This window comes from Schistocerca americana, chromosome 5, assembly GCF_021461395.2.
Source record: "Schistocerca americana isolate TAMUIC-IGC-003095 chromosome 5, iqSchAmer2.1, whole genome shotgun sequence".
Classification (NCBI taxonomy): Eukaryota; Metazoa; Arthropoda; class Insecta; order Orthoptera; family Acrididae; genus Schistocerca; species Schistocerca americana.
In genome coordinates this window covers 104258609-104330697 of record NC_060123.1, presented here as the reverse complement: position 1 = coordinate 104330697, position 72089 = coordinate 104258609, and positions in this window count along the sequence as shown.

The following is a 72089-nucleotide window of genomic DNA, read 5'->3' as shown; positions in this document are numbered from 1 at the left end:
TTGATTACGTTTTTTTATATTCTGCAGGAAGTGTCTACGATAGATATTGTGTTACAAGGCGTACAGTGTGAATCAAAGCAAGAAATCGGAACGGATCGGTAGTTGAGGCGGGTGACACGACTGTGCTCGCAATACACGCTGCCAACTGCCTCAGACCTTGTTGCGAGTCTGCCGACCAATGAGCAGCCACCGCAACGTGTGGAACTCTGACGGGATGGCCGTGGAAGCGAGCTAGCGTGGTTGTGGCGCGTGAGGCAGCTGTGGTGGCGGAAGGGGGTGGGTGGGGGGAGGAGGGGCTTGGCTCCGTTCCGCCCTTTAATTACCTCGAATTAGCAGCCGCTCTTATCGGCTCTGGCCGCGCCGCGCACTGCAATATCGACGCCGCCGTCGACGCCGCCGCCACCGCCGTTGCCGCCGCCGCCGCCGCCGCCGCCGCCATCGTTGCCGCCCCCCGCCGCTCGCATCGCCGTCACTAAGCTCCTGATGAACCGGGCGCACGTTAAGCCGCAAAATAATTATTGGACCAGCGCTTCATTAACTTGCGCTATCTTTATAACCGAGGTAAAAAGGCGCGCTAGCGTGTAGCTTCAGGCATCCCCAGGGCCACCTTCTCGCAGCCTAGGGAGCGGGCGGGCGGCCGGTCGGTCGGTCGGTCGTTCGGTCGGGCGCTCCGTGTTGGCAGTAGTGGTTTGTCGGGAAGGGGTGGGGTGGGGTGAAGAGGGAGCTGTGTTTGCCGCTTGAAAGCGCGCCCGAAACAATAAAGCGAATGGGTGGGGGATGTAAACGCTTAATATGGGTCCGCCCTGTCCTTCCGCCTCTCAAAATCCGCCACGCCAAAGTCACGCCGGATTAATTCGGCAAGGACCAACAGCCGGTGAAGAGGAAAGGGACCGAAAAAAAGAAGGCACACAAAAAGGAGCGCCGGACGGAGGGGAAAGCCGCCGGTGACGGCGAAGTATTGAGTGAAAGGACGGCCGTTCTGCGGGAGTTTTCATTACGGGCTCTTCTATATTGTCCGCAACTTCGCCGAGACCGCACCGCACCGCGGTCCATTACGAAGATGCAGACGATGTACGGTACGTTTCGGAATTATTAGACGACCTAAGACGAAACAGAAACAGTTACATCGCCCCTCAGTAGTCCCTAGTGTCTTTTCCCTCTAAGGATTTCCATAAAATTACGTACAACTTTTAATTTTTGCCAGAAACTTCCCCTATTAAAAAATAAAATGCAAAGAAATAGGTTACAAAACTTCTGTTGTTAAGATTTATTTTCCCACCGCCGAACCGGTGTTCTTCATCGTGGATGTTTCTGAAATAGGCAGTTAAATTTCGCTGAGATTTAAATGCAAGAATAACTCCTGTATTTCATTTTTGTTATCGAATGGACGATTAGCTACTCAAATATGTACACCTTCAACCATAACATAAACATAAGAATCATTTTGAAATAAAACTGTTTTACCATTACTGAGAATAAAACATGAGAAGGACAAACAAGTGTGCTAAAGATATAATTATCTGGCACTACAATATTTCGTCTCGTTTTCCATCATATTCAGTTTGTGGCTAGCATGTAACGTGCAGTTCCTTTTGACGCCTGCCAGTATATTTTAATATGCTGATGTCTGCCAAGTATTAAGTGTCTTAATTCTTTCTTTCCCCGCGTATATTTACCATGGTTTCATCATATCATACGTGAACTGTAATGTGCTGCATGGCCTCGTTTTTTGACAGTTTTGGAGATGTTTTAGTATCACGCAAGGTTCGCATCGGACCCCTATCTGCCATTTCATACAAGGCCTTAAAATGAAGTGACATGTTTTTTTTGGGCAGTTGCACCTTACAAGTAGTCGCACATGAAGTATTAGTTTCACATGATCTAAAGATATACCTCCTGGGTATGAAACCTGTCGTTGTACAGGGGAAACTCAATAAGCAGCTATCGCGGATTTGGGCCTACACTAAGTTTAATATAGACTACTTTACCCTCTCTGACTTTAAGTTGTTGGTTGTCCTTCACGTTACGTACCAGTTGCTTCTGTTTGGGCACCTACACTAATGCTAAGTACGTTGATGGCAATCTGATCTATCTTCATACTGGACTGAATGTTTAGATGGTGGTTGTCTAGTATTTATGGGGAAACATTTGCTTGCCTGTTAGTCATCTCCACAAACAGAGGAAACTTCACAAATAACGGTCCACTGAATGGATTTACAACGACTCAAGTGTTTACATCTACATTCCTGATATCGATTAGTATAGAATCCACAGCTAGACAAACTATACGACGTCACCCTGAAGTTTATAAAAATATACAGGGTGGTCCATTGATAGTGACCGGGCCAAATATCTCACGAAATGAGCATCAAACGAAAAAACTACAAAGAACGAAACTCGTCTAGCTTGAAGGGGGAAACCAGATGGCGCTATGGTTGGCCCGCCAGATGGCGCTGCCATAGGTCAAACGGTTATCAACTGCGTTTTTTTAAATAGGAACCCCCGTTTTTATTACATATTCGCGTAGTAAGTAGAGAAATAGGAATGTTTTAGTTGGACCACTTTTTTCGCTTTGTGATAGATGTCTCTGTAATAGTCACAAGCATACATGGTATCACGTAACATTCCGACAGTGCGGACAGTATTTGCTTCGTGATACATTACCCGTGTTAAAATGGACAGTTTACCAATTGCGGAAAAGGAGGATATCGTGTCGATGTATGGCTATTGTGATCAAAATGCCCAACGAGCGTGTGCTATGTATGCTGCTCGGTATCGTCGAAGACATGATCCAAGTGTCCGGACCGTTCGCTGGATAGTTACGTTATTTAAGGAAACAGGAAGTGTTCAGCCACATGTGAAACGTCTGCCACGACCTGCAACAGATGATGATGCCCAAGTAGGTGCTTTAGTTGCTGTCGCGGCTAATCCGCATATCAGTAGCAGACAGCCGGCCGGAGTGGCCGTGCGGTTCTAGGCACTGCAGTCTGGAACTGAGCGTCCGCTACGGTCGCAGGTTCGAATCCTGCCTCGGGCATGGATGTGTGAGATGTCCTTAGGTTAGTTAGGTTTAATTAGTTCTAGGTTCTAGGCGACTGATGACCTCAGGAGTTAAGTCGCATAGTGAAAAAAAAAAATCAGTAGCAGACAAATTGGGTGAGAATCGGGAATCTCAGAAATGTCGGTGTCGAGAATGCTACGTCGACATCGATTGCACCCGTACCATATTTCTATGCACCAGGAATTGCATGGCGACGACTTTAAACGTCATGTACAGTTCTGCCACTGGGCACAAGAGAAATTACGGGACGATGGCACATATTTTGCACGCGTTCTATGAGTCATTCACCAACAGCGGTAACGTAAACCGGCATAATATGCAGTATTGGGCAACGGAAAATCCACGATTGCTGCGACAAGTGGAACATCAGTGACCTTGGCGGGTTAATGTATGGTGCGGCATTATGGGAGGAAGGATAATTGGCCCCCAATTTATCGATGGCAATCTAAATGGAGCATTGTATGCCGATTTCCTACGTAATCTTCACATGTGTGAACATTACGGAAGGCGAACTAATCGCCGTTGTGAGGAATGTCGTTACACGTATTGCCAAATGCATTGAGATTGACGGACACCATTTTGAACGTTCATTGCATTAATATTGTATTTACAGGTAATCACGCTGTAACAACGTATGTTCTCAGAAATGAAAATTTCGCAAAGGTACATGTATCAAATTGGATCAACCGAAATAAAATATTCAAACCTACTTACGTTCTGTATTTTAATTTAAAAAACCTACCTGTTACCAACTGTTCGTCTAAATCTGTGAGCCAAATGTTTGTGACTATTACAGCGCCGTCTAACACAAAGCGAAAAAAGTGGTCCAACTAAAACATTCATATTTCTTTACGCACTACACGAAATAAAAAATGGGGGTTCCTATTTAAAAAATTGCAGTTGATATCCGTTTGACCTATGGCAGCGCCATCTAGCGGGCCAACCACAGCGCCATCTGGTTTCCTCCTTCAAGCTACAAGAGTTTCGTTCTTTGTAGTTTTTTCGTTTGGCGTTATTTCGAGAGATATTTTGCCCGGTCACGATCAATGGACCACACTGTATATTTCAGATTTTAACAGCGGTCTACACCAAATATGCACTACACTCAACTACTGGACTACTTTCGAAGGTATTGTGTTTCCAAAAACTGCACAAACTTTGGCGCTTGTTCTATACTTACAACTGATATAGATTTTTATCTATGTATCCAGGAGTTTTCTGCCGTATAGTTGGTTGAGGCGTGAACCGTTGCAATTACCCGATGGATTTGGAGCGTATATAGTTCGTTATTAACTAAACCACATGATAGTGATTCATGCGCCTCCGTTTGTTTGTTTGGAGGAAATGTTTTATTTGCCATCGACTGGTTTTGGTTGATCATTGAATGCTGATGCTATATTAAAATCTAAATTTGAGTTTTATGACTTTAAAAATTTGTCGTCGTTCATAAATCGTGTTGATAAAGAAATCCGCTTAAGCTGTAATTTTCTTTTATTCTTAGGCACTACCGTGTTCATAGGACTTACAACTGCCTCTTTAGGTGCAAATATGTGTCAAGTGGAAGACAATCATGTAGAAAAAGAAATAATTCCAAACCTAGGACGACAATGATATGAAACATACACTCATAGGAGTCAAGTCATGATAAACACAACCTATTAGTGGAAGACCCAGAGTTCATAGCCAGTCTCACGCAGTAGAGTACCCGCAGAAAAAGGCTCATGTCACAGAAGGAATAATCTCCTTATATCCATAGTTGAAATGGAGGGCATTGGTACGTCAGCTGGTATAAATTTATATTAAAAATGAAGAAATTCCTCTAGCTGTATTTAAGGTATCGATTTTATTTTGGCAACTAGTTTCAACGTTGTAATAACGTAATTTTCAGGCCCTGTAAATATACCATGCATACAACAACCAATGTGACATCAGTAATCTATGAGTTATTATGTAAACAAATGTTTTATAAACATATTACATAATGGACTAATTCAAAGAAATCAATTACATTTTTGTCGTTATCATTAAATGCAACCATTCTGGAAATTAATAATTTATGTGGTACCAATAAGAACAAATGAACTTATATATACATGATCGTTTTTATTACAGATTAATATAGGTACATCGTTTTTATTGCAGATTAATGACAAGCATTAAATGAAATGGGAGTATGTATAAAAGACTTAGGTGGCAAGCCGTTAATCTTACTGATAATACACAGTGCTGAAGAGAATATGCATTGCTAACCAGACATATCTATGGTAAGATCCATTATTAAAGAATAGTAAATGGACGGAAAGGTAGAAATTGAGTTCTGTTTGCATTACACTGTATTGCCATTATACTAAAGTGACATTGAAGTAAGTTACTTAAACAACGTCAATCATAACGTCGCAAAACGAATAATAAGAAACCGGAAAACAAATATGGAACCTAGTTAATAAAGGGTAGTCTGTGGTGTAAAATACATACTAATCAATGTAAAACCTGCCCATTCGAATAAAAATTTAAGTTATGTCGCTGAAAAACCCTGTTTCAACATCTTTGTTCCATCAACGGCAGTAACCTTTGTCACACTGCCCCACGTGTTCCAATATTTCTACGGATGCCAAACTGATCTTCCCCGGGGTCGGCTTCTACCGATTTTTCCATTCGTCTGTAAAGAATTAGAGTTAGTTCGGTAATTTTCATACCTGTGAACACCTGCTTTCTTTGGGATTGGAATTATTATATTCCTCTTGAAGTCTGTGAGAATTTTGCCTAAATTTGCCTGTATCATATATCTTGGTCACCAGATGGTAGAGTTTTGTCAGGGCTGGTTCTCCCAAGGCTGTCAGTAATTCTAATGGAATGTTGTCTACTCCCAGGGCCTTGTTTCGACTTTGATCTTTCAGTACTCCTTCAAACTATTCACACAGTATCACATCTTCCATTTCATCTTCATCTACATCCTCTTCCATTTCCATTATATTGTCCTCTAGTACATCGCCCTTGTATAGACCCTAATGTACTCCATCTGATCTCTTGATATTCATACAAGTGGTTCTCTTTTCTGCGATGGTCTCTGTAATTTTCCTGTAGGCAGTATATATCTTACCACTAGTGAGATATGCCACTACATCCTTACATTTGTCCTCTAGCCATCCCTGCTTAACCATTTTACACTTCCTGTCGATCTCATTTTTCAGACGTTTGTATTCCTTTTTCCTGCTTCATTTACCGCATTTTTATATTTTATTTCTACTAGCCCTCGTCTGATTACCTACTTTATTCTCTGCTGCCTTCACTATTTCATCCCTCTACTGTGTTTCTTTCCCCCATTCCTTTCAATCGTTCCCTAATGCTCTCCCTGAAATTATCTACGTCCTCTGGTTCTGTCAGTTTATCCACGTCCCATCTCATTAAATTCCTACCTTTTTACAGTACCTTCAGTTTAAATCTACAGTTCATAACCAACTGATTGTGGTTAGAGTCCACATCTGCCACTGGAAACGTCTTACAGTTTAAAACCTGGGTCCTAAATCTCTGTCGATCTGAAACCATCCAGTATCTCCAGGGATCTTCCATGTATACAACCTTCGTTCATGATTCTTGAACCAAGTGTTAGCTATAATTAAGTTATGCTCTGTATAGGTTTTACCAGGCGACTTCCTCTTTCATTTCTTAACCCCATTCCATATTCACCTACTACGTTTCCTTCTCTTCCTTTTGCTACTATCGAATTACAATTACCGATTATTTAATTTTCGACTCAATTCACTATTTGAATAATTTATTTTATGTCATCATACATTTCATCAATCTGTTCGTTGTCTGCAGATCTAGTTGGCATATGAACTTGTACTGTTGTATTAGGCATGAGCTTCATGTCTATCTTGGCCACAATAATGCGTTCACTATGCTGTTTGTAGTAGCTCACCCGCACTCCTATTTTTTTATTCATTATCAAACCTACTCCTGCATTACCCCTATTTGATTTTGTATTTATAACTCTGTATTCACCTGACCAAAAGTCTTGTTCCTCCTGCCACCGAACTTCATTAATTCCCACTGTATCTAACTTTAACCTATCCATTTCCCTTTTTAAATTTTCTAACCTAACCGCCCGATTAAGGGATCTGACATTCCACGCTCCGATCCATAGAACGATAGTTTTCTTTCTCCTGATAACGACGTCCTCCTGAGTAGTCCCCCCAACCCGGAGACCCGAATGGGGGACTATTTATCTCCGGAATATTTTACCCAAGAGGGCGCCATTATCATTTAACGATACAGTAAAGCTGCATGCCCTCAAAAAATTACGGTTGTAGTTTCCCCTTGCTTTCAGCCGTTCGCAGTACCAGCACAGGAAGGCCGTTTTGGTTAGTGTTACAAGGCCACATCAGTCAATCATCCAGACTGTTGCCCTGCAACTACTGAAAAGGCTGCTGTCCCTCTTCAGGAACCACACGTTTGTCTGGCTTCTCAACAGATACCCCTCCGTTGTAGTTGCACCTACGGTACGTCTGTCTGTATCGCTGAGGCACTCAAGCCTCCCCACCAACGGCAAGGTCCATGGCTGATGGAGGGGGGGGGGGGGGGAGGAAATATTTGGCTATTCTCCTAAATATCAGTTTTTTCCTAACTGTCTGCTTCAGTGATAATATGCTCGCGTTCATTGAGTCACGTTCAATTTTTCGCTCTGTTTCAACTTGGCTTGCTTTCGTACTGTTGCAAATAAAATCCTTCTTTTGTAACTGTACATGCGTGTTTGGTATAGATCATGCACTGGAGAGCTAAATCTAGATTTCCTCCAATTCAATCTAATGTTATCGAAGATGGTGTTTTATAAGTTACATATTTGTAGCCTTCCGTCAGTAAATCTTTTTCATAGTTCAGTGTCAATTTCGACAAGTTGCTTCGACAAGCCGACGAGATTATTTGCAAATTCAGTTATATTATTTGTACGATTATACACTTCTCTAAACAAAATCAGTACACCATCTCAGAGATGTCCAGTTCACTCGTTACTTACTGTTGCATTAGTGCATGAGAAGTACATTACTAATTACATTTACTGGATCAATTGCACTAGCGGTTCTGAGGTACCAGTTACCGACCTATACTGAAAAACCGACATTAACACGTAGTGCAACCTCCACGGGCTACAACTCAGGCACTGACTCTGGCAACTATTAGATTGTACAGATAGCGAATAATGTCCTGCGATACGTTACGCCACGTCTGCTCAACCTGTTCACATAGTTGTCATCTACATCTATGTGGTTACTCTGCAATTCACAATTAAGTGCCTGTCAGAGGCTTCAATGAACGACCTTCAGGCTGTCACTTTACCGTTCCACTTTCGAACGGCGCGTGGGAGGAACGAGCACTTAAATTTTTCTGTGCGAGCCCTGATTTCTCTTTTTTTTATCGAGATCACCATATCTCCCTATGTAGGTGGGTGCCAACTGAATGTTATCGCAATCGGAGGAGAAAACAGGTGGATGATATTTCATAAGAAGAACCCGTTGCAACGAAAAAAGCCTTTGTTCTAATAACTGACACTCCAATTCACGTATCGCGTTTGTGGCACTATCTCCCCCATTTCTCTATAATATAAAACGAGCCGTCCTGCTTTGAACTTTTTTGGTGTCTTCCGTCAGTCCCACCTGACGCGGATCCCAAACCGTACAGCAATACTCCAGAATAGGTTCGACAAGTGTAGTGTTAAAAGTCTCTTTAGTAGATCTGTTGCACCTGCTAAGTGTTCTGCGAGTGAATCGCAGTCTTTGAATTGCTCTACCAACAACATTATCTATGTGATCGTTCCTATTTAGGTTATTTGCAATTGTAATCCCTAACTATTTGGTTAAATTTACAGCCTTCAGATTTGTGTGACTTATCGCGTAATCGAAATGTAGTGGATTTCTTTTAGTACTCATGTGAATAACTTCACACTTTTCTTTATTACGGGTCAATTGCCCCTTATCGCAACCATACAGATATCGTATGTGATTCATTTTGCACTTCTTTTTGGTCATCTGATGACTTTAGAAGACGGTAAATGACAGCATCATCTGCAAATAATCTAAGAGGGCAACTTAGATTGTCTCCTATGTCGGTAGTAGATCAGGAACAGCATGTAACCTCCTCCTCACTTGTCGACCTTAATGACAGTGAAAAATTAAACCTCCTGTACCTAATGGGAATTTGGGAAAATCAATCGCCACCGAAGTTAATCTGTCGGTTAAGAGGGAGGAAAAGGTTGCATCTAAATGAAAGGAAAAATGCAAATGAAATTGGTGGAAATTAATTTTGAGAAAAGGGTAAAATTAATAAAGAAAGTAAATGTGCGGTCGTCACGTTAACAATTAACTAGCGGTAATTAGATATTTGAGATTTGGGGAAAATTAGGGTCGCCAGTCCTATGGACAATTACTATAATAACTGAAAAAGAAAGGTTATTGCACATATAATTAGCACTAAAAGCGTGCCAACTGATGGTTGACACGTGTTGTGTGAAAACCGAAAGTTTGTCAGAAGTAATAAATTTCGCTACACTCTGACTTAATTTAGCGAAAGAATTAATAAAACCGGAAAATTTAAAGTTAATTTAGTGACTGATATTAATAGTGAGATTTGTTTCTGAAGCACTACGAAATTCAGTAAAATAAGGTTAGTCTTGGGCTACCTCAACAATCATTTCAAAAGCTACTTGAATCTACGCAATTTAGAAATAAGAGATTTAATTTTGAACTTGAATTAAATGATTCTGGGCAATTAACAGTAGTAACATTTAGTACGTACCAAGCTGAGCTGCAGTCACAGGTAAGCTAAAATACGCTAACAAAACTCGCACTCTTAATTTGTGCTTGTGTAATCTAAATATTGTAGCCAGCTATGAATACCTTAACTGAACTTTGAAATTAAAGCAGTGAAATGGAATGATATTACTTTAATGCTGGCGTCTGAATTTCAACGACACTCGGGTTCATTTCGGAAAAGGAAGGAACCCTGCTTGGTAATGCAATTGGGACAATGAGCAACAAAGGTTCATGCTAAGTTGCTGTAATTTTGTGATGCAACAGTTTTAAAAGCTGAGGTCTGCCATACAGTTCTAAATCTTTACGCGCTTCCAGTCCTCCTTGTTGGTGGATTGAAGGTTTGAAGTCGTCGGTCGAGGAGGTGGCGACAGGCACTCATTGTCGGCCGTCGCTGTTGCAGAAGCTGGATGTTGGCGCGCCTTCTTCTCGACACGGCCTCCAGCCGAAATGGGGGTTCTTGATATGTGCCAGCTAACGCTTCTCGTCCGCGACACCGTGTCATAAAACTATCATAGCAATTCGAGCGCAATTACATGCTGTGAAACCCCGAAAGCGCGGCAACTCGCGGTAGCGTCACACAACACACCTGATCCAGTGCACTACTCCAGCCAGACTCTCTGCTCTGTCCGCCCTCCACGCGGCCGAGTTCACACTACCAAACATCCTAAACACTTTGGTTCTCCACACGACCTATCGATGTATTCGTTCGATAGCATAGTGTTCCCTAGGCAAGACCCAGCGTAAAAATACAAATAGTATTTACTAAACAAACCAACATTAATACATAAATATATATATATATACAAATAGTAAAACAATTACAATATATAAAGACACAGAAATGTCATATCTTCAGCTAACAAAATAAGGAAAAAAATTTATGGTACAATAGATGGAAATAGGAGGATATGCATTTCCGGCGTTACAAGCAGATGACCTATAACACATGGTTGGGGAACGCCGGATATTACTTCTGTTTTACTAGATGACTTTCCGTCTATTACTACCAACTGTGACCTTTCGGACAGGAGATACGAATCCAGTCGCACAACTGAGGTGATATCCCATAGGCACTCAGTTTGGTTAGAAGACGTTTGCGAGGAACGGTATCGAAAGCCTTCTGTAAATCTAAAAATATGAAATCAATTTGACATCCCCTGTCGATAGCACCCATTACATCATGAGTAGAAAGTGCTAGTTGTGTTTCGTAAGAACGATATTTTCTGAATCCTTGGTGACTATCTGTCAATAAATAGTTTCCTTCCAGGTAATTCATAATTTTCGAATACAGTATATGTTCCAAAACCCAACTCCAATTCTACGTCAGTGATATGGGCTTGTAATTCAAGGGATTACTCCTGCTTCCCCTTTTGCGTGTTGGTGTGTCTTGAGGAATTGTCCATTCTTTAGGTCGGATCTATCTGTGAGCGAGCGGTTATATATAAATGCTAAATTAGGAGCTATTGTATCAGCATACTCTGAGTGGAACCTGACTGGTATACAATCTGGACCGGAGGCCTTGCCTTTCTTAAGTGATTTAAGCTGCTTTGCTACACCGAGGACGTCTACTTCTATGTTTCTCATATTGGCAGTTGTTCTTCATTGGAATTCGGGAATATTTACTTCGTCTTCTTTGTAAAGGAGTTTTGGAGGACCGAGTTTAATAACTCTCGCATTGAAGTGCGCGCTATATTTCGACTTTCTGCTACACTTTGCCAATCTTTGTGATTTTGCGTTCTTTTAAGTTCTGCATGCTGCTTTCTTCGCTTCTGCAACAGTGGTCTCACCTGTTTTGTATACCATGGGGATCAGTACAATCACTTACTAATTTATGTGGTATATATCTCTCAATTGCCGTCGATACTACCACTTTGAAATCATTATACACCTTTTCTACACTTACGTGATCAGATCGGAAGAAGTTGAGGCTGTCTCTTAAAAAGGCGTTAAGAGCATTTTTATCATCTTTTTTTAAATAATTGTACTTTGCGTTTCTTTTTGATGGTTGTGTGCGTTCCGGTATTCAGCCTAGCAGCAACTGCCTTGTGGCCGCTAATCCTTGTATTCGTCATGATACTCCCTATTTGTCAAGGATTATTTGTTTGTAAGAGGTCAAGTATGTTTTCGCAAACCATTTAAGCTTCTCGTAGAGTCATGAAATAATTGTTTAAAATAATTTTCTGAGAAAGCATTCAATACTATCTCGGATGACTTTTTATGCCTGCCGCAGGCTTTAAACGTATAATTTTTCCAGAATATCGCGGGTAGATTGACCACCGACTATAATTTCATGAGTGGGGTACCTATTTGAAATGAGACTCAAGTTTTCCTCGAACTGTTCAGCAACTATATCTTCTGAGTCAGGGTGTCGGTAAAACGATCCAATTAATAGTTTAGTCCGATTGTCAAGTATAATCTCTACCTATACTATTTAGAAGGAACTGTGTAATTCAATTTCAGTACAAGGTAAACTACATCTGACAGCAATAAATACTCCACCACCAACTGTACGAGAATTTAATCTATTCTTTCTGAATACTGTTAGGTCGTCTGAAAAAAATCCTGCTAAACTTATTTCCGGCTTTAGCTAGCTTTCCGTACCTATACCCGTGTAGCCGCTTCTGTGTGTAATGGACTTCTGACCTACTAAGCGGAACTCGGAAACCCACCACCCGATGGCGCAAGTAATGAATCTGCTGTCTACACGGTGACAGAAGCTCCTGAGCCTCTAATTCTGATCCTTCACTCGGCTCTGCACCAAAGGACCACAGCCGGTACTGTCGACGATGCTGCAGATGGTGAGCTCCGCCTTAATTTCGCAAGCAAGACTGGCAGTATTTACCATTTTCGCTAGCAGCACGAAACCAGCAGGAATCTCCTTCGATCCAAAGCGACACACGTCATTGGTACCGACATGGGCCAAATCTGTAAGATTTGTTCGTTGACGAGACGAATGAGTGATTCCTCTTTCTATAGTATCCCACATGTTCTCGGATGAAGACAATTCTGGTGATCGTGCAGGCCAGACAAGTCGCTTGATGTCCTGCAGAGCATGAAGAGACTCAGAGGCAGTGTGTGGGCGAGCGTTATCCTGTGGAAGAACACATCACTTCCGCAAAAACGGATGAAGAACGGGAGTAACAACATTCCGCACGCACTGAGCCTTGGTTAGCGTCCCCTCCAGAAACACCAAATGTGAACACTACTTGGGTGGGCTAGATTGTCCAGGACGAATGCACTCGGCCAGACAGCGCTCACCAGGTACGCGACGTACTTCAAACGACCATCACTTGCGTTCATGCAGAATCGAATTTTATCCAAGAAGGACATCGTGGGCCAATCTGTCTTCCAAGAGACCGTCTGACGGCACCAGTGGAGGGCCGTGCACGTCGACGCTGTGGTGTGAGTAGAGGACGGACTAGAGGTGTGTGAGCCAATAATCCCAATATTAATAATACGTCCATGTCAACACGTCTGGGCTCAAAAGAAATTTTATCTGTGCGGTGGTAGCTGTACGATTAGCCAGTGCTGCCCTTACAACCATCCTGGCGGGCCTCTGCGCTGCGTACAGAATCTCCTATACAGGTGTGAGAATATATTATACGTGACCACTAATGCCAGAATTGGGACACAACTAATGCAGCACGTCCGACTTGAGTGGCAGGTCTTTCGGAAACACCACCCTGCCAAAGGGAAGGCCACAATTCGACCCGTTACAAACGCGCTCAGCTGGCTGTAGGAAGCACGATTGCTTCTTCGTGGCATGGTTGCGCACTTACTTGACGCGTTTACACCACCATAAGCCTTCTGGCTGTGAGCATTCCCTATTAAAGGGAAAGCAAAGGCCGGCCGCTGTGGACGTGCGGTTCTAGGCGCTTTATTCCAGAGCCGCGCTGCTGCTGCGGTCCCAGGTTCGAATCCTGCCTCGGGCATGGATGTGTGTGATCTCCTTAGGTTAGTTAGGTTTAGGTAGTTCTAAGTCTAGGGTATTTATGACCTCAGATGTCCTTTAGTGCTTAGAGGCACTTGAACCATTTGAGAAGGCTAAGCTGGCGCTCTGGTAGTTATGCTATCTTTCGACGTACAGCGTTGAAACCATTACCAGTACATCTACTATATACCCAGACAGTGGATCAAAATATTCTGTCCGATCTTCACAGCATGTCAAAATGCTGTAAGAATTGGCAACTTGCTTCTAATATTCGTAAACGTAATGTTGTGCACTTCACAAATTGAAAATCGTGGTGTCCTAAGAATATATCAGCCAGCCACTATTGAAATAGGTCAGCGTGCAAATCTCTGGGTATAGCATTTACTACGGATAATAAATGGTATGATCACATAAGGCTAGTCGTGAGTGAAAATGGTGCCAGACTTCAGTTCATTCGAAGACTGCTGTGGAAGTGCAATCAGTCAGCAAACGAGATTGCTTACAAATAACACGTGCGACCCATACTAGAAATCTGGGACCCATACCAAACAGGGCTAGCAGTAAATATTGAATACAGCGAAGAGCAGTAAGAACGGTCACGGGTTTGTTTGACCCGTGGGAGACTGTCACAGAGATAAAGAAAGAACTGGCCGTCCGTATCTTGAGGATAGACAGAAACTGCCCTTAGGATGTTTACCTAGAAAGTCTTAAGAATCGGCTTTCAATTATGTCTGTAGGAATGTACTACAGCTTCCTACGTATCGTTTCTATAGAGATCATGAGGACCGGATTAAATTACTTATGGAAATGGAAATGAGCGTTTGGCGTCATTGGCCGGGAGGCCCCTCGCGGGGCAGGTCCGGCCGCCATATCGCAGGTCTTATTACATTCGGCGCCACATTGGGCGACCTGCACGCCGGATGGGGATGAAATGATGATGAACACAACACAACACCCAGTCCCTGAGCGGAGAAAATCTCCGACCCAGCCGGGAATCGAACCCGGGCCCAGAGGACGGCAATCCGTCACGCTGACCACTCAGCTACTGGGGCGGACAAATTACTTATAGAACGTACGGATGCTTGTAATCAATCATTCATCCCATGCTCCATAGATGAACGGTATCGGAAAAATCCGAAATAACTCGTACAGCGGGGCTCAGTCTCTGCCATGTACTTCACAGGGGATTTCAGAGTATTGATGTAAATGTAGAATATTATGTGTCGCAGCTGGTAGCAAAAGTAAGAGCAATATGGCGGCGTGGCAGCGTGCGCATATCGTATAGGAAATAGCACTGAAATGACTTGATATGGATGTAAATAATTCACAACAGTATCACATACCAAAAGGTAAAAATGAGTCCAACAGAATTACGAACCCACACTGGTCCACAGAGCATTGAAGACAAAAGTGAATCTGAGAAGCGTAATCGTTAGAATTTGTTCTCAGCACATAAAATTTATCAAAGGAAAGACTCTTACAATGTTCAGGGGACATGATAGCTTTGAATCTGCAGTACAGCCAACTGAAAAAGATAATATTTGCCTTTATCAGGTACCATTTAACCAAAAATTGAGGAACTATCGAACTCCCCTTCGTCACAAGTAGGAATGCTACCGCAAACTGGTACATGGAGTACTTGCAAGTAAACTGCACAGAAACCCACCTGACCGTTTGCCTAATATTCACCACTGAAGTTACTGAAATGATCTCAGTCTTCATTTTCATCGTTGTAAAATCTCCAAACCATGTTAGATCGACACCAGATGATGTAGGTCTTCCTCTCGAAGAAAAATAGATGTGAACTTGATCAAACACAGCATCAGAATCCTGAGAATAAGAACAAAGAATTACGGTTGTATGTTCAAACAAGGAAGACCTCTCTCCTTTCAAACTTCGAAGGCTTACCCTTCGGTAATAGACAAACCGACCTCTCAAAGATGCGAAAAATGTCTCAGTGGACATGCATCGAAGTTGAGTATAGCAGACACACGCGAAGTATTGCAAAGATATCTTTCATGCTCTAGTACAGCAAAATATCTTACGTACATATGAAACAGCGAAAGAACAGGCATTTGTCGAAACTAGTAGATTTCTGTTAGCCAGGAGTGTGCTCTTTGCCCGTGCTGTACAATGGGCCATGGATTAGCCAAGCAAAATATGATATTCGATCATGTGGTACTTGTCCTGTCTGGCAGTCTGGTGATAGTATTCATAAATAAAACTGACTTTACAAATTCCAAAAATGAAGTTAATCTTTACAAAAAAAATTCCAGTCCAAGGTGCATCTTCGATCTGACAAATAAAAAATTAAAGGTAATGTAATGATTTAACAAGTAAAGTACCGGACAGATCTGGATTATGTCACACACTGTACGAGTGTGATCCGCTAAGATTCCTATCATGACGGTGTTTCAGATTTATTACAAATTATAAAGTAATTATATTGTTTTTATTAGAAAGATTGGGATACATGCAATTATGCACTCTGACGAGATAAAGTTCATTTAAATTTCATTTTGAGGTACATAAACAATACGATAAATGTACCTTTACAATTCTGTTGCTTTATTGAGCGACAGAGACAGAGTAAGCATTTAGATATACGAATACCATTACATATTTCGTTCATTGCTGTAACCATTGCAAGAGAGTAGCATATGAAACCGCAAATTCCCGTGAATAGTGTCTCAGAACTACTGCTCGCGCGCCAAAGTATACAGAAATTGTGCAAAGTACACGCTCGTTACCTGAGCATCCACAACTCGTATGCTTCATATGAACCTGTTGTTTCCGAGATCTTTGCATCCCTTACTCGCAATTTCGATAAGTTTATCGCTAACCTCGTTTCTGCAATCCTCATTATTTTCATTTACTCTCAGTCCATAGTATGTGATCAACGGACTGTTCATTTCAATCATTAAGTTCTCCAATTCTTCCTCTCATTCACTGATAATACTAATGTCATCAGCAATTCTTATCACTAAATTCCTTTCACTCTGAATTTTAATCCTACCTTTGAAATATCATTTTATCTCCGTCCTTGCTTCTTCAATATAGAGATTCAGTAGTAGCGGAAAACTGTGTCCCTGTCTTATTCCTTTTCTCATCAGAGCAGTTCTTTCTTGATCTTCCATTCAAGTCTTTCCCTGCTACTTCTTCTATATATTGTACGTTACTCGTGTTTCTCCATTGCTTACACCAGTCTTCTGGTACTTTCCAACATGTTGCCGTTGTTCATATTGCCCTGCGCTGTACCTAACTGGAAAAATACTGTCAGCGGATCTTGATTTTCCTTAAGTCTTGCTTCCATGATCACGCGGTACGTGGGAAATGTCTCTCTGCTGCTTATGCCTTTTCTATACCTAAACTGATCCACACCTAACAGTTCTTCAGTCTTCTTTTTCATTCCCTTACGAATGTTATTCTTCCCACGAACTTCGACTCTTGAGATGATGAACTGTTTTGTTGCGGTAGTTCTCGCATTTACCACCTGTACGTATCCTCAGTATTGTACTGATTACAATTTTTTTTCAAATGTCTGCTGGTTTGTGTCCAGAAACATACCAACCTCATCAGTCGTTAGGTTCCCAACCCCCTCCCCTTTACCAGGCTCCCATTATTTCAGATTTTCTGATGGAATGTCATCGTCTGTCTTATTTGACTGCAGCTATTCTAAAGAGAATTGGTACTGCCTTTATACTGATGAGGGAGGTCAATTCTTAATTGTGACAGGTGATGAAACTACAAATATTCATTTCATTCTAGAATCAAAGCAAAAGCCGAAGGAGTGGAAGCACTCACGATTCCCCCTCCATCCCCCACACCAAAAAAATCTACACAACGTTGTTAACAAGTAAGAAATCATATGCACCGTGTCCTGGAACCATCAGGCTCTCTGCTTCCTGATTTTACTTCCGGAGGTGAATCCGTCAGTGTAATATGATACTGTGAAACTCTGAGAAAACCTGGGGGCACAATGCAAAACAAAAGCGGTCGAATGCTCAGTCGAGGCATTGAGCTGCTTCATGGCAACGCACGTCTCCATTAGTGTGCTTTGTGTCACTCAAAACAAAAATTGGGTTGGGAGCAGGTCGATCAGTCGCCGTACAGACTCGATATCGTGGCTTCTGACTACCACTGGTTCTTGAAGCGTGATTTAGTAGTAAGGCGCTTTGACGGAGACGACGACGCACAGAGCCATGTTCAGCTGTACCTGTCTGCACTGGTGGCAACTTTCTATGAAGAGCGCATAGGGAATTTAGTTTGCCGTCTTGATAAACGTCTGAACGATGGTGCAATTACGTGTGTAGAAAATAGTTCAAGATATTATCTTTCTTGTAAACACATATTTCAGTTTAAAAAATGTTTGACGAATTTTTTAGAAAACCGTCCTTACCTTTCGGACATACCTCGTAAATATGCTCCTGGGTGTGTTACGCAATAGAATTTCAGTTTTGGAAGTCTCCGTTTGACCATGGTGTAATCAGATGTAAATCTCTTTTGCATTTCATTGAATTACACAAATAGTTTGCGCGTTCCATCTTCAGGCCCTTGTTTAAGAAAACAGCAATGACAACATAGTAAAGTTAACAACCACATTAGAAAAAGGACGGTACAAACATTGAGAGTTACTAGTATCCAAGGGAATTTACAGTAACTAATGTTACTTGCCAGCAGGTGAACTTTACAAAAATGATTGTGAACAAATGAGCAGTAGAAAGAGAAAAGTTATAAAATATTATGAAAGTTAACTGAGAATACGCGCGCGTGTGTGTGTGTGTATGTGTATGTGTGTGTGTGTGTGTGTGTGTGTGTGTGTGTGTGTGTAAGGTCATACCACAGCAAATCGGACGTCAGAATTTATGTCAAAAACAGGTACATAAGGCGTCTCAACCTAAGTAATAAAACTAAAATGTGAAACAAATATCGTACAGGACAGCACAACTGGGCGTAGAGTATCGTTGACTACCGCTGTACGGTAAGTGTCACGTGGGTGACACCCACTTGACAACATAACTGATACTGCTGTAAAATGGAATGGCAACCCAGATCATCAATCCTAATTGTCGAGCCATGTGGCGGGCAACAGGCAGTTTGGTTTCCTCGCACTGCACACGGGCCTGTTGGTGTACAGAGGCCAATGGTAGTCAATGCAAGGAGCAACGTTACCATCTCGGACCAATCATAATTACAAATCCGGGGCTCTGAATGATTCTCTGACGATTACTCTCACTTTTTGTCGTCTATCTAGGTCGACCGCCTCCTTCTTGACGTTGTGTTTCGCATGATTCATTCATTCCTGCCAACCTCGTCGAAGAGTGGCATTGCGTCTATTCAAGCGTCGAGAGATTCGCCTGTTTGCGAGGGATAGTAATTGTCCAACTGAGTACACAGAATGGAATTCGCAAAGCCTTTGTTCCATGGTGTCCTATATTTGACAGCTGCGCGGTCAAATTAGCTGCAGCGGCACACATTTACATATCAGCTGCCAAACATTAAGAATTAGTGTTTTCCGTCGATACCTGTATGAGTATCAATATCTGATCAACTTGCGTAACTTACTCGTGGTTCATCGGTTTTTCTTGTGTTATGGTATATATTCATTGAAATCAGAAAGCAAATTAAAAAATGCTTCTATTTGATAAGAAATCCTTCCAAGTTAGTTAATCAACGCGGAATGTCGGCGGCTGCAACCGGAAGTTCGGCGGCCGCAATCAGACCGTCGGCGCAGGGAACCGAAGCTAGACTGACGGACATAAATGACCCTGACAATGAGCAGACAGACCATTCCATCAGAACCACCTGATGATGGCGGTAAGGGTATTTGCGGAAATATCGTGGGAATTTAACGACCGCATCCGGCTGGACACCCGAGAGCCCTGGAAAAAACACATAGCGAGAGCACCAGCAGCAGCGAGTACTGTTTGTATAAAGCGTTTATTTTGCATTTTGTTTACGACCTTCCACTAAGGAAGGGATTCTATTTGTGTTTATCTGCTCTGCATAGTAACTAACAGTTCTTGATAAAACTTTACGTAGTTTTCGTGTTAGATTTCTTAGTGTTTTCTTGATCGTTTAGAACAGAAAGCGCCCTAAAACCGTCTTTTGTTTGTTTCGCGGCCGTTAGCCACTAGTCACTTGAATCAGCAGTTGTCTTGTGACACCCATAGCGAGAGCACCAGCAGCAGCGAGTACTGTTTGTATAAAGCGTTTATTTTGCATTTTGTTTACGACCTTCCACTAAGGAAGGGATTCTATTTGTGTTTATCTGCTCTGCATAGTAACTAACAGTTCTTGATAAAACTTTACGTAGTTTTCGTGTTAGATTTCTTAGTGTTTTCTTGATCGTTTAGAACAGAAAGCGCCCTAAAACCGTCTTTTGTTTGTTTCGCGGCCGTTAGCCACTAGTCACTTGAATCAGCAGTTGTCTTGTGACACCCATAGCGAGAGCACCAGCAGCAGCGAGTACTGTTTGTATAAAGCGTTTATTTTGCATTTTGTTTACGACCTTCCACTAAGGAAGGGATTCTATTTGTGTTTATCTGCTCTGCATAGTAACTAACAGTTCTTGATAAAACTTTACGTAGTTTTCGTGTTAGATTTCTTAGTGTTTTCTTGATCGTTTAGAACAGAAAGCGCCCTAAAACCGTCTTTTGTTTGTTTCGCGGCCGTTAGCCACTAGTCACTTGAATCAGCAGTTGTCTTGTGACACCCATAGCGAGAGCACCAGCAGCAGCGAGTACTGTTTGTATAAAGCGTTTATTTTGCATTTTGTTTACGACCTTCCACTAAGGAAGGGATTCTATTTGTGTTTATCTGCTCTGCATAGTAACTAACAGTTCTTGATAAGACTTTACGTAGTTTTCGTGTTAGATTTCTTAGTGTTTTCTTGATCGTTTAGAACAGAAAGCGCCCTAAAACCGTCTTTTGTTTGTTTCGCGGCCGTTAGCCACTAGTCACTTGAATCAGCAGTTGTCTTGTGACAGCCAGAGCGAGAGCACTAGCAGCAGCGAGTACTGTTTGTATAAAGCGTTTTTGTACTTATTTGCTGCGCTTAGCTTTTAAATAGTTTTTCTGGGAAAACCTAGCGTAGTTTTCGCGTCTCGTATTTCAGTGAGTGTTTCTTGATTATCAGAGTATCTCATCAGAAGATTATCTTGGGAATTTGTCACCGTATAGAGTAGGGTAAACATAGTCATGTGTAGGGACTGTGGTTGTTGTGAGCGGACGCAAGGAGAATTGGCCACTCTTCGGGGGCAGGTGGAGGCTTTGTCTGTTAGGCTCATCGAGCTCGAGGCGCAGGCGTCGGCTCGTAGTGGCGTTGGGGCAACTGTGGTGAGACCTATGCCTACTTCGGTGGCCTTGGAATCACATGGAACCCCTGATGTCGCTGCGTCTTCCGGCAGTGAGCATCTTACCGGTCAGCCATCACTCCAGGGTGAATGGCGGACAGTGGTGGGCTCGCGCGTGCCTGGCCGAAAGGCGAAGGTGGGATCTGGCCGCGTGGCAGCTGCCTTACCCCTTTCCAACAGGTACGGGGTGCTTCCTAGTGGTGATGACATCGTTTCCGAGCCACCACAGGATGCCTCGCCTGTTGGGCCAGTGGCCGATTCTCCGGCAAGGTCCCGACAGTCACAGAGGGCGGGCCTATTAGTTATAGGGAGCTCCAACGTTAGGCGGGTTATGGAGCCCCTCAGGAAAATAGCGGGTAGGTCGGGGAAGAATGCCAGTGTGCACTCGGTGTGCTTGCCGGGGGGTCTCGTCCGTAATGTGGAGGAGGCCCTTCCGGCAGCTATTGAACGCACTGGGTGTGACCGGCTGCAGATAGTAGCACATGTCGGAACGAATGACGCCTGCCGCTTGGGTTCTGAGGCCATCCTTGGTTCCTTCCGGCGGCTGGCTGATTTGGTGAAGACAACCAGCATCGCACGCGGAGTGCAAGCTGAGCTTAATATCTGCAGCATAGTGCCCAGAGTCGATCGCGGTCCTCTGGTTTGGAGCCGTGTGGAGGGTCTAAACCAGAGGCTCAGACGACTCTGCGACTATAATGGTTGCAAATTCATCGACCTTCGTTATTGGGTGGAGAACTGTAGGGCCCCCCTAGACAGGTCAGGCGTGCACTACACACCGGAAGCAGCTACTTGGGTAGCAGAGTACGTGTGGCGTGCACACGGGGGTTTTTTAGGTTAGAGGGACCCCCCCTTGGGCGAAACGATAAAATACCTGACGGCTTACCAGAGAGGACATTATCATCGTTGATAAAGAACGTCCGTCCTCAGAGACCAAAAACAGGAAAAGTTAACGTAATATTGGTAAACTGCAGGAGTATCCAGGGCAAGGTTCCTTAATTAGTATCTCTTATTGAAGAGCAACCGTAGTAGTTGAGCGCCTCAGAGAGAACCTGCAGAACGTCGTGAAGAAGTTTCGTGATCATACTATTGTAATAGGGGGAGACTTCAATCTACCAGGTATAGAATGGGATAGTCACACAATCAGAACTGGAGCCAGGGACAGAGACTCTTGTGACATTATCCTGACTGCCTTGTCCGAGAATTACTTCGAGCAGATAGTTAGAGAACCAACTCGTGAAGCTAACGTTTTAGACCTCATAGCAACAAATAGACCGGAACTTTTCGACTCCGTGAATGTAGAAGAGGGTATCAGTGATCATAAGTCAGTGGTTGCATCAATGACTACAAGTGTAATAAGAAATGCCAAGAAAGGAAGGAAAATATATTTGCTTAACAAGAGTGATAGGGCACAAATCGCAGAATATCTGAGTGACCACCATCAAACGTTCATTTCTGAGGAAGAGGATGTGGAACAAAAATGGAAAAAATTCAGAAACATCGTCCAGTACGCCATAGATAAGTTCGTACCGACTAAGGTCCAAAGCGAGGGGAAAGATCCACCGTGGTATAACAATCATGTACGAAAGGTACTACGGAAACAAAGAAAGCTTCATCATAGGTTTAAGAGTAGTCGAATCATAGCAGATAAGGAAAAGCTGAACGAAGCGAAAAAGAGCGTTAAGAGAGCAATGAGAGAAGCATTCAACGAATTCGAACATAAAACATTGGCAAACAATCTAAACAAGAACCCTAAAAAGTTTTGGTCATATGTAAAATCGGTAAGCGGATCTAAATCCCCTATTCAGTCACTCGTTGACCACGATGGCACCGAAACAGAGGACGACCGAAGAAAGGCAGAAATACTGAATTCAGTGTTCCGAAACTGTTTCACTGCGGAAAATCGTAACACGGTCCCTGACTTCAGCCGTCGCACGGACGCCAAAATGGAAAATATTGAAATAAACGATATCGGAATTGAAAAACAACTGCTATCACTTAGTAGCGGAAAAGCATCCGGACCAGACGAGATACCCTTAAGATTCTACAGTGATTATGCTAAAGAACTTGCCCCCTTTCTATCAGCAATTTATCGTAGATCGCTGGAAGAACGTAAAGTACCTAGCGACTGGAAGAAAGCGCAGGTCGTTCCCATTTTCAAGAAGGGTCATAAATCAGATGCGAATAATTATAGGCCTATTTCGCTTACGTCAATCTGTTGTAGAATAATGGAACATGTTTTGTGCTCTCGTATTATGACGTTCTTAGATAATACAAATCTCCTTCATCATAACCAACATGGATTCCGCAAACAGAGATCATGTGAAACTCAGCTCGCCCTATTTGCCCAAGAAATTCACAGTGCCGTAGACACTGGCGAGCAGATTGATGCCGTATTCCTGGACTTCAGGAAGGCATTTGATACGGTTCCGCACTTACGTTTAGTGAAAAAAATACGAGCTTACGGAATATCGGACCAGGTTTGTGATTGGATTCAGGATTTCCTAGAAGAAAGAACACAACATGTCATTCTTAACGGTTCAAAATCTGCAGATGTAGAGGTAATTTCGGGAGTACCGCAGGGAAGCGTGATAGGACCTTTATTGTTTACAATATACATAAATGACTTAGTTGACAACATCGGTAGCTCCGTGAGGCTATTTGCAGATGACACGGTTGTCTACAAGAAAGTAGCAACATCAGAAGACTCGTACGTACTCCAGGAGGACCTGTAGAGGATTAATGCATGGTGCGACAGCTGGCAGCTTTCCCTAAACGTAGATAAATGTAATATAATGCGCATACATAGGGGCAGAAATCCATTCCAGTACGATTATGCCATAGGTGGTAAATCATTGGAAGCGGTAACGACCGTAAAATACTTAGGAGTTACTATCCGGAGCGATCTGAAGTGGAATGATCACATAAAACAAATAGTGGGAAAAGCAGGCGCCAGGTTGAGATTCATAGGAATAATTCTAAGAAAATGTGACTCATCGACGAAAGAAGTAGCTTACAAAACGCTTGTTCGTCCGATTCTTGAGTATTGCTCATCAGTATGGGACCCTTACCAGGTTGGATTAATAGAAGAGATAGACATGATCCAGCGAAAAGCAGCGCGATTCGTTATGGGGACATTTAGTCAGTGCGAGAGCGTTACGGAGATGCTGAACAAGCTCCAGTGGCGGACACTTCAAGAAAGGCGTTACGCAATACGGAGAGGTTTATTATCGAAATTACGAGAGAGCACATTCCGGGAAGAGATGGGCAACATATTACTACCGCCCACATATATCTCGCGTAATGATCACAACGAAAAGATCCGAGAAATTAGAGCAAATACGGAAACTTACAAGCAGTCGTTCTTCCCACGCACAATTCGTGAATGGAACAGGGAAGGGGGGATCAGATAGTGGTACAATAAGTACCCTCCGCCACACACCGTAAGGTGGCTCGCGGAGTATAGATGTAGATGTAGATGTAGAAGCCGGGAAAGCTTCCGATCACATAGTTTCTTTCAAGTTCTATGGATTATTTTGTACGATAAAACGTAGAGATATGGAATGAATCATTCTGCAGGCACATCACAAATAATTATGTAAATATGGCTACATGGTGAACATTTACAAATATTTTCTTTCCTTTTCAGTTTATTGTCAATAATCGTCAGAGAATACGACGTACTGAAGAGGTCCAAATGGAGTGTAAATATGTATCTGCGTCGTGAAACAAATACAAAATTTTGAGTTTGGAAAGCTGAAGACGGTAACGCGGGCAAGCAGCTATGCCGTGTGTATCTAAAAGTGTGTCAAAGAGGCAGATGTGAAACAAACACTTGAATCGCAACGTACCCAGAAATATATAAATAAGGTGGCAAAAGATAATAGTCAGAGAAGTCGGACAAAAAGAAGACGTGGGTGTACAAATATATCGGGCAATAAACACAAAGCCTCTACGGTAGAACATTATAGGAAATATTCTAAATACAAATACCTATTTCGTATAATATCAGAAATACATCTAAATATCAATCTACATGTAACGCAATAAATACAGAACGTTAATATAGGAATGATGAAGACGATAACTTGGGAAAACAATACGTCGTATGCATCGAAAAAAATGTGTCAAAGAGCCGGATACGTAGAACTGACTGTCTTATCAATATATCAAAAAAATGTATGTAATACATTAACGTCTAACGCTTATTTTTGTATGAATACGACATTTTGTTTGCCTTGGTTACTGTGTAGATGTTTCCTACCTTAACGTTTTGTATTGACTGCTTGACATATAGATATATGCTTATGTGTATTTACGTTAGTATACGAAATAGATAATTGTCTTTAGCATACTCCCCATATTTGCTCTGTCGCAACAGTTTCATATTTACTACATTTTATATGGATAGAGTAGCGTCATTAGTTATTCATCTTATTTGGATATTAACGTTTGGCAGTTTATTTACATATTTATGGGTACATTACGACACAGAAGTTTGTTTTAAATCTGACTCTTTGACACATTTGCCGTCTTGTCGTCTTGATCATTCCAACCTCAGCATTTTGCATTTATGTGACATACAAAAATGGTTCTGAGCACTATGGTACTTAACATCTGAGGTCATCAGTCCCCTGCAACTTAGAACTAATGAAACCTAACTAACCTAAGGACATCACACACGTCTATGCCCGAGGCAGGATTCGAACCTGCGACCGTAGCGGTCGCGCGTTTCCAGACTGAAGCGCCTTGAACCGCTCGGCCACAGCGGCCGGCCTATGTGACATACAGAAATACATTAAAATTTGTGAACTTATTGATCATATTTTTGTTTATAATAATGTTTGTATATTGGTGATTTGTTACAGTGTGTTGTATTACTTTTACATTTTATTTTTAATTAATTATGAGACAACTTAGCTAACTGATGCTGAAATATGTTTCTCACCTCAGGTACGTAGTATAGTTTTAACTGTTGTGTGATTTTCAGTTAACATTCATAAAATTTTATAACTGTCATTTATATAATGTCCTGTATGGTTCACCTGTTGGCTAACTGTTACTGGTAACTCCTTTGGATATTATTTATCACCCAATGTTTGTATCGTCCTCTATACTAGTATGTTTACTAGCTTGAATATGTTTCCTTTGCTGTATCTTACACATGAACCTGAAGTTTGTGAACTGGGACGCCGAAACGGGTTCTTAAATAAATTAAATGTCAAAGTGACGGCTACGTGTGTTTCCACATATATCTGGCCCCTTGCCGGTTCTGAACATTGTATTCGCTACTATTCCTTAAGGTAAATTATAGAGCTTAATCGGTTCTTTTCTTCTCTCATTTCTACTACCAAACCCTTGTTCTAGCATAGCTCTGTATTCTATCCCTTCCCCTTTTAACGAGTTCAATCGCCCATGATTATCCGGTTATCATGCACTTTTACATGTGTGTCAGAATCAGATACTGATGCAAGCCGTTATCCATAAAATGTCCAAGCCTTTAGCTACGATCAGTGTAACATGGAATTATTTTTCGAAAACGAATGTTGTACTGGAAAAGATGAAATTCCCACTGGAGTAATTAAAACAACTCCAGTAACGATATCAGGACCTCCATCTTCAATTATTAACCAGTCATTTGAAGAAGGAGATATCTCAAGTCCTCTAAAGTACGCAGTAGTAAATCAGTTACTCAAGAATATATCAACGGAATATATAGAAAACTACGCAGCAAGAAGTCTGCAACCAATGTTGTCGAAAGCATTAAAAAAAATTGCAATTGATATCCAAAATTTCATGGGAAAAATCTAACATCAACATATTAAATCAGTTTGGCTTTCAGAAAGGGAAGAGTACAAAATCTGTCACAAACAGATTTGTTGAGAAAATTCACTATTCTTTGGACGTATCCAAAAAATGCACAGGGTTTCTCTAAGACTTCACTAAGGCTTTTTACTGTGTAAAGCCCTCTCTTCTGCTACTTGAGTGGGGAAGGTATGGAATAAACAGCACAGCTTTCAAATAGTTAAAATCATTTGTAACAGATAGGAAGCAAAGGGTAATTGTCTCGGAATATGCTGGAAAAACGTTTCACCGGCGCTCTTACAAGGTCCCACTTTAGGCACTAACCTCTTTCTGTATATAATTTACCTGTGAATACAACACTACAGCGATCTTATTTGCAGATGACCCATGTCTACTCATTGAAAGTGATACCACAAAACAATTCCACTAAGAGCCATTGACACATTGGAATAATGGTTTGACTAAATGGATTAAAATTAAGCGTGATAAACGTCGGACTGAAACAGTTTAAAATTAAACAATAAAAATCAAGTATCTTCGAAACTGGCTACAAAAATCAGGAACTCAACAAATAAATTCCGTCAAGTTCATCGAAATACTGAGACAGAACTGTTTTTACTTCCCGATTACTTTCCCATCATGTACGGTGCAACCTTAATTATCAGTGATGCATTGGTCATCTTCATATATTTGTTGATTTACCCAGAGCCTCTGGCGAAGGGATGGACACGATTGTGTTTATGTATTTATTCTGTCATGCACGTTCTTTTCCAGACCCTATTATGTTGCTATCAGGTATGAACTGGATGACTTTTGAGTGCTGTAACGTGAGCAGAACAACTGTGGTGAAGAGATTCATGTTTTCACTTTAACTTTTGTGCCAACCTAAGTCATGGGATGAACAATCAAAGATGCACTTGTGGTACTAGAAGTTTCCAGATTGGTAGAATTCTCCTCTCATCCCTATACAGAAGGGATGAGCAGAGTGAACGCTAGCCGGCGTTCCCCTATTTTCAGTGCAGTGTTGGCAGAAGAGCCAACACTGTGTATCTAGAGGAGGCCGAAATGCACGCGTTTAATTACACGCTGACTGGCGTGAGGTCTGGAACAGGTCAGAGAAATAAGACTAGCAAAACAGGAGGTAACTGGTAGAATACTTAACTTTAATCCACAATTGTAGAACATCTCTCGTTACGGTACTTGCTTCATAAGATTAATTATCAATTGAATACGGCGCCTTGCTAGGTCGTAGCAAATGTAGCTGAAGGCTATGCTAACTATCGTCTCGGCAAATGAGAGCGTAATTCTCCGTGAACCATGGGTAGCAACGTCGGCTGTACAACTGGGGCGAGTGCTAGTACCTCTCTCTAGACCTGCCGTGTGGTGGCGCCCGGTCTGCTATCACTGACAGTGGCGACACGCGGGTCCGACGTATACTACCGGACCGCGGCCGATTTAAAAGCTACCACCTAGCAAGTGTGGTGTCTGGCGGTGACACGACATTCAGCATTCGGTGTCCGGCTGGCTGAGAGGATTGGATGGACTGCTCCCATGTCTTTATCGAACTGAATGGTGAATTCAGGGGATGAAGTATACTGTAATTAAAATAGTTCATTTGGTTTTGTTCAGCACCATAAAAATCTAGGTTATGTTGTGGCAACCATTTTGTTATCAATTTTCAAGTAAATTCACTGTTAAAGACTTAGGTTTCTAATGAGCGCATGGTGCTCATTTTCAGTCTAGCGGTGGGAAGTTAATTCTGTAGTGCCTTCAGTAATATTTGTTAACTTGAGCTTGCATTTAATTTACGTTTCTTCATTTTCATTAACTTTTAGCGTAGTAATTAATGTGCTTTCTTTTTTATATCGGTATCACCCATTGAGTATCAGCCAACCATGCTGTCGCAATCGTTGTAACAAAGAGTAGGTACTATCGTGCATTAGTTTCGGCTTAGATTTGTAATTGAGTGAATAATGTGCATTATTTAAGTATGCTGGAGCGTGAAGTTATTTGATTTTATTTTTTTTGCTTGCGTGGCCTTTGTCTCCATGCTCTCATGTGATCATAACAGCTTGGAGAAAGGACTACCTGCTTACCATCTTAGCTAAGGATACAGTTCGTGTGATGCATGTGCAATTTTGCTATTGATCCAAGAACGATACAACCTTGTAGGTACATAACTGTCCCACTGGCATCCAATTATTGAGTGATAATCATTCTTGGGCAGTTTCATAAGAAGTTGTGCGTGTTTTGGGTTTGGGATTCTGCCAATAATTCAAGAACGATCCAACAAGATAAGTACAAAGTCTGCCATTAACATCCAATCACCCACACCAAGTCTGCCAATGACTTCCAATCACCCACATGGTGTTGGCTCCATATTCAATGAACGATGATTGGTCTTAAAGAATTTCATGTCAGCCTAAGCGTGTATTCGTGCGAAGAATATAGTAGGATGTACCGTTGATTTATATGTGTTTTATTTCGTATGTTAATGTCAGTTTATCTCCAGTAGTCGTCAAACGATATCTTGAGATTTCACACTCACTGTTATCGCAAAATCTATTGAGTACCCTGTAGCCATACCGTGAGCATCATCATGAGAAACAGTAGCCATTAACCAATATATGACTAGCATAAGTATGTAAGTTACGTATGAGAAACACCTTAATCGCGGTAGCAACATAGTTTCCTTCCAATCTAGTGCACAGCAAATTATAGCATGGATTAGAAGCAGATGCTGAGCGCAGTCAGTGCATGAGGTTTTGTTGCACAACTTTTGTTCACCTATGAAATTTGGGCAGCTCTCCGTAATAAATCATATCATTAAACGAAAATTACCCACATATAGTTTACGGTAGTAATTTCAGTCACCTAAGCCCACCTGATCATGCGGTCTGGAACACTATTATCCCTGAAGTAACTCTGATAGAGTCAGTAATTAAATTAGAAAACCATGTGGATGTTTTCGCCTCAGGCTGTGTTTCAAGCGGTCTCATTCAGTTATCTCCTCTGGTGCTACTTTCCTCCCTTCCGCTTTATCCCCTGTCCTACTTTATTTAACTCAAGATTGAAGTAACTAACTATTTAAAGAAATACTGAGCCACTCCCTGTCAGTTATCACCAAGGATTAAATCAAAGCAGATAACGGGACCATGAGTAAACATAAAACCTCCAGTCTGCAACGTCAGGCAACGAGCAATACGAATACTTAGACAGTTGTAAGCTTTTATCTGTTGAATCAAATTCAGTATAGTATATAGAAATCAATGGTAGTCTTTCAGTGCTTCTAGAAAAAAATTCTATGGTCTTCTCATATAGGTGAAGAAACTCGTTCAGTCAAAACTTTTTGTAATGTGGTAAGGGGCAATGCCATGAGCTATTTGCTAAGAATGCTGACCGGTGGTACGCGCGGAGTGGGGGGACGGGTTGTAAACAGGGCACATTTTGATTTTTAAATTTCTTTGAAAACTGTGACTACTAGTCAAAATATTCCTCGGTACATAATTAAAGAACCTGAAATATGCTGCCAAAAGTTTCTCATTATTTTTCTCAAGTACTACAAATTTTCGTATTGTAGAAAACGGGAAAATTATAGAAAAGTGATTCAGTGGTATAAAATTAACACTTATTGTTACATTAAATTGGTAAAAAACGAATATGAGATGTACGTACCTCATGTCAATATAGTAGAACGATGTTAAGCGATTAACTGTGTCCTAGAAGTATGTCGGGCTGCAGGGGAGAATATGGTGGACGTAGATGCATAAGGAAAGGTAGGTTACTGGATTGTGGTCATGCACTTCCCTCCTCCTATTTCTGCAAACTGAAAAGCGACCAGGCGAATCAGTAATATCTCCACTGCAGTACGTTACGAGAAGCAACTACGGGATGTAACTACGGGATGTCTCACAAAGCTATACCAAACCTTCTGCAGCTCACCTTTCACCTTGTGAATCGCTGGACACGCCGGTTGGTCAAGGGGGGTGGGGGGAGGGGGGAAGCGGAGGTGTTCATTTTTCACGAAGAGCTGTAATACTACGTGAAATACAGTTATGAGTAACTATTAATACCGAATGGAAATAGCTAAAGTGCAGATACTCTATGAGATACAGTGTGTGGGCTGTACTTATCGTATGCAGCGAAACTTGGTGCATATGCTAAAGCGTTACCATGTACCGTGGAAAACCAGTTTGTACCATTAGTGGGCATGAAGTGCAGACCTCCTCTGAACACCGTTTATGTGGACGTAGATGCATAAGGAAAGATAGGTTACCGGATTGTGGTCATACACTTCCCTCCTTATTAGCTCTGCAAACTGAAAAGCGACCAGGCGAGTCAGCAACCTCTCCATTGCAGTACGTCACGAGAAGCAATTACAGGCTTGTAACTACGGGATGTTTCACAAAGCTATACCAAACCTTCCGCAGCTCACCTTTCACCTTATGAATCGCTGTACAAGCAGAGCAGTTTGTACCATTAGTGGCCATGAAGTTAAGATATGCTCTGTACACCGTTTATGTGTACGTAGATGCATAAGGAAGGATAAGTGACAGGATTGTATTCATGCACTTCCCTCCTTCTTAACTCTGCAAACTGAAAAGCGACCAGGTCAGTCAGCAACACCTCCATTGCAGTACATTACGAGAAGCAATTACGGGATGGAACTACGGGATGTTTCACGAAGTTATACCCAAACTTCGGCAGCTAATCTTTCAACTCATGAATCGCTGGACACGTAGGTTGGTCAAGGGGGGTCGGGGTGGGGGAGGAGGGGAAAGATGTTCATTTTTTACGAATAGCTGCAATACTACGTGAAATACAGATATGAGTAACTATTAATACCGGATGGATATAACTAAAGTGCAGCTACTCAATGAGATCCAGTGTGGGCTGTAATTATCTTACGCCGCGAAAATTGGTACATATGCTAATGCGTTACCATGTACCGTGCAAAAGCAGTTTGTACCATTAGTGGCCGTGAAGTGCAGATCTGGCTCTGTACACCGTTTGTGTGACGGTACGACATCCACACTTGCATCGGCCAAACAATAACGTGAAAGAAAGATTTGGCTGTTAATAAGAGTGAAACTGTTTTGTATGAACGCTAGCAATTACAGTGCTGTATTGAAAGAGTGTCGCCGACTGAAAGGTCCGAGGAGATGCTCGGTATCATGAAATGATTTAAAACAAGATGATAATGAAAGTCGAAAAACACCGGTGAGCTTGTTGTGGTACGTGGAAGACGAAGGCGTCCTATCCCGGTGGAAGTTATTGATGAGGTTGTTGTTGCTGTAACTGACCATGCATCACTTTCATAGGCTAGTGTTAGTGCTCATTTAGTGTCACGGGAATTGTCCAACCAATGGTCAACAACATGGAAAATTTTGGGGTCTGATACAAGACCCAGACGCTGCAACAACTAAAACCGCAAAACGTTCGGAATTTGCTCTTCGGTTTTGGTACAGATCGAAGTCGATGATTATATGACCAGGATATATTCTGTGAAGGGAGTGCTAAGGATGTCGGAGGGAAAATGGAACTTCCAGAAAGTCTTTAGGAATGGGTATGACTTTCAGCTGATTGGCTGGCAGATTCATGATCCATATAGTGGGAAGTAATGGTTTTGTAACGGCCGCTGGAATTTGTCGCCTAGCCCAGACTTCGACGCCGCATGTCCAGAAGGGAACGGGGTATAGCCTGGAGAGAATGCTTGGTTCAGGGAATCGATCGAGAGGACATCCGGCCGGGCCGGCCGAAGTGGCCGTGCGGTTAAAGGCGCTGCAGTCTAGAACCGCAAGACCGCTACGGTCGCAGGTTCGAATCATGCCTCGGGCATGGATGTTTGTGATGTCCTTAGGTTTAACTAGTTCTAAGTTCTAGGGGACTAATGACCTCAGCAGTTGAGTCCCATAGTGCTCAGAGCCATTTGAACCATTTGACATCCGGCCGGGATCGATGAGGAAAGTTCCCTGCAGGGATCAACCGCTGCCACAGAGGAGCACGTGGCGCTTAAATCTTGCGCAATCTTGTTTTCGTCACAGGGAGCACGTTAAGACGTTTAGTTGTGGCAGAGTTGTTATTCTGTTGATTCGAATGGCGATCCCTTAGCTCTGTGTAGAGCCTGACACACATTGAAGTGCTTCTTAACTGAAGAATACTTGAGTCGAATATCTATTCTTGGCTAGTGAGCAAACAGAGATCTTGACTCGCGTTCCTTCTTTTGCAGAGGTAATTTCAGCCCTATAAGTTTGCTGACAGCATATCCCGTCGACTGTGTAGAAGCAGAATTACAGGTAGGCCACATGCTTCGTCTGCACAGCAGCCATCGCTCCAGCGACCAGATCATCGGTGCAGCGAAACTGATGTCCGCACTTCAATAAGAGATAGGCGCACTCCGGTTCGGCGGACGGGGAAACACTCACAGTAAATGTCTTGTGTTCCATCATTTAGTTGTCCACTGATGCATTTTCTGAACGCACCAGTCACTTCTATTTCCCACCGCAAATCATCTAATCAGTATCAGCGAACTTGTCGGTGGAGGTGGGGGGTGGGTGGGGGGGGGGGGGGTGGGGGGCGGTCAAAGGAAGTCAAACATACACTCATTTCCACAGAAAAGTGTACACCATAATTTTAAATTTAACGTTCGCAGCAACATCTCTGATAGTGATCTCGGATCTGGAATCATTTCTATTTTGCACAACGTATAGATAAACTGTCTGAGTTGGATGTACTGTTTTGTTGGTTGCAGTTTAAATTGAGTGCAAAATATCGGCCTCACGATGCAGTGTTCCTTGTAAATAATTCCAAGGGACCGTAGCTTTCATATGGAGCTGCTGCTAAAATTCATAGAATCTCAAAGACGTTCGGTGCGAAGTGGGTCCAACGATATTTAGAGGTTAGAAATTTGGATGATTGACCGGAGAGAGGGCTAAGGTGCCAAGCTATAATCGATAATGGCGGAGACTGGATTAACAATTAGGTAACTGTGCAATCAGTAACAACATGTATTTTAATGTAAACATATTTAAACTGTTTCTTCCAATTTCATACAGATAACGGCGTACACTTTCTTGTGAAACTGACAGTATGTTCTGCTAATTTCAGAATTACATACAGGCTACAATGTGACACTGTGTAGTTCATATTTATATAGTTTTTTGAAGTGTCTTGTTTTTATGGAAATAAATCATTTATGGTATCAAAGTCATGATTCATTATAATAGCATCTCTATTGAATTAATTGGTTTCATGTGCTAATCTGAAGTGAAGTACAGCCACAACACGATACTTCGTGTCATGTAAATCTTTAGGTGCAGGTTCATTTTAATTGTATGTAGACGAGGGAATTCCAACGCAGAGACGACATAAGGCAACGACACACAATCACACACCCACACCCACACACACACACACACACACACACACACACACACACACACACACACACACACCACACTCTCACACACACAGACATGCACACACACACACACACACACACACACACACACACACACACACACACACACACACTACCACGCGCGCGCGCGCGCGCGCGACATATTACAAAAACCACGGGGGTTTACAGTGAAGACGCTCGTTATACACTGCAGGGCCAGTGGATACACAGAGCTGTCGAATTTCGAGTACTATTAAATCGCGTGTTGTACGTGAAGAGCCATTACACTTTCCGTATGTAACTGTGTGGTGTGGATTCACAAGCACCTTTACTCTCGGTCCGTTCGTCGTTCAAACGAATAGACCCGCAGGGCCTGTCAGGACTACTGTGATTTCTGCACGTTATCGAGACTTTCTCCTACTGAATGTGATTCTTGCTTTAGAACACGCAACTGTGTGGAAACCACTGTTTTCTTGCACGATGTCGCAACGCCTCATGTCGCTCCCCTAGTAAAACCTCTGCTTGATGCAGCCTTAAGTGGACCTGGACGTGAAATGACTGACTTTTTCGAAAACAATTTTTTATCACCATCTGGAAGAAAATTTTATCCCGTTTCAAAAAATTCAGTTGGTGGTTTGGTCTTAAATGCTCTTTGAACAAATGTCCGCCAACCAGCCACGCTCATGCGACAGGCAAGGATTATCACCATAAACATTTCTTGTCTTCCACAGTCATAGAAACAATAATGCCAATATACAGGGACCTTGCAGATACAAAATTACTTAGTAAATGTCTACATGGCCTTACACAAAACCCTAATGAGAGTTTCAACAGCTGCGTGTGGAAACGAGTACCAAAAAGAGTGTTTGTTGGATGGACAGTACTCAAAGTGCCTGTGATGTATGCTGTCATCTGTTTCAATGATGGTGTAATCATGAGGACAAAAGTAATGGACAAATTAGGTATCCAGCTAGGAAATAATATGATAGCTGATCTCACTGGCATAGATCGTCAGCGACTAGTTGAAGCTGAAAGGGCAGTGAAAGCCACCACTAAAGAGTCCAGAGTAAGGAAAAGGCTCCTGAAGAAGGCTACAGAGGATAAAGAAGCAGTTGTCCAGCAAGATTATGCTGCTGGTATATTCTGAAAGAGGAATTCGGTGAGTCAAAATCGGTGTGAACATTTTTTTCTCATTTTCTGGAAACTGCATTTTCAGAAGGTTAGATACATATAACTTCACAATGGTTTTATACATATTCACCAAATTTCTCTCAAGTGAAGAATGTGATAGTTTCTTTGTGTTATGCCTAATACATCGAAGAAATTATCTATGTTTGTCATTCTGCTTATAATTTTAGCGGTATTTTTTAGACAAAATAGTAATGTGGTATAATGAGGGTTTTTCTATTTCCTCAGATATACTCCAAACTGCAAAATCAGAGACATAATGTGTTCCTATTAACGCTGACAGCAACCTGCCACAGTTTGAATGCTATTAGACTGATGTTGGACCAGAAAATGGTACCAGAATGGAAACTTGTACCACAAAAACATAAATTCGTCAAATAGTGCAATCCTTCAACTGTAACAGATATTTCAATAAATTTCCTATTACAGCTTGATTTAATGTCATTCATTGTTGGTAAAAAACCAGAACTTCCACCGCACTCTAGATCAAGAGCAATTTGCACTGAGAGCAAGGTATAAAAATGCAGCCCGTTCACGTCCATGTCCACTTAACCTAACGTGTTGCCTCGGGAAGTTTCCAGGTGCATGGCCTTCATGATAGCCTGATCTGAATCCATGTGACTTTTGTCTTTTGGGATACATAAAAAACGCCTTTACCAGAGTAATGTTCTGTCTGTACCTGATATGTAGGCCAGTGTACAAGAACACGTTGCTCAGATTCCACCGGAACTCCTGCCAGGAACTGTTGATCACATAGTTTCACCGATACAGCATCTCGTCGACGTATCCGGTGATCATAGTGAACAAACTGTGTAAGCGGTGGTTATTAATAAAATTGACATATATCTCTCTCACTTTGTTAACCTTTTCTGCCTGCATTGTCACCGAGTGCAGAGATCGCTGCAAGAGGCATCGATCACCGCAGAGACACTGCACAGCAGAGCCGTATCACGAGACGCCAACGAGATGCTAGGAAGAATCCGTCATTCCCTTAGGTCCGAGGCGACACTGCTGAGCCTCTCCCCTAAAATAACGTCGCCAGGGTCCAGGAGGGCAGTTGTGGTCGAGAGCTGATCCTGCCCACTTCTAGACAGTTCCTGCCGGAGCAACGCGGTTCTGTTGCCTACTCGCCGTGACACAGCCCGTGTCAACGTCGGGGAGTGACGAGACATCCGTCTCCTGTGAGCAGCGCCTTTGCACCAACACTATCACAAATGTGTCAGCAACTGTCTACGAACTTGCGTTTTCTAGTGACTGTAGTGAAGCCACAGTACGGCCATTCTGAAGTTGTATCAATTCACCACTCATTAATCGTGGCTCAGTTGGTGTGTTCAGATCCGCAAGCCCATGTGTGCAGTTTCATAGTTACAGCCGAGCCCGGTGACCAAAGATAAGTTTTATTGCAGTTAATAAATTATTACTTATTCAAACAGTTCTAATTAACTTTATTATTACCAACAACCTCAGTGTCTTAGAAGTCGGACAAAATACTGCCCTCATCCTGGTCATACATTACTACATATGCAAACATTTGTATATGTCTTCCTTGTTTTCACAGCTAGCGATTTGCACCTGGTTGCCAAAATTGGAACTATTTTTTTCCATCGTCAATCGAATCCGCATTAACGCATTATAACATCTGTAAACTTTCGCTGTTATTCGCTAACTACATCCCACACTGAATCTCTGTGTGTAGCTGCATTTTAATTAAAACCACCCGGTACTGACGCAAGAAACGCAAAAGGACTGATTCTGTGTAAACCCCTGCCCACTGTTCCACACTAATAGTGGGAAAATGTAATCTTAGTAATATTGCATGGCAGTTTTAGCGTTCTTCCACGAAAGGCGAAGTCTCATACCACAAGTGCTGCCACTACTCCTCCCAAACATACCCAATCCAGTTCCCTAATGTGAGTAGGAAAAATTACTTCACATTCTTATGTGGAGGAATTATTTTCTGTTTATTAAGTGAATACATACTTGCAGTGAGCCTTTAAGTAACATATGTTCCTATAATCAATAACAGTTTAATTTTCAGGAGTGGTGAACTGGTAAATGTGGTGCCTTCCTGCTGTCTACCATTGGCAGTGTATTGTAAAGCTACATAAACGTATTGTCGTCACTTGGTTCGAAATTATTAAATAACCAAAAAGTTACTACGATTCTTCTTTTCGTTAACTTTGCTGGTGTCACACTACATAAACCGCTTCCATTCGTACTTTTGCGGCATTCACAGAGTGATCTGCACTGAGTCATAATATTTGTTACTAACCTAAGACACTCAATACTAAAAAATTTTGCACCAATAAAACACTATCTTTAAAAGTCTGTAAGTTGTCCACCCCTGAAACGTGGAAGTAATTAATCCCAGAGAAAAAAAAATACAGGACGTTCCCTCATAGAAAATTCAATGCAGTTAAATTTTGTATTAGAAAATCTTTTTTCGCTGTAGGCCTCGGTTTTCGAGTTATTCAAGAAATAGTTTAAGAAGTACCTTTTAAACGGCCTCCACCGCGCTCCAAATCTCTGTCCCCCTCTCCCACCAGGAATGGATTTTTGTTATATTGGTAATGGTGCTCTCTCACACCACTGTACAGAAATTTGCGTTTACACGAATTTTTTATTGCTTTAATTTTACACTGTTAACGGTCGCTGACCAGTCAGCCATGTTTAAAACTTTACGAAGTTTTCCCCTAATTTTCCTTTGTTCGCTAACAAGCTGCTTCACAAACAAGTTAAACAATGTTACATTCGCAATGAAAAGACTGTCCTACACAAGTGACAAGGACGCTAAATAGTTGTTGTTTGCCACAGCTACCATGAATCTGCTGTAAGATTCCGAATAATCTTTTTTGAGATTACAAGTTTTATAAATAGAATATGACTGTTAGAAATGTGTGTAATATTAAGCCTAACGTAAATTGAATATTACTACTGTAAAAGATTATTGTTAGAAATATACGCCATACTAAGCCTAGGGATTAAAGCTAACCATTTCCCAGCGACCTAAATATGTTGACTTTTCCGCGTATTTACATTTCTGAACTGTTTATTGATATACATAATAATCTTAAACTATTTACAGAAACCGATTTTCACCATATGTATGATAGAAGATAGGAAGAGAATTTCATGTTACCATCTCATAGATTAAAACTCTAGTCCCAGTACGTTATGATGCAGGTATAATGTAATAAACTTGTACTAATGGTTGTTGATTAAGATTTATTTTAGGTCTTCTGAAACATTGTATGAGGCTCTTTTATATCACTTATATTGATACGTCCCCTAGACAGTAAATCAGTTATCAATTTATATACATAATGAGATAATGAAATTCTTATTCCCATTCTGACTGAATATCCTCATATGCTTAATTCATTCATGATCTTCATTTGGCGACGACTTGTACACCTGAAATGGTGTCGACATTGATGTGCTTCCTTTTCATAATGAATTATAGTCCCTTTACACTATTTTCATTTGTCTGACAGATATTCACATCTTGTTCCCATTTTACTTAACTGACCCTACTGTATCTAGATCACATCTTTGCATATCCGTTCTCACATTTTCTATCTGACCTATCACATTCGGGGGTCTCGTAAACTGACATACGATCGGGAGATCGGTGTCCTGTCCACATGCCCCTCTATATCCGTATCCAGTGACGCCTGTAGGTTGAGGATGACACGGCGGTCGGTTGGTACCGGGCCTTTATGGACTATTCGGACGGAGTTTTGTTTAGTTCTATGACATTCGGTACTGTGACATTGCACTCTACGATCCGTGAAATGTTAACCTTACGTTTGTTAGTCTGATCTTCGTGGTTACTTCCGTCTTTGCAGTAGCCTCTGAGAAGCGATTGGGAGGCTAATCCTAATCCTTCAGCTAGTAGAGACGTCATGGTGAAAACATTTCTTGTGGATACTCATTATGTGACCATCATTCCGCGGTTTTCCTTTGTCTTCGGCATCGTCATATCGGAGATCAGTATACATTCATCTCCCTTCTAGAGCCAGTTTGAAATCCCTTGCGCTCTGTCCGCCGAGTTAGCTGCGCGATCAGCGTGGCCGATTCGTAAGCGAAGGGAATCAGGTTCCATTTACAGCCGGGCCGGGGTGTTGTGTTGTCCTTGGGGTCGTACCATCATAACAGATTCATCCGTTTATGTGGCTCTATGGGCACGTTCGCAACGTACATACATTAAAAAAATATCCTAAAGGATGAGATAGCCGAGAAACTCTTGTCCACTCCTCCGCCCTCGTTACGAAAACAAGGGTGGGTCCTTACTACGGAACCTTTCAGCCATCAAGGATGATTTTTGCTCAGAAGTTAAGCAATAGCTGAGGCGTAACACGAAACTAAGGAAGTTTTAATTATTGGTCACTGATGCAGATCCTAGAACTTAGGTTGTCTACAAAGTGTTACTAGGAGCCAAGCCTTGCTTGTCCCTATCAGTCCAAAACGAGTCGTTTGAACACCATGTAGTAATACAGTTAAAATTGTGGACTGCTACTATTTGCAGTAAATGGTGAGATGTTAAACGGAAATTCCAAACCGTCTGGAATGTAACAGATCGATGGCGGTTTACTCGCTTCATCACCTCATCGTCCGCTCTCTCTACAGATCTATGTATCCATTCAAAGTACGGTTCAAAGGAGCATTCCCGCAATATGTGAGACGAAAAACGACTCCCCTGCGTTGAGTCGTGATGCGTCTGAGTGCACTTTAAAAGGTCTTTTGTTTTGCTTTTGTTGGGCGCTTAACCTCGGGGGGGGCGGAAACTTGGGCGCATCCAGTCCCTCCCTCCGATCCCCTCCCCACCACCCGGAGTCCTAGCCAATCTTGTTACGGTGAGGGCCTGTGGGACGGGTCGGTGTCCGGGGCCTGTGATGCACGGTTATTGCTGCTCTATCCGATGTTATCCGGCGACTTTCTATTAAGGCCCGACCGCTCCTTGAGGTCCATTTCCATGTAAAATACTCGGAAGGACCGCCGTGTAATCCTAGCGCCGGCTCGCGACGTCGTGCCGCAGACCACAGCACAGCCTCCCCTGGCTGGCGGGGTCAGCCCCCCCCCCCCTTCCCGGAACACAAGGCAAGTGTCTCTGGGCGGCCGGCAGCGGCCAGTGGCGTATGAAGGCCACGTTATCTCTTTAATTACTTGGTGAGACACCAGCAGCCACATTAAACTCGATCCAACGAAGGTTAATCACTGAATGGTGCAGCATTATTAGTTACAGCAGCTGCTGGAGCAACCCCACACGAATGAGAGGCAGAGCAGCTATAACATGGGAAATTAGTCACACCCTTTACCCTCATCATTCAAAACATTATGATCAGCTACATAACAGCGTGCTGGTCCATCTTTGAAAAGCAATATATTGAATAATCTACGAAAGGATAACGTTCTACGAGTCGGGGCGTGGAATGTCAGAAGCTTGAACGTGGTAGGGAAACTAGAAAATCTGAAAAAGGAAATGCAAAGGCTAAATCTAGATACAGTAGGGGTCAGTGAAGTGAAGTGGAAGGAAGACAAGGATTTCTGGTCAGATGAGTATCGGGTAATATCAACAGCAGCAGAAAATGGTATAACAGGTGTAGGATTCGCTATGAATAGGAAAGTAGGGCAGAGGGTGCGTTACTGTGAACAGTTCAGTGACCGGGTTGTTCTAATCAGAATCGACAGCAGACCAACACCGGCAAGAATAGTTCAGGTATACATGCCGCCGTCGCAAGCTGAAGATGAACAGATAGAGAAAGTGTATGAGGATATTGAAAGGGTAATGCAGTATGTAAAAGGGGACGAAAATCTAATAATCATGGGCGACTGGAATGCAGTTCTAGGGGATGGAGTAGAAGGAAAGGTTACAGGAGAATATGGTCTTGGGACAAGGAATGAAAGAGGAGAAAGACTAATTGAGTTCTGTAACAAGTTTCAGCTAGTAATAGCGAATACCCTGTTCAAGAATCACAAGAGGTGGAGGTATACTTGGAAAAGGCCGGGAGATATGGGAAGATTTCTATTAGATTACATCATGGTCAGACAGACATTCAGAAATCAGATACCGGATTGTAAGGCGTACCCAGGAGCAGATATAGACTCAGATCACAATATAGTAGTGATGAAGAGTGGGCTGAAGTTCAAGACATTAGTCAGGAAGAATCAATACGCAAAGAAGTGGGATACGGAAGTACTAGGGAATGACGAGATACGTTTGAAGTTCTCTAACGCTATAGATACAGCAATAAGGAATAGCGCAGTAGGCAGTACAGTTGAAGAGGAATGGATATCTCTAAAAAGGGCCATCACAGAAGTTGGGAAGGAAAACATAGGTACAAAGAAGGTAGCTGCGAAGAAACCATGGGTAACAGAAGAACTACTTCAGTTGATTGATGAAAGGAGGAAATACAAACATGTTCCGAGAACATCAGGAATACAGAAATACAAGTCGCTGAGGAATGAAATAAATAGGAAGTGCAGGGAAGCTAAGACGAAATGGCCGCAGGATAAAATGTGAAGACATCGAAAAAGATATGATTGTCGGAAGGACAGACTCAGCATACAGGAAAGTCAAAACAACCTTTGGTGACATTAAATGTAACGGTGGTAACATTAAGAGTGCAACGGGAATTCCACTGTTACATGCAGAGGAGAGAGCAGATAGGTGGAAAGAATAAATTGAAAGCCTCTATGAGGGTGAAGATTTGTCTGATGTGATAGAAGAAGAAACAGGAATCGATTTAGAAGAGATAGGGGATCCAATATTAGAATCGGAATTTAAAAGAGCTTTGGAGGACTTACGGTCAAATAAGGCAGAAGGGATAGATAACATTCCATCAGAATTTCTAAAATCATTGGGGGAAGTGGCAACAAAACGACTATTCACGTAGGTGTGTGGAATATATGAGTCTGGCGATATACCATCCGACTTTCGGAAAAGCATCATCCACACAATTCCGAAAACGGCAAGAGCTGAAAAGTGCGAGAGTTATCGCACAGTCAGCTTAACAGGTCATGCAGCGAAGCTGCTTACAACAATAATATACAGAAGAATGGGAAAGAAAATTGAGAAAGCGCTAGGTGACGATCAGTTTGGCTTTAGGAAAAGTAAAGGGACGAGAGAGGCAATTCTGACGTTACGGCTAATAATGGAAGCAAGGCTATAGATAAATCGAGACACTTTCATAGGATTTGTCGACCTGGAAAAAGCGTTCTACAATATAAAATGGTGCAAGCTGTTCGAGATTCTGAAAAAAGGAGGGGTAAGCTATAGGGAGAGACGGGTCATATACAATATGTGCAACAACCAAAAGGGAATAATAAGAGTGGACGATTAAGAACGAAGTGCTTGTATTAAGAAGGGTGTAAGACACGGCTGTAGCCTCTCGCCCCTACTCTGCAATCTGTACATCGAGGAAGCAATGATGGAAATAAAATAATGGTTCAGGAGTGGAATTAAAATAAAAGGTGAAAGGATATCAATGATACGATTCGCGGATGACGTTGCTATCCTGAGTGAAAGTGAAGAAGAATTAAATGATCTGCTGAACGGAATGAACAGTCTAATGAGTACACAGTATGGTTTGAGAGTAAATCGGAGAAAGACGAAGGTAATGAGAAGTAGTAGAAATGAGAACAGCGAGAAACTTAACATCAGGATTGATGGTCACGAAGTCAGTGAAGTTTAGGAGTTCTGCTACCTATACAGTAAAATAACCTATGACGGACGGAGCAAGGAGGACATCAAAAGCAGACTCGCTATTGCAAAAAAGGCAATTCTGGCCAAGAGAAGTCTACCAATATCAAATACCGGCTTTAATTTGAGGAAGAAATTTCTGAGGATGTACGTCTGGAGTACAGCATTTTATGGTAGTGAAACATGGACTGTGGGAAAACCGGAATAGAAGAGAATCGAAGCATTTGAGATGTGGTGCTATAGACGAATGTTGAAAATTAGGTGGACTGATAAGGTAAGGAATGAGGAGGTTCTACGTAGAATCGGAGAGGAAAGAAATATGTGGAAAACACTGATAAGGAGAAGGGACAGGATGATAGGACATATGCTAAGACATGAGGGTATGACTTCCATGGTACTAGAGAGAGCTGTAGAGGGCAAAAACTGTAGAGGAAGACAGAGATTGGAATACGTCAAGCAAATAATTGAGGACGTAGGTTGCAAGTGGTACTCTGAGATGAAGAGGTTAGCACAGGAAAGGAATTCGTGGCGGGCCGCATCAAACCAGTCAGTAGACTGATGACAAAAAAAAAAAAAAAAAAAAAAAAAAAAAAAAAAAAAAAAAAAAAAAAAAAAAAAAAAAAAAGGGGATCGAGCCACCGTGGCATGGGTTCTACAGCTGCTCGGTAGGTTTCTAGAGGTACTGACAGGGAAAAGTTTGTTCCATCTCTTTAGAGCTAGTTTTTATGTTGCATTATATTGAATATGCTTTCAACATTTTTCTTAGTTTAACCTGAGTGAAGAAGTGTACTACCTGTTTATTTAGTTCATAATTACATAAATGCGCTTCCTTTCCTTAATTACTCTACGTTGCCTTGGGTTAATTAACTTTGGGGTTTGTACTAAGAGTTCGCCTGCTGGTAGTGCCAAGGCAGGGATGTGGTCACCCTGTAGGTCGGTTTAGTGCCAAACTAAGCCAGGAGTAAAGACAGCGATGGTGCACCTGTTTGCCAGGGGGTACTTCGGAGTTAGTAACAGGTCCTCCTCCCCTCCATGTAAGGGAACGGCTGTTGAGAGCCGCCATGATAGTCACTCTTGGGGTAGCGGCTGAACTGAGCGAACGGAATCGAGAGTGATCTCCGACTTTGCCGCCAATTTCTTTGTGGGATGAGGTATTATGTGTTACACTGTTATTAATCCGCTCTTCTTCGGGAGTGAATTAGTTAGCTTGTCGTTACGGCCATTCATTAATTTTTTGCTAAATTTTGCCTGTACAATTAAAGTTTTCAGTTAGGGTTTCTTTTCCAGAGGTCAGCATGGGGGCTCGCGTTACCCATGTATAGTGCTGCAATCACTTGGTGACTTCAGCACACGAGAGCAGCAATAGGTCTAAAAAAATCGTATAGTTTCACTTTTAGAAGCAGCGTTGTGCAATGTTAAAGTAACCTTGGGCCTCACCCCGCCTAGTTAACTTAACACGTGGTCTTAACGGCTGACGAATAATTTAGATGAGGATTCCGTGTGAAACCTGGTAGGAGATGAGTGTGTTTCGTGTGAGGTTCTAAACATGTGACGTAATGTTTTTGGGCAATCTCATAAATTTTGTTTACGGATCCTTTTAACCCCCATTCGCAAGCAGCACTTCCTGACTATTTTGATAAAGAATAGGTTGAGCGTGTGAATAATTGTATTGAATGGAAAGCAAGAACGAAAAGTGGGGTGAGTACAAAGTAATTAGCTGTAGGTATCGGTCACCCACGTGTTGTCGAATTGCACTGCCAGCAAGCTGCCAGTTCGTTCTTGGTAATTAGTTAAGGTGAGGATACTTGCGCGTGCTGTTAATTGTTTATTTGCGTGTGCCATATTTCACAGGATGTTTCAGTTTTTTAAGAATTTGCTTTCTTTTCTGTATATGGGAGACGTTTGTGTCTGCTTTGTCCCCCTGTTTTCTCGCCAAAAGAATTTTGGTTATTCGGTCCAAGTAGTAATCTTGGGTGCGAATTTCGATCACTGTCCCAGCAGACGGACTACAAGGGCAGCAACGTAGTCCCATCCTCTTTCCCAGTGCTTAAGTAGCAACGAAATGCCCGTTAGTTTAAGCATCTTCAATGCGAGACAAAGCTAGAAGTTATTTGACTTGGCTTTGTTTGCTGCAATTAATAAGTTTGTAATGTTTTTGGGAATATAGATAATAAATGTCTTATAAACTCGTTGGCATAGATTTAGTGATCATTACAAACCCCAGTCCTGTGTAGAGAGCAAAGTTATCAACAAAGGGGAGTCCCTATATACCATGTTAGAGCGTGGCATTTACTTACTTGCCCACTTGATTGCATCAGCCCCTCCCCCGCGTCATCCGTTGGGCACTTTTAATATAACAGCTAGGCGTCGGGCTGGCCCCCTTAAATTCAATCCTTCCGAGTATTGCACCAAGTTGGTAAGTACATGTAAATGAAGCTCCTTGGCCACACACACGTCCGGCACACTATAGCACAGACAGAAGGAGAGAGAGGATGAGAGATACAAAGGTAACGATATATAACCAGACGGAAAATATTCAGTACATAGCACTAAATATCTACACACATAGTAACTTTTCGATGTTTAATCATCTGGACTCAAAATGGAGTAAACTGAACGGCTGTCTTTCATGACTTGCACATCTGTCCAATGCATGTGGTGTAGCTACGGAAACGATATGCCATAAACGGGTCGCCAAACTGAAATTGTATCGCTGTATTTTAACTAACTTCAGCAAAGTATGTACGAAAGCAAATCTGTAAATGAAATAAGTGATCGTGCAGAATTCTGTGTCGCGTGATGCTTGAAGTCACAGTATGTGACTTACAACTCCAACATACAGGCTAAAAACATAGAACTGTTATATAAACTTTCGAGATGAATTTCGAAAGCACAGATAACCAAAATGTTTATACAAAAATGCCTTATGATTCTATGTCTGCAGTCTGACTAAACAATCTTCCAAACAAGAAACACGCGCAAATCTAACACTGCTCTGTGAGAGTAATACTCTTTTTGCATATGAAATGAAATCTGAAATAAACTTTATCTAAAGTGAACTGGTAATGAACGTTAAAAACCAATGCTGAATGAGAAAGATTGTAACCTGGTTGTAATGTACTTGCCCTAAATCAATTCATACAGCTTGCCTGTGCAAGCTAACACTCTTGATGCAGTGATAACACCGGTTCCCTTTACATCACTGACGTTAATCGCTGTTAGTCTTGGGTGACACTTGGATGGGTGACCACTAGGGTCTGCCGAGCGCTGTTGGTATGCGTGCTGCACTGCCATTGTGACGCCAACTCAAGAGTAAGTTCACTGACAAACAGCTGCTCCTCTCACGCAAACTGACAACGGCCGGTAGGATGGCGTGCTGACCATATTAGTGACACCAATCGTCTGAGGGTGACATGGCAGTAGGTCGGTACCGCTGGGCCTTTCGACGCCTGTTTGGACGGAGAGCGAAAGCTACCTGTGGCACCGGATACTCGGTATTGCTCGAAGTGATGTTTATAAAATATGCAGCGCAGTGACAAGCAAGATAACAGGAAAGAGAACCATGCGAAATGCAATACAAGGACGTATAACTATTAACTTGTCCGCGCTTCACTCTTTGAGCACCTGTGGTCAGCTGTCTGCATTTCGGCGACACATATAATCAGAAAAAATGACATTATATTTGAACTTGCTAAACGATAGAAGGAAAATTGTGCTTTAAGAAGCTGTCCTGTAAAAATTAGAACTCATTGTCTGACTATTATGATCATTTTTATAAAATTTTTATCTTTCGTGAGATTTTACTCCGGCAAGTGATTAATTACTGACAATGATAAAGGAGTGGTAAAAACTATAATCTTTGCCTGTAGACAATGTGAATAGATAACTCTACTTATATCACGTCTCATCAATGAAATTAATGAACCCAAACCAATAAAGAAAAATTTCAAAAAGGATTTCCTTTATTCATACAAATTATAACTACCCGAAAGCAAGCAGTGCAGCAGCGAGTGTAGTTGGTAATCTTCACTTCTGAAATTAATCTTCACCAAAACTTGTTTCAAAATCATACTTCTCCGTGTTTTTATCTCTGTCCTCTGTAAGCTATTTCAGACATGTGAGCAGCATGGACAACTACCAACTCACTCACTGTCTTCTCTTAGAATGCTGCTATCAACCAAAGACCACAGCGCCTGTACTAAGGACATCTGTGGTTTAACATATCGAATGTTCAAAACTGCTGTTTGAAAAATGTTTAGCCTACAAACACGCGATAAAAGTAAAGACCTGATATCATTTTCCTTCAATATTAAAAATAAACTAGAATCCCTTAAAACTAATTTAAAATCATTTCTCGTAGGCAGCTCCCCGTATTAGATTGATGAACTTCTACTCTAAAGAGACAGGAAAAAGAAACTTATTTTTAAGCGTAGTTGCACCAGTAGGAATAACATGATAGTGCCTTCGTTAATGTTAACACTAATCATGTATACATATCCTGTAAATTGATTCATTCCTCATCATTTCCATAAAAGAATCTTTCAAATGATCCATACAACAGGTAACTAACTAACAACTAACTTTGCGAAATATATGGGCCAGGATATTTGTGGGCAGCTGACTGGAGCCTCATATAGTCCCAGATGTGTTCCGTCAGGTCAATATCAAGGGAAATTAATGAACAAGAATTTAACTTGAGTATAATATCACGTTTCTCAAACAACTGCAGCACAATTCTGGCCTTGTTACATGGACGAATCTCCTGATGGTAGATGCCACCATCGTCGGATAAAGTACCAAGCAAGAAGAACTGCACGAGGATCACAATAATGCTCTTGTATTGCGTAGTTGTCTTGGTGCCTCCAATTACCACCACATGTCCACGTATGCCCAGCATATTACCGCCACACTGGGGTTCGTCGGTGACTCTTATCACACTCAAAACAGCCATTGGCCTGAATGTTGGCATATCTGGACACTACCATTGAGCAGGTGCTACAACAGATGTTATTCACCCTAACAGCTGACACATTTCTGTTGTTCATCGATGCTCGCTTGCGCACTACAGTCGCAAATTGTAGATGTCGTTGGATCAACATCAGAATAGGCTGCCCTCGTCTACTGCGGAGCGTCCATTAAGGCTCTGAAGCTGAGCCTACCCTCTAAATTCCAAAATCATCCGTCAAAACTGTATTTAACCCGAAATGATCATATACCCCCGTAAATGTTTCCAAATACTTTACGTCTGAACCTTGTACATCCACCAGACGGTATAAAACATCACTCCGCTAGCTTTGCAACCAGCAGCAGCTCGGAATTCAGCGCTTTTTATAAGAGTGCGCAACAAGCCCTTTTCTTTCACGTGGCGGACTGGGGTTCCTACAGCGTGGTTACGATTATTTAAAGCTGGTGTTTGATTTGTTTCTGCTTGCCTCCAATTGGTTGAAGCACGCCTAAGTGCAATGACACACAGCACTACTTCGCATCGTGTAGTACGCTAGCAGCAAGCTGGGCCTAATAAGAAACAGTTAACTCTTCATTTAAATGTTTATTTAAAACAGAAACGGCATAATTCGTAGACAATAAACGCGAATGCATCGTTGCATGTTATTAGAAAACGATAGAAAATAGCGTATGCATTTTCATTGTTCCTCAGTTTGAAATCTATTAGCTTTACTCATTTTAAATTTTGGTATGCCGTACTAGTCCAGTGAAACTGTCAGAAAAAAAGCCTGTACCTTGCAAAAGGTGGGATAGAAGGTTATATTTTTTTAACTCGTTCATATTGTTGGAAAGGTTAGAAAACCAAGTTTTTCCCACAAAATTTCTCTTGGGAAAACTTTCTGCAGTCAAAAAACTTCGAAAATTTCGCACGTTTTTCAGTTTTTTCAAAAGATCTCAGTTTTATTTGCTCCTATCGCATTGAAGTCTAGTTTCTTTTTTAAAGAGCACAAACTTCTCTATAAATTTGATTCTTACCATTTTTTCTGCTCCCAGTATCTAAGGCGCTACAGCGCGTCAAAAAATACCAATTTTTCAAATTTCGAGCAAAGTGGCAAATTACCTAATTTTTGAACACTTATTTCAGTTTCTAATTCTGTAGTGGAAACATATTACTCATCATGTTATTCACTGGAAATTACCATCTCACTCTGCTGCAGGGCCAGGACAAACGGCATCATATACTTCTGCCATGACTATAGAACAAACATTGATGAGAACCATGAAGAGTTCTGGAGGACTTACTTCTGGCCCATGAATTACAGATAGTGTATTAACCAGATGGACATTGGGTATGATTCAGATGCAGAACATTTGTGAAGAAATTGAGTCGTATTGCGAAGTGAGCGCAGTAACATCAGAACAGCATGTAATGCAAGAAATTGTCGTATCGAACGAGATGGCATAGACTTGCGTAAGCTGCGTGATTGGTTTTCAGTACACCTTCCCTTCCCTGAAAGTGATATTAAAATGTTTATCAGCAGTGGTGTTGTCGGAACGGAGGATGTTAATTGTCATATGTGCCTCCAAGAAGGGGGGGGGGGGGGGGGAAAGGCATGAAAATAATAGTTGGTGACAATTTCCACGATGTAAGGTTCCGTAGAAAAGATAAAATTGTGACACTCCTTTCTGCGTTCAATTCTGTAGCCGGCCCGGGTGGCCAAGCGGTTCTAGGAGCTACAGTCTCGAACCGCGTGACCGCTACGGTCGCAGGTTCGAATCCTGCCTGGGGTATGGATGTGTGTGATGTCCTTAGGTTAATTAGGTTTAAGTAGTTCTAAGTTCTAGGGGACTGATGACCTCAGAAGTTAAGTCCCATAGTGATGAGAGCCATTTTTTTTCAATTCTGTAACAGCTGGGAGCTCTAAAATTACTCCTGTTGATCCTTTAACTCTTTTCCTAAGGATTTGTTTAATGAAACAATGTGAAGAAGAGTTAAAAGCCTTAATATGAACTTGCTCCTTACCCGATGCCCCTAGTCTCAGAAAAAGGCATGCGAAAAGGAACAAAATCTTCATTCTACAATGCCTTCGTTCCAGTGGAAGATGTGAAATCAGGTGGACCGAGTAAATTTTTTGTCATTGATGGAGGGTACCTTATTCACAAAGTGACTTGGAGTCGAAATGTTTGCTTCAAGCCAATAGCCCAAAGCTATTATTCTTACCTGCAACGTCATTTTGGATCTCAATTTGCTACTGTATTTGATGCGTATCCATGTGAGGGAGACAAATGTAGCAGAAAGAGTTCTGAGAGGATTCGTAGGTCTAAAAAACATTCTTCGGTTGACGTTGTGGTTGAATCAGAGATGGTGAACCAAGTCCCTCAGGACAAGTTCTTGTACAACGAACGAAACAAGATGCGTTTGATCACACTTCTTAAAAAGGAATTTCTTGGTGTAGCATTGAAGTGCACCAGGCACAAGAAGATGCTGACATTATGATTGTAGCATCTGCCATTTCAAGAACCAAAGATTTTGGAAGTGTTGTCATTGTAGGAGAAGATGTTGACCTGCTTGTGCTCATGACCGGTTTGGGGCAAGGCATTGAAAACTTATTTTTCTAAAAACCAGGAAGGGGAAATGCAGAAGACAAGTGGTTTTCCACTGCATCTCACAAGTTTGACAGTGAACATATTCTGTTCACTCACGCCTTTAGCGGATGTGATACAACATCCGCTTTTTTTGGTCAAGGAAAAATTAAGTGCTGCAATATTGTTGCGAAAAATGAACACCTAACCTCAGCGCTTTGCACGTTCAATATACCACAGGTTACCCGTGAATAAATAATAACTGCAGGAGAACAGGTTACTATTGTACTGTATAGTGGAGGTGTCAGCAGTTCCTACACACTAGACCATTTTCGGTACCAGCTATTCGCAAAGTCAGCCACAAAAAGCAAATTAAATCTTGCACGGTTGCCACCTACACAAGATGCTGCACAACATCATTCGTTGCGGAGTTACCAACAAGTCCAACGTTGGATGGGAAACTAGAACCTCCTGAGAAATGGGGCTGGAATCATTGGATGGGAAACTAGAACCTCCTGAGAAATGGGGCTGGAATCACAGTCACCACGGTCCAATACCCGTTATAATGAGCCAAGTCCAGCACCTGAAGCACTTCTTCACATTGTTTCATGCTCATGCAAGCTGAACTGTGGCGGAGCGTGCTCCTGCAGAAAAGCGGGTTTGAAATGTTCTTCAATTTGCAAGAAATGTATTGGGGTCAACTGTGAAAACATGCCAAAATTTTTATATGATGACAGTGAAGAAGATGTTATGGAGGATGTTGAGGAAACCGCTGACGACATCAACGAACTTGCTGAGGCTGAATAGCTCTTTAAAGAAGAGATAAATCTGGGATCAACTCTATGTACAGACCCTGAATCCGTAACTCAAGGTAGTTCTGGTGACACTGATGAACCTGGCCCATCAAAACGTAGGAAGTGATGCTCATATCTGTCTCTAGTGCGCTAAAGTGCGATATTAAAAGTATTACACACCAAGAACTGTCAATAATTTTAGTAACTGACAATGCATTTTAATTCTAATAAAGCTACTTATTTTTAATGTCAACTGTCTGGCTTTTATACACAAGAATAATTACCTACCTAATTAGGTTGCCTACTGCAGCAAATAATAGTTAAGTTTCCTGAGACAATTTCTTTTGTGTGCGCGTGTGCGCGCGCGTGCGTGCGTGTGCGTGCGTGTGTGTGTGTGTGTGTGTGTGTGTGTGTGTGTGTGTATGTGTGTGTCTATGTCTCTTAATGATGAATTTTTTTTTTATAGTTTTACAAATACCAGGGCAGAGGTGGCCCATAGTGAACTTCAGGTAGTGACATAAGAATCACAATAGTTGGGTGCCCAGCAATCCTCATGTTGCATACAGAGAAATTGAATACCTGAAAGTGAGGTGGTAGACTCCAACATATAACATGATATATAATGTATTTATACTACACAAACAGAAACTGAAAAAATTGTGTACAAAAATAAGGTATTTTGCCACTATGCTCAAAATTTGAAAATTTGGTATTTTTTGAGGCACTGTAGTGCCTTAGATATTGGGAGTAGAAAAAAATGGCAAGAATCAAATTTTTAGAGAATTTTGTGCTCTTTAAAAAAGAAATTAGACGTTAAAGCGATAGGAGTAAAATAACTGAGATATTTTGAAAAAACTGAAAAACGCCGAAATTTTCCAAGTTTTTTGACTACAGAAAGTTTTCGCAAACGAAATTTTGTTGGCAAAACTCGGTTTTCCAACCATATGAACGAGTTGAAAAAATAAACTCTTCTACCGCACCTTTTGCAAGGTATATCTGCTATTTGACTGGACTATAGAGTGTCTGTACGTTTTCGTATCGACAGTACTAGACGTGTTCATGGTGAAACCTGGAACATGAATTTTGTAGTTAACATATTGTAAGTAGTGGTAGCGATTAACTGATTAGTGAAGTATATTTAGGTATGTCTTGTCACTTGTGAGATATCATCGTCAGTTTATCTTGTCTTTGTGTTGGCGAGAGGATAACTGTAATGTCTAATATTTAAATCATTGTCTTGTAACACATGGTATTGCTGAGTACCGCAAATTGCCATGGACGCGTTTATTTCATCTCAGGATCCAATGAATATTTTAATTGTGAACCCTGCATTGTTGTCACATGTTTGTTTGAAAGTTAAACTCCTGGTGTGAGAACGCAAGTAGACGCCAAGTCTGTCTACTAAAAAATGTTGTGGAAAATTTGTAAGACGTTTCCAAACCAATGTTACAATCTAAACCGTGGTTAAGTGGTTGTTTTTCCTGTGTACTATTTGTATTGTGTATTGGCGCTTTTGAATGGCGTATGCGGGAAGTAGGCGAAGAGAGTCTTTAAAATTTCCTTTCTAAAGCTAAAAAGCTTGTATGTAGCATTTCACATATTACAGCAGCTGTTAAACACAATCAGCTAGGTAGAGTAAGAACTGACTATACTCTTTCTGAAGCAACCGACCTAGAATCTATAAAACATTACGAGAAGCTTGGTGGAATCAGAAGTACAATGAAGAGGTGGTTCCCCTTATTTCGCCTGAGTTACACTATGTCGACGATTGCTGCGCAGATACTGTCTCCACGTACGCGTACATCAGAACTACCAAAATTATTCTACCACGTAATCATTGATTATACTCGTGTCGGACGTTCCCTGGGGGGGTCCACTGGGAGCCGAACCGCACAATACCGTGGGTTCGATGTGGGGCGGTAGAGGGGTGGGTGGGCTGCTGTAGCCTGTTGCAGGATTGTGAACGACTGAGGGCTACAGCAGGGACGAAGCCTCTCCGTCGTTACTAGGTCCCCAGTTCTATAGAGTACATTACTGAAGAGGCTTATTTCGACTGTCTGCTCTTTAGCACAGCAAAAGTTGGCTGTTCGAGGTTATAAATCTGACGCAACAGTAACTAAATAAAATTATTTAAAAATTTTCGATTTCTTGGCATAAGAACCATACATGATTCATCAATTAGCATCCGACTGAGTACGTAAAGAAACTTCCTCTGACACACAGAATGAAATAATAGCTTCTCTTGCAGATGTTGTCACAGAAAAAATTTTAAGTGAAGTTAAAAGCAGTCCTTTTATATTAGCACAAGCCAATCCTTTAATATCAGTACAAGCCAAGGAAGCAGCGGATGTCTTAACTAGAAGTAAAATTCTAATTTTTCGTTTTGTAAGTAAGGGATTAGGAGGAATACAAGAGAAATTGGTCGGGTTCTGTAGCGTAGTCAAAGTGTGAAAGAGGATTCAAACTACCAAACCTCTGTGAAACAAGGTGGAATTTTCATTCACTCGCTATACAGACTTTTGTTCTTCACTATGCAGAACTGGAAGCAGCAAATAATGAAGGGTGGGAGCATTATTCTTTACCTCAAGCAACTGGGCTAAACAGTATACTAGATGATCAGACATTTATTTTTCTATTGCAGCTGAACAATTCGATTTTAGAGCATACAAGTATTTTATTCAACATCGTACAAAGTAAAGTTGATGACATAAGGAGCTGTTAACTCGAAACTAGAAACTGCATTAAGGCTGTTGGAAGACTAAGATGTCACGAAATTATTCTGAAATGTATAGTGGAAGCTAAGATAATTATAAATTCAACAGGGGTGTCTGAAATTAATTTTAACGAAACAGCAGCACGTACTCAGAATCTGAGAAGGCTAACATTCGAAATACCGGACACAGTAGTAGTAACCATGGAAACTAGACTTTAGGACTTTCATGAAACATATTTTACAGAACTTGTAAATGGGAAAAAGTTCACAGGTTATAGTTGGCCAAACAGTTTCCCGATAAGTGAAGTTGAAAAACTACTTAAATACCAGCTTTCTTTCACAATGAAAAACTGAAAGGAGAACGTACATTTATTTACAGCAATGAGGATAAACGTCAGCAGCCTCAGGACCTCCTTAAATCCGTTACAAACAATGGATTAAAAATTGTGTTCTGTGACTGTGTGGTTCTTGAAATTCCAGCAATCACTGCATCATGCGAAAGAAACATGAGTACATTAAAACGCGTTGAAACCTACCTGCGCAACACAATGACAAATGACAGACAATTAAACTTGGCGATTTAAGCTATAGAGAAAGAAGCCGTAAAATCCTCAAACAAACGGCTTGAGTTGACATCTGGTGTTTCGATGGTTACACACAGAAAAATAACAGCAGGATAGAGCTAATTAAATAAAAGTTGTAACATTCAGTTACTATGTGATGCATTTTTCTTAATATGTAGCTGTTTAATATTTTTATATGTTCACCTATAACAGTTTCTAGTCATTTCTTAGTAGAAATATGTAAATAAGTTTCTTTCAAAGTGTTCCTATTTTACAAGTTTTGTTTTAAGAGTTTTTTTATTTTTTTCGAAATTCGTAATTCTTAGTCTGCCCTACAAAAAATGCCACGCTTCACCACTGGCGGTCTCTCGTGTTCAACACTGTGCACTGAGCGATGTGACAAGATCGCCGCCGCCTCTTGTGCTCCACAGAGTGGCAAGTTTCCTATCTCGACGTTCGTAATAAGGAGTGGACGCCCACCACCTTGTCACCCGTTCGTGCTCTCGCCGTCTTTCTACCACTTTCCATACATGCTCAAGACAGCAGCACGAGAACAGCCAACCAGCTGCTCCGTTTCCGAAATGCTCACCCGCAGGCGCTAGGCCGTAAAAAACTGCAGTTTGTCTATGTCACTTAGACCAGTGTGTTTACTCACTTCCTTCGATATTGACGATATTTCAGTGGCTATGACGTTCCAAAGTACGACGCAATATTTCTTCTGACTTGCATATATCCATGCATCATGAATGCCGACTCCTGGCAAGCTACTTTCAGTTAAAACTGCCCCCGGCACGGCAATATACATAATGTATGTACAAGTACAGGTTGTAGAGACGTGGGTGACGACGTATGGAAGAGTCGGCCTGGCCATAAGTCTTGTTGGGATGGCCTAATGGTAGATGACTACTGGCAATAAGCCGGAAATTCGGGTTCGAGTTTCCGTCCGGAAGAGATTTTCGTTGTCGTCATTCCATCATTCAGGTGATGGTAGTCCGTAGTAGCAACTTCGAATAGGTTTTAAGAACTATCCAAAAGCGGCCCGTATAGTGGCTATAGTGTTTCCAGATTCGACTCTGCTCCGCTTATATACTTTCCTTACTGCATTAGAAGCACTCGAGGACAACAGACGACATTTATATTCGCGGAAAGTAAAGTTCGTAATGTTTTTGGCTCGTTAAACTACGTTGATATGAGCCCCTCCTCCCCCTCGCCCCAGTAATTGCGACACAACCATATATGAATTTAGAACAAAACTTAAACTTCAATCTTCTGAACGAAATTTAAAAGTCACCGATCTGCCGTGCCTTTATCTTTTACGAGAATGAAGATAGAATCTGAGGGGTAGTTTCGACATACAGATTTACGTTGGCACAGTTTGGAAGCAGTCGCTTTATGCAGCAGTTGTTAGGGATCTCCACAGTACTCGCTCTCTTCTTCATGACTGTTTGTGGATCGACTCGAGATGATAAAAACACTCCAACAAACGAAGCTAGGCGTTGTCCGTCTCAGCAGCTGTTATTCATTTGTGGTTTTTGGACACAACTTTCGTCGAGAATACACCTACATTTACATCATACTGAGCAAGCTACCTAACGGTGTGTGGCGGAGGGTACTGTGGGGCGGCGGGTGGAATAATTGTTTATGTTCCTATTACTTATTTAATGCTGCTGTTTGCCGTTCTCAACACTGGCTCTCTAACTACAATATTGGCAACCAGAAAGTGATTACCAAAACGTGAAGCCTGTAATTAGAATTCCTAGTGCCCACTTCATCTAAGAAATACATTTATAGCTACAGCTTATAGCTCTGAGGAATTAGGAGATTGTCTGGGATTCATAATCAAAAACCATTCTCTCTAAAATGTTCACTATATTCTGAAAGTCACAGACAAAAAAGAATCCACACAAACCAACTACCAGAGCAGTTCAGAGTCTAATGCACTGATGCAACTATAACTGTTCAAATTAAATGTTTAAGTGAAAGCTCGCCATAATTTGATGATAATGTTCACCAAATGCCACGCTAATAGTGGTAGAATGTCTGTCCTGCGGCGGCACGTGAAAATACGACATACGCAAACTAAAGATAGATCATTAACGTCATCCCAAAATTAACACTTCACTCGAAAACGATTTCATGGTTACGCGTATCCCGAGGAACTTATTACTGCATCCGAGGCTGTTTATATCAACGATACCGACGCGACGCGACTCCCGGCACAGGTGGTGCGCTAATCAGCGTCTGGAGAGAACTGGGGCCTTTCTCTTCTCGCGCAGCATTCTTACATATAAAGCTGTGGTGTGGACCGCCAAAGGAACGCCTGATCATATCTGCTCTCGCGACTAGCCGCTGGGCTAGTAATGCACCACTTTAAGTTATCGAATAAATCATTGCTTCCTTTTCTGATGGCCGATGAAGATTTCAATTTAATTGTGCAATCGGCACACAGGTAAGTAATCATAATAAAAGTCTGACGTGGCTAAGTCAAATATTTTGGGCGACAGAAGTGATTTAATTACACTACACGCAGTAGATGAGCTCTGAATTTGCTCTTTAGAGATACGCTATAGCTATAGTTTTATAGTTATTCTGTTGAAACGTCTCACATTTTTATGCTTATAGCGGATCTCCCTTCTACTTAAATTTAAGCGTCCTAGCTTTATTTATTCGCCTACTTAATCTATCTTGCTTCCTTAATTTCTAAGACAAAAACAAGAAAATCATTAATTTCAACCAAAATTTTAATTTGCGAGATCCAGAATACTGTTTCTACTAAATTATTATGCAAAAGGAATCTAAATATAAATTTATAAGTTTCTAGCTCTTTTCTGTTGCGCCAATGATTTTTACAGAAAAACATCCAAATTTCGAAAATGGTTAAAGTTATTGAACTGATATCCAACACACATTGATTTTGTATTACTTCTGACATGCTAGAATCGTTACAGGTTATTTACTTCATTTCAAATTATTGCGCAATATTTATGACGTCAGAGCCAATTACAGCGAATTGGCTGGCACACAATGGAAAGACTGATGTGAATTTTATAAGGCGTGAGTATGCTGCTTCCCTACAGTACTTCTGGACCCCTCCCCACCCTTTCCCTGTTCCACTCGCGAATGATGCGTGGGAAGAATGACTGTCGATAAGGCACTCTATTAGCTCTAATTTTTCGAATTTTCTTATCGTAGTCATTTCGCGAGATGTATGTGGTAAGATGTAACATGCTGTCAGACTTTTCTCGGAGAGAGCTATCTCGAAATTTCAACGGTAATCCTTTCCGTGATGCACAAAGCGATGTAGCCTCGGTCCACTCTCGCATGGATTATACGACCTTGTCAGGAAACACTGCTCTCTTCTTTGGTTCTTCACTATCTTTTCCATCAGGCTTTACTGGTAAGGATTCTACATTGGTAAGCAATACTCAAGAATCGGTCGAACAAGCGCTCTGTAAGGCTCGTCTTTCGTCGATGTGTTACATCTCCGTAAAATGAAATGAAGTGATCGTATGGTATTTATTGGCTGGGATTTCCCCTTCGGGAAGTCTTTTTAATTGACGCCGCTTCGGGGACTTGATGTCAATTCTGATGAAAATGATGATGAAGGACACACAGCAAACAGTCCCCTGCCGGGAATCGAAACCTGGCCCCCTGTGTGGTAGACGTATCGCTACCGCTACGCTACGGAGGCGTACCGCTTCCTTAGGCTTTTCCTATGAATCTCAGTCTGTTAGCTGCTTTCCCAGCTATTCGTTTTATATAATCATTCGATTACAGATAGCTCTGGAGAGTTAACCTAAGATATTTTACTGCAAATACTGTTTCTTTCAATTTGTCATCGATACTGGTAAGATGTAACAGCAACGAATTTCCTTTCCATTATATTAGCAACATGTTACATTTATACACCTTCAGAGTTAGTTGTCATAGCCCATGCCACTCACCAACCCTCTACAGGTCGTTTTGCAAATCGATATTGACGTTGCTACATTATTATAGACGACTGTATATCATGCGTGAATAGTCTTAAGGAGCTTCCAACGCTTTTTACTAAATCGTTTATACACATTGTAAACTGTAACGGTCCTAAATACTTCCTTGGGATACTCCGGCAATTACTCTTACATCTCATGATTTTTTCCCATTATGAGCGACGTTTTAAGTTCTCGACGTACGGGAAGACTTGAATTTAGCCTTGGTAAGGTCGTACATTTTTCACTAACCGGCAGCGCGGGGTGGTGTCGAATGATTTCGGAAAGTCAACGAGCGTGCGATCATTATGAGGGTTGTTATCTACAGTGCGCTGGATCTTTTGGAGTAACACCGAGCTGAGTTTCGCAAGATCTCTGTTTACGGAACCGATGCTGATTTTTGTGGAGGTAACTTCCGTTCTCTAAACATGTCGCAATTCTTGTACATAAAACATTTTACTTAATTATACAACAGACTGACGTCAACGATGTCAGTATGTGCATCTGTCGTGCGACCTTTCATAAATACGGAAATTACTTGCGCTTTTTTCCAGTCGTTAGGTGCCCCCTGTTGCTGTAGCAACCTATGATAAACTGCCGCTGCAAGGGAACACGCCCTTTCACATAATCTTTGTGGGATCAGGTACGTCATTTGGTCCTGATTCGTTGTCACTACTAAGCCATTAAAGTTGCTTTTCTGTTCTACGTTAGATTTTCTCAGTTTTTACCATGTCGACATTCGTACGATGATACGGGAGACCATTTTACAATCTTCTGCGGTGAAACAATAACCAAAGACCAAATTCAGTGTTACCACCTGCTCCACGTTACCTTTAGTATCGATTCCAGTGTGGTCGCAGAATAAATGAATAAAGCATTTTCAACAGCTTACCAATTTCACGTAAGATCTAAACTTCTTGGGGTTTTTATTCAGATGGGTTGAGAAAATTTTACTTTCAAAATCATTTAACGCGTGTCCCATTGCTCTGCTTAAGCTCATTTTCCCTTCTTTCTGTTTTTGTTTGTCAGCTACGTTTTTGACTTTTCCTGAATCTGTAATACCGCGCAGAGTCGCCTCGCGGTTTGAGGCGTATGTCGCGGACTTCGCTGCCCGTCCCATCGGAGGTTCGAGTCCTTCCTCGGGCATGGGTGTGTGTGTTGTTCATAGCATAACTTAATTTAAGTAGTGTGTAAGACTAGGGACTGATGACCTCAGCAGTTTGGTCCCTCAGGAATTCACACACATCTGAAAATTTTTTTCAATCGGTAATGAATCTCTCTTCGTTTAAGTAGCAGTTTTCTAACACTATGTGGATTATACCTATAAGGCATAATTTTTTTGTCTTCTTAATCATTACGTTATTCGTTGTCACCTCGTTTTTTGGTTAAACACCTATGTGAAGATTTACTCACATTTCTTGTCAATCTATATCACTGTAATTAATGTACACATGTAATGTCAGAAACTTTGTTCTGTCAAAGTACTGAAATGTTTAATAGATAGTACTTGTAGAAACGGTTCATGCATTGAGAAAATAGTTTTAAAATTACCTAAAACTTGGAGGGAAGTCCATCCGTTACGGAACCCCCTTGGTGGGAATAGACAAAGTCAATTCGGCGTTACAACAGAAAAGAGTCTTTGTGGCACAGTGATTCGCTGGCTAACGTGCAAACTGTACACATTTTGTGTGCTGAATGACGTCAGGATAGCGGCAAGATTGACTGACAATGCCTTGGATGTGGAAGATTGCGGACTAATCATTCATGGAATTTATTGGTTGGCTCTGAATCACATCATTCCGGCGCCGAGTAGGTAATTTTCAGAGCGTTTATGCATTAAACGCCACGAGTACGTTTACCACCTTTACCTGCCACAGAAGATCTCCACCGTCACCACCGTCACCTCAAGTAAAAGTTTCGTTCTGTATTTACTTGCATAGGCCAGTTATTTGCTTTAAATACATATCATACAAGTAATCAGCTTTATTTCAGCTTAATGTCGAAAATCTTGAATTACTTCCTTTGTCACGTTACTTTGACATCCATTTTCTAGTGATGCAATATATCCGAGTGTCCTACATCAATGAACTGCAAAGTATGCATTGCTTTAAAAGTGTTCATTAACTTCTGTGGAGTAATAATTTTCTTGTGTGTTCGGTTTGTTTTGTATCTGGATTACTCTATATAAAATTTCACAAGAAAATAGTTAAAGTTTCGCGTAAGTGTATATGTGAAGAGAAGAACTAATTTATTCACCTTAAATCATTCTAACTAAAATATCTTTTCAACATTAAATGCAACTGAATGAAGCAGTAGGCCACGCGGGGTAGCCGCGCGGTCTTGGGCGTCTTGCCACGGTTCGTACGGCTGTCCCCGTCGGAGGTTCGAGTCCTCCCTCGGGCATGGGTATTATGTTGTCCTTAGCGTCAGTTAGCCGAAGTTAGTTTAAGTAGTGTGTTAGACTATGGACCGATGACCTTAGCAATCTGGTCCCTTGGCAATTCACACACACACACACACACACACACACACACTCACACACTCACACACAATGGAGCATTGATCACAATAAGCATTATTGGCCATTTCAGTTTAAGGACCAAGGTAATGAATACTCGCAGCACATGTTTTTAAGGTGTTCATATTGTTGTACTAGCCTTTAGATGTGTTCCCTCATGGTGTCTTAACAGAAATGTTTGGTTCTGATCTCATTCAAATGATGAAATATTTATTGTGTCCCCTACCTAAATGTTGAGAAAGTTTTACAATCATTATTACAGAAAAAGTACTTATGAAGTAGCAATCATTTTGAATGCAGTAGTGTTCCATAAAGGTAATCTGGCTTCAAGTGTTCCGACCATAACAGTATCAGGGACCTGAAATTCCATTTATGACGTACTTCATGGAAAGAGGTAAATGCTCCCTAAGAAGACACAGTAATCTGTTCAGTTAATATAACGATTTAAAGATCATTTCCTCTGTTTAAATAATGAGAAAAAGCTCATTATGACTGTGTTATTCATGCTCTTCCCTTAATAGCTGACTTCGTACGATGGTCAGTAGCTTTCTTACGTTAAATACAGACAATAAGTGTTAGTAAGTGACAGTTTGGTACCAAGACTTTTAAACATTCACGTCTAATATTAAGAGCAGATTATTGCTCCAAGATTTTCTAGACTGTGCTTATGTTTCAAATTGTGTTTGCAAAACAGAGCTTAGTATCAATTTAGCACAAAACTGTAACTGATTTTCTTAATTAAGAGTGTAATATTTTGATACCTCTTTGCCTAATTAGGCTACCGACCACTTTTCTTTCCCTATGTTAACTACCAGCACCTTGGTTTGATTCACACTATTTCAACTACTGATTCCCAGCAAGACGTTATTTTCCAGTAACGATATATGGTACCATTCCTTCTTCACTAGCGTTCGTTCACAGTCAAGATTAATTGCATTCATGGACGTGTTCCTATAGCTACATTAGCTGGTAGTATTATAGATTTTTTCCAATCATCTTGACGTTGCTCGGAACATACATGCCTAAGACATATTGAACGATAAATGAGAACAAAGACTATGCTTCATTAAGCCATAACAAATAAACAAGTTATCAAAATAACTTTCCTGCGTGCAATTACTTTCCTTGACACTTGTTTCAATTATAGGATAAAACCATATGTTGCATCGTAAAATTTCTACACAATTTTTAATCATATGCAATTTTCTAATGATAAGAAACCACACATTACAAATATAAATGAAAACTGTATTACCTTAAAAGTTCTTGTTATTCTATCATTAATGACTGTTCAATATATTCACAATTCCTCAAAACACATGATTACAATACCCTTTTTAAGTAATGCCGCCTCCACTACACGGCAGGTCACCTTCCTTCCTTTTCAAACCAAGTACACACCCACTAACACTGACTAACTGCTGTTCTGTCCGAAAGAAGTAACCTCTCTGACTGACATCTGCGTTTTCAGGAAACGACTTGCGAAGAATATGGCTATATCAATACTACACAAGTTGAGCACATTTATCAGACAGAATTTCATTCTCATTTATGGGCAAACTGACTGAAAATTTCATGGCAACACCTTTCAAGCAGATAAATAACTTGTCACAAAGCACGTAAATGTTCCAAGCGCCGAAATGCAAATGATAATTCGTAGGGTATTCTAACAACGCATGAACAGGACAATTAGTAAATTCAACCCACTTACTTATAATGATCCTATTACTGCACTGTAATTGTACAGAAGTCAGATTGTTCTAATGATAGTACTATTTAATATTACTAGTTACATGTAAGCATCAGTTGGTCCTACTAAGAGATTCATCTACAGATCACAAGGAGATGGCCATCAGTAAGTCCGTTAGCCACGTCTTTAATTCAGCTTCATTAGTAGTTAAACATTTTTTGGCTTCTGTCAAGCTACTGAGAAAAAGTGTTCCTGAATAATGTACAACTTTCTGGAACAAAGTGGCTACAAATCGCTGTGAGGGTTATTCTCACTTCTAGTATTGCTTCCATGAATTGGACTGTTTGTTTGAAACAGACATTTTTTAACGAAAAATTTAAATAAGGAATAAACATATTGGAAGGAATTATTAATAGGCATACTTCGCTGAATAGGCCTCGACAGACTGTTCTTGAGCTGCATGACAAATGACTCTTCATTTATGTTTCTGTTCCCAGAACACTTTATCCTCCCTTAAAGAGTTACCCAGAAAAACAACTGCTTGTAACAATGTGCAATGAAAGTAGGCATAATGTTCTACCTTTCTGTTTTCGTGTGTGCAATGTCTGACAACATTCACATTGTAAATAGAGACTTGTCTCCCCCAGTAGTTGAGTGGTCAGCGCGTCGGAATGTCAATCCTAAGGGAATCGGCTCGATTCCCGGCTGGGTCGGAGATTATCTCCGCTCAGGGACTGGGTGCTGTATTGTCCAAATCATAATATTTCATCTCCGTCGACGCGCATGTCGCTGAAGTGGCGTCACGTCGAAAGACTAGCACCCAGGGAACGGTCTACCCGCCGAGAGGACCTAGTCACACGAAATTCACATTTAATAGAGAGTTATTAGTTTAGTTCCATGATTTGCTGCTCCTAATTGAATTTATTGTTGTTGTTATTGTTGTGGTCTTCAGTCCTGAGACTGGTTTGATGCAGCTGTCCATGCTACTCTATCCTGTGCAAGCATATTCATCTCCAAGTACCTACTGCAGCCTACATCGTTCTGAAGCTGCTTAGTGTATTCATCTCTTGGTCTCCCTCTACGAATTTTTCCCTCCACGCTGCCCTCCAATACTACATTGGTGATCCCTTGATGTCTCAGAACATATCCTACCAACCGATCCCTTCTTCTACTCAAGTTGTGCCACAAACTCCTCTCTCCCCAATTCTATTCAATACCTCCTCATTAGTTATGTGATATACCCATCTAATCTCCAGCATTCTTCTGTAGCATCACATTTCCAAAGCTTCTATTCTCTTCTTGTCTAAACTATTTATCGTCCACTTTTAACATCCATACATGGCTACACTCTGTACAAATATTTTCAGAAACGACTTCCTGACATTTAAATCTATACTCGATGTTAACAAATTATTCTTCTTCAGAAACGCTTTCCTTGCCATTGCCTGTCTATATTTTACATCCTCTCCACTTCGACCATCATCAGTTATTATGCTCCCCAAATAGCAAAACTCCTTCACTACTTTAAGTGTCTCATTTCCTAATCTAATTCCCTCAGCATAACCCGACTTAATTCGACCACATTCCATTATTCTCTTTTTGATTTTCTTGATGTTCATCTTATGCCTTTCCTTCAAGACGCTGTCCATTCCCTTCAACTGCTCTTCCAAGTCCTTTACTGTCTCTGAGAAAATTACAATGTCAGCGGCAAACCTCAAAGTTTTTCTTTCTTCTCCATGGATTTTAAAGCCTACTCCGCACTTTTCTTTTGTTTCCTATATAGCTTGCTCAATATGCAGAGTAAATAACATCGGGGATAGGCTACAACCCTGTGTCACTCCCTTCTTAACCACTGCTTCTCTTTCATACCCCTTGACTCTTATTGCTGTCATCTGCCTTCTGCGCAAGTTGTAAATAGCCTTTCGCTCCCGGGATTTTACCTGTGCCACCTTCAGAATTTGAAAGAGATTATTCAAATCAACATTGTCAAAAGCTTTCTCTAAGTCTACAAATGGTAGAAACTTAGGTTTGCATTACCTTAATCTTTCTTCTAAGATATGTCGTAGGGTAAGTATTGCCTCACATGTTCCAACATTTCTACGGAATCCAAACTGATCTTCCCCGAGGTCAGCTTCTATCAGCTTTTCCCTTCGTCTGCAAAGAATTCGCGTTAGTATTTTGCAGCTTTGACTTATTAAACTGATAGTTCGGTAATTTTCACATCTGTCAACACCTGCTTTCTTTGGGATTGGAATTATTATATTCTTCTTGAAGTTTGAGGGAACTTCGCCTGTCTCATACATCTTGCTCACCAGATGGTAGAGTTTTGTCAGGACTGGCTCTAATAAGGCTGTCAGTAGTTCTAATGGAATGTTGTCTCCTCCTGGGGCCTTGTTTCGACTCAGGTCTCTCAGTGCTCTCTCAAACATTTCACGCAGTATCGTATCTCCCATTTCATCTACATCCTCTTCCATTCCCTTAATATTGCCTTCAAGTACATCACTTTGTATAGACACTCTATACACTGCTTCCACCTTTCTGCTTTCCCTTCTTTGCTTAGAACTGAGTTTTCATCAACGTTCTTGATATTCATGCAAGTGATTCTCCTTTCTCCGAAGGTCCCTTTAATTTTTTCTGTAGGCTGTATCTATCCATAGTGAGATAGGCCTCTACATCCTTACATTTGTCCTCTAGCCGTCCCTGCTTAGCCATTGTGCACTTCCTGTCCATATCTTTTTTGAGATGTTTATATTCCTTTTTGCTTCCTACATTTACTGCAGTTTTATATTTTATCCTTTCATCAATTAAATTCAAAATTTCTTCTGTTACCCAAGGGTTTCTAGTAGCGCTCGTCTTTTTACCTACTTGATTACCTGCTGCCTTCACTATCTCATCCCGCAAAGCTACCCAATCTTCTTCTACTGTATTACTATCCCCCATTCCTGCTAATTGTTCCCATATGCTGGCCCTGAAACTCTGTACAACCTCTGATTTAGTCAGTTTATCCAGGTCACCATCTCCTTAAATTCCCACCTTTTTGCAGTATCTTCAGTTTTAATCTACAGTTCATAACCAATATATTGTGGTCAGAGTCCACATCTGCCCCTGGAGCTAGCCGGTGTGGCCGTGCGGTTAAAGGCACTTCAGTCTGGAACCGCGTGAACGCTGCGGTCGCAGGTTCGAATCCTGCCTCGGGCATGGATGTGTGTGATGTCCTTAGGTTAGTTAGGTTTAATTAGTTCTAAGTTCTAGGCGACTGATGACCTCAGAAGTTAAGTCGCATAGTGCTCAGAACCATTTTTTCTGCCCCTGGAAATGTCTTACAATTTAAAACCTGCTTCCTAAATCTCTGTCTTACCATTACATAATCCATCTGATACCTTTTAGTATCTTCAGGGTTCTTCCATGTATACAAACTTCTTTCGTGATTCTTAAACCAAGTATTAGCTATGATTAAGTTATGCTCTGCGCAAAATTCTACCAGGCGGCTTCCTCTTTCATTTCTTAGCCCCTACTCTTGAATTCCAGTCACCCATGACTATTAATTTTTCGTCTCCCTTCACTACTCGAATAATGTCTTTTATTTCATCATACATTTCATTAATTTCTTCGTCCTCTGCATAGCTAGTTGGCACATAAAATTGTAGTACTGTAGTAGGCGTGGGCTTCGTTTCTGTCTTGGCCACAATAATGCGTTCACTATGCTGTTTGTGGTAGCTTACCCGTACTCCAATTTTTTTACAGGGTTATTACAAATGATGGAAGCGATTTCACAGCTGTACAATAACTTTATTACTTGAGATATTTTCACAATGCTTTGCACACACATACAAAAACTCAAAAAGGTATTTTAGGCATTCACAAATGTTCGATATGTGCCCCTTTAGTGATTCGGCAGACATCAAGCCGATAATCAAGTTCCTCCCACACTCGGTGCAGCATGTCCCCATCAATGAGTTCGAAAGCATTGTTGATGCGAGCTCGCAGTTCTGGCACGTTTCTTAGTAGAGGAGGTTTAAACACTGAATCTTTCACATCACTATGCGTGAAACTTGCCCGCATGCGTTCAACCGTTTCTTCGCTCACTGCAGGCCGACCCGTTGATTTCCCCTTACGGAGGCATCTAGAAGCTTTAAACTGCGCATACCATGGCCGGATGGAGTTAGCAGTTGGTGGATCTTTGTTGAACTTCGTCCTGAAGTGTCGTTGTACTGTTATGACTGACTGATGTGAGTGCATTTCAAGCACGACATACGCTTTCTCGTTTCCTGTCGCCATTTTGTCTCACTGCACTCTCGAGCGCTCTGGCGGCAGAAACCTGAAGTGCGGCTTCAGCCGAACAAAACTTTATGAGTTTTTCTACGTATCTGTACCGTGTCGTGACCATATGTCAATGAATGGAGCTACAGTGAATTTATGAAATCGCTTCAATCGTTTGTAATAGCCCTGTATTCATTATTAAACGTATACCTGCATTACCCCTATTTGATTCTGTATTTATAACCCTGTATTCACCTGACCAAAAGTCTTGTTCCTCCTGCCACCGAAATTCACTAATTCCCACTGTATGTAACTTTAACCTATTTATTTCCTTTTTTAAATTTCCTAACCTACCTGCCCGATTATGGGATGTGACATTCCACGCTCCGATCCGTAGAGCGCCAGTTTTCTTTCTCCTGATAACGACGTCCTCCTGAGTAGTGTCCTCCCCCCCCCCCCTCCCGGAGATCCGAATGGGGGACTATGTTACCACCGGAATACTTTACCCAAGAGGGCGCCATTATCATTTAACGATACAGTAAAGCTGGATGCCCTCGGAAAAAATCACGGCTGTAGTTTCCCCTTGCTTTCAGCCATTCGCACTACCAGCACAGGGGACCGATGACCACAGCAGTTAAGTCCCATAGTGCTCAGAGCCAGTACCAGCACAGCAAGGCCGTTTTGGTTAGTGTTACAAGGCCACATCAGTCAATCAATTGCCCTTGCTACTACTGAAAAGGCTGCTGCCCCTCTTCAGGAACCACATGTTTGTCTAGCCTCTCAACAGATACCCCTCCATTATGGTTTCACTTACAGTACGGCTATCGGTATTGTTGAGGCATGCAAGCCTCCCCACCAACGATAAGGTCCATGGTTCATGAATTTATCACCAAGCTGTATTTCGAAGAATGTATCACTGTCAATTTCATCTGTCAATTTCTCATCATATTATAGGCATATAGTGGCGAGAAAAGTCATACAAGCTGTAAACTGCATGTAGCCAGTTTTCCCAAAGTTTAATGATAGAGAATCTGCTAGATCCTATATTTGAAGGTCCATGAAATTTCCAGTTACCTTTGTTTCTCAATTATGCTTCATTTGATATTTGTCAACCGTCAAACAAACATACTTGACATTTTGTAATGTTACTGATGGAAGGTCATTTACACACAAGAAATAAGTTACCAGTTAGATAATGACTGTTAGCTTAATACATGTCACTTTCCCAGCGACAATTATTTTTTAATGTCACAGGTAACGGATTTGAACCAGTTTACAGCATTTAGTGTTCCACAGTAGTATTATAATTTACTTAAAAGGACTGTGTGATTTACACAGTGAAATAATTTTGAGAGACCACAAAATATATCTCTGGTAGGGCAGTGTATATGTTATTCTGATTACGATGCACTGCAGTGCCCACAGCCAGTACGAGACACTTCAAATGAATTTGCAGTTCTGAATAAGAACTACCATCAGCTTTAGAATGGAATAAACCATCCACCTGCAATTTATTGCCTAATGAATTAAGTACACTCTTGCTGCTTGCATTGAAAGCATTATCAGTACCAAAACCCTTTAGATACCGTGGCAGTGACTTTGACAGTACATTATTTGTTGTCAGATGGTTAAGAAGCCTTCTTTAAAATCTTCAAGAGTGTTGGCAAAAGAAAACCAGACTGGAATTTTACGGATTTTCTTCGTCTTCCTCAAATAAGGGTTTACGTTCAGCATATTTCAATCACTTAGGGATGTCACACTGGTAAATGACAGATTAAGTAATAACTTAATGTGTAACTGAACTCGGGGGCATACTCTCCAATGAATTTTGTTGACTTCTGTCACAGCTACTAGAGTTTTAATGATTTTATGGTGGACAGTACTTTTCTGTAACAGTAAATGTTATACTACTATCACTGAAATTACTTGTAGTGCCAGTTCTGAGATACTCCACTTCATAGAAGTGAGAAATCTTGCAACACTGTACACAGCTGTTACCAATATTTCATTTGTCTTAACACTGTCACCTCTTCTTCGTTCTCATTCTACCATTCTTCTCCTTCACTATATCCAACATTGTCTTTTTATGTTATGTGTTGTGATTATCATTTTGTTGTAATGCATTTGTTTCCAAGTCCATATTAGTATATTCAATATTTTGCTATATGTCTTTTAATGAACTATAGCACCAACATCAGACAAGTTTCTGACTGACAGAAAGAGTTCTTTCCTTTAAAAAAAAAAAGAAACCTGTTTTCCTTTAGTAATTCATGAGTTTTATCTGGTTTTTGGTCTACTGTCAGTTAGCCTTGAGGGAAATCAGTATTAAGTTAAGAACTGAAATAATAAGCAAATTTATTTTATATTCGTGCAATGAAACCCGTATATGTCTCTAATGTTCTTGTCTTTGAGAAGTGTCTTAAAACATATTCTGGCCTACTGACTATCCTCTTGAATTCAGATTTAGTAGATTTTGTATTCTACCACGTATTAATATTTAACTAAAGGAACTGCATGTTATCGTCTGAGAGGCAACTGAGTCATGGTGCTCTAATGTAATTTTGTTCATTAGATTTTTCTTTAAAGATATTATTGTGGCTGTTTGTGAGCAATCACCAACCCTACTTAGGAAGTGAACTTTAGGACGTAAGTTCAATGATAATGTTCCTGATTGTAATACATAGTTAAAGAGTTTTTAGAAAAATCTGCTCTAGAATCATAATAACCAGAATAATTTTATTTTTCTTGAATTGGGCCAGCGGAGCTTCAGCTGATTTATGAACAAACTAAATTACCTACAAATGCTCAGTATACACTTACAATCATGAAGGACTAAAGAACCCACCAGTGGAATGGAATTGCTAAATATGCAAGGAAATATGACATACATCTTAATCTGAAGTATCCTTGGGAACTGTGTCAGGATGCAGATTTTGGCTCCTCATTGTGTCTTCACGTGCTTTGAAGACACAGACTAGAAATTGTAATAGGTCACATAGCATATGAATGAAATAAACTCGAAAAGTTCCTAGCCGAGTTATTTCAGATCTTTACGCGATTCTGTAATAAAGATTCTCGAAAGATTGTTGGCAGAATTATTTCCAGTTTTTAGTTAGTGATTATAAACTGTGATATAACAGTTCTCTATTCAAACTAGCTTCGAGGAAGAAAACGGTTTGAAAACGATGCGAAAATGTGTTGTTCTCCTTTTCTTCCTTGTAGTCGATTTCACCTGCAACATTAGGGCACTTAAACCATTTGGCAAACTGTTTCTCAAACCTATCGCCCCTTTGTACTGTCCCTCAGTAAATATAGTTTTAACAGAAAATTATACACATGGCAATATGCTGTTTTGTTTACATCCTCACTTTCGGTTATAATAGAAAATTTGTATGGTAAGACAGTTGTCTTGCTAGCCCAGTAATGTATTTAACGGAACTTCAGGGGATTTCTAAAAGTAAGGCTAGGTTCGATTTCGAGATCATATCTAATATTCAATTTTAATTTGAACGCTAGTGCATTACGAGCTATTTTGAGAGATTCATTTTGGAAGTTGTGCGGAAAGACTCCTGGAAGGTATTGAGCTCTTATATTTTATAGAAATTACATTGAAACGGGATAGTTTCTTGACTTACTATCTTTCTCAGCTCGTAAAGGTAGTGATGGCTGTTCGCGTTCTGACCCACTGCAGGTCCTTTAAACAAGTATCTGGCAGTATAGTGGCGCGACTGTGGAAATCCTCAGAGACTACTTGTCCGACACAATAACTGCGAAAGGCTGATTAATGTGTTTGTGTGAAGGAACGTTCACAATAATTTCGAACTATAAAAGGGCTTCACCAAAGTGAAATCGTGCAAGATGTTCGAAATTTTGAGAAAAATGGGAGTAAGCTATTCCGAATGTCGAGTAATATACGATAACTACAGTAATAAACATGAAACAATAAGAAAGAAAGAACAATACCAAGGTGCTCTGACGAAACAGAATGTAAGACGAGACAACATTGCTGTTCAGTCTACTAATCGAGGAAGAAATGATGGAAAGAGAAGGTTCAAGAATGGGGTTAAAATTCAGGATGATAATACATCAACGATAAGATGCATTAATGACACCGCTATCCGAAGTGAAATTAAAGAAGACTTGCAAGTCCTGTTCACAGATATGAAATGTTTGACAAGCTCACACTATGGACTAATAGTATATCAAAAACAGTCGAAAGAAGTGAGAAGTAGCAGAAGTGAGACTAGCGATAAGAGTTATTTCGTTGGTGACAAAGAAGTAGGCGAAGTTAAGGATTTATGCTACCTTGAAGTAAAATAATCCATGATGGACGAAACAAGGATACATAAAAAGCAGAGTGACAGTTGCAGACAGGTCATTCCTGGCCAAGGGAAGTCAACTAGAATCAAAAATAGGCACAAATTTGAGGACTACGTTTATGAGAACGTACGTTGGAGCACAAGATTATATGCCAGTGTATCATGGACTGTGGGAAAACCAGAAAAAAGAACGGAAGCGTTAGATATGTGGTGTTATAGATCGAGTACGGCAATCTGGTGCACTGATAAGGGCTGAATAGGCTCTCCGTAGAAGAAGAGGGAACAAGATGTGTTAAGGTATCAGGTAGTAACCTATGTTACCTGAAGGAGTTGTAGAGAGTAGGAACTGTAGTGAAAGACAGAGACTGGAGCAGATCCAAGAAATAATTGAGGAAGTACGTTGCTAGTGATAGTTTGAGATGAAGAGGTTAGCGTAGGAGAAGAATGCGTATCGGGTTGCCTAACCAATTAGAAGACTGATGAAAGA